The sequence below is a fragment of the Beta vulgaris genome, chromosome 5 (assembly GCF_026745355.1).
Source record: "Beta vulgaris subsp. vulgaris cultivar EL10 chromosome 5, EL10.2, whole genome shotgun sequence".
Lineage (NCBI taxonomy): Eukaryota > Viridiplantae > Streptophyta > Magnoliopsida > Caryophyllales > Amaranthaceae > Beta > Beta vulgaris.
Genome location: NC_079206.1, coordinates 14,408,693 through 14,475,853, shown reverse-complemented (window position 1 = coordinate 14,475,853; position 67,161 = coordinate 14,408,693). Strand labels below are relative to the sequence as shown.

Below are 67,161 nucleotides of genomic sequence, written 5' to 3'. Positions count from 1 at the left end.
TTTTCCAAGGAGGATCCAGATCTTACCCGGATCCATAGGGTCCAAAATTTGAGGATCCAAATCCGTAAAAAATGGATCTGAATCCACGGATCCGGGTAGGGTCCATTACCCACTGCCATCTCTAATGAGAGTTGAGAAATCTTCGAGGTTTAATTTGACCATATATTTATTTATACCCCCACCTCACCTCATTTATTTTCTCTTTTGCTTTTCTTTTTCCCTCTGTCAATTTTCTTTTTTCCTCTTCCTCTTTCTTTAAATAGGAAGAATCAGCCACCAACACTCTCTAGGATATGAGCATGAACCCATGAAAGGATAACCTTTTTATTTTACAAGATTTATACCTTTTTTCTTTTGCAATTAGTTATTTAGGTTTATGATGATATATAGACTATAGTTGTATTGTTTTCATGTATCCATTCTTCTTCCATTAAATTTAAGTTAATTATAATAGTTCTTAATTAGCTCGAACATTCTTATATAATACTTAATTCTTTCTAGTTGTAATGTCTTGACATTAGCTACCAAATTAATTTTTATTGTTGGTAGTTTTTTTTTAAATAGATTATTGTTGGTAGTTAGTAGCAGAGTATTTTTTTTATTGTAATTAGTGAATTGCACAACCTTAACTTTTTGAAACAAGAATCTATACAAATATTTGCATAAACAAGAAACCGTGCCACGTGGTGCTCTCCTTAGGGGGTTTTAGTTTTTTTTTTTTTGAAGGGCCTTAGGGAGTTTTAGTTGATGTAATCCATGTACAATAAAAAAATTTAGAAATTGCGCAGTATAGGGTTTGATCCCGAGACCTCAAATACATATACTAAAATCTTAATCACTAGACTAAGTTGTATTTAGTGTTATTATCATAAAGTATTACGTCCCGGGTCTAATAACTAGTAAATATATTAAAAGACGTTCCTAGCAAAGGAACGATGCCACGTGGCACTCTCCAACATATGTGCCACATGTTTATGATCTCATTAAAAATATTAACAATGTATGTGTAGAACTAGGAATCAAACCCATGACATTTGAAATGATATATGAGAGTTAACCACCAATCCACTACCATTTCAATGTTTAATGTTTCAAAATAAAACATGATAAAGTCTTATAATTTCACTTGACATTGTTATATCCCCAATTCCTTAGAAGTTTTTTTTAAAAGAAAAACAACTTATCATGCCATATACGTTATCAAATTTTGCACTAGACAGAAAATTTCAAAAATTTAATAAAATTAATTATAAAAATTTATATATAATAATATATTTGACCATTGGAACTGACTCGAGGCATCGTCCTGGCCAAAATACTAATTTATTTATTATTATTGAGTTTTTCCATAAAGAAAGTGCAATAATTGAATTTTTGCATGAGTTTTAATGAATAACCATTGATAAGTGTGTTTCAAACGTACTTTTTGGACTCCTTTTAGCTCATTTTGATCCTCTTTCTCCCCTTTCTTCCCTTTCTTCCCTCTTTCTTCTCCCTTCCTCCTTCTATTTCATTCACTTGACCATATTTGATCATAGTGACATTTTGCTAGATTTTTAGTCAATTGACCGAATTTCTAGTACATTTGCTTTCACCTTGTTTTCCCATGTTCTTGATATAGGTGAAACTACTGAGATGGCTATGATTTGTAGAGTTGGAAAAGGTAGCAATGAAAACAAAGCACACATTGAGAAATGGTGCACTTGCACCATTCCCCATGTCCGCTTGCACAAAGGAGTATGTTGCACAATAGAATCTTGAATAGAGAACTTCAAATGGACATAACTTTCAAACCACAAATCGGATGAAAGTAATTCCAGTTGGAAGTGAAATCTCGTTTCGATATCTTTCTGACGACTGGTCATAAGCTTGATTTAGATATAAAATGAAGAAGTTATGCTCGTTTTAAGTTGAACTGTCCAAGTTTGAGGCAGAAGGGTGAGGTGCGCCCGCACCTCTGCTTGGTGAGCCCGCATCTATTTTTGGTGCGCCCGCACCCTTCGTTTCCGGAAAGAAAAAATCGAGCCTTCATTAAAAACGATAGTTTTGTTTTTAGTTTGAACTTATGCTTTATTCTAGTTTTGAGAGAGATTTTTAGGATTCATACTAGAGAGAAAAACATTTGAGTTTTATTGAGAATTGTTAATCATAGTTTGTGATTCCGATAACATTCAAGGTACTTTTCATTCAATTTAATTTAAAGTTTCAGTTTTATTTCATTATTTTCGTGTTTGTTCTTGTTCTTAGTTATTCTTAGATCTTCATTCTCATAGTCTCATAATTTTGATTTCTGTTAGTTTAATTATCTCTTAATCATGTTTAGCCTTAGATTAGTCATAGATTTTATGTTTAATTGCTTAAAATTCATGATCAGTGAGTAGTTTCCTATCTAGGGTTAGGGTGAAAGTATGAATTAGGGTTTAAAATGCTTTGTTGATGAGATTGTGATGCTTTAAAGAAGTTTATGCATTGATCTTGGTGTTTTGAAACCTTAGGATAGATATTGATCACATTTATATTTTGGTATTTTGAATTCAAATATTCTTAAATCGAATTTTGAACTCTTTATCATCCCAAGAATAACTTAATTTCTAGGCTAAGATATTGGGTAGAAATTAAGGGGATCCTTTATTAGGGGTTTTCCGAATTTATCGAATCTCTTAATCAATTGACTAAAGTCCATTCGAGAGAGTACTTAGTTGATTGATTATTTGATTATTCTTGAGGACCATTCGAGAGAGGACTCGAGTATTTTAGAGGGAAACTAAACCTTGCATAATCATCTCCGTACATCACAATCGCATTAACATTCATTGTCCATTCTTATTCATACTAGTAACCTTAACTCTAGTGCCTTCCTATTTGATAAATTAACTCGTTTTTTTGCTAGTTCTAGTTTTTAGCTAGTCATAGTTGTTACCAAATCTTTTCAAACCCCCAAATACCCTTCAATTAGGTACTTTAGACTTGATAGACTTTGATTAATCCCATTTTTCCTGTGGATCGACCCTTGACTTGCCCTTACTATTTTATTAGTAATTGCTTGTTAGGATTTATAAATATTGTCTGGAAAGTGATTTTTGGTATCTTAACGACGCACTAAAAACCTCTTATCAACCATATATGTTATGTGAATCCCAAATTCATGCTAGTAATTCTAAAGCATTTTTTTTCTTTTCCTCAATGTGAGAATGAGGTTCTTTGGAAAATATTATCATAGACTTGGTGATTCTATTGGTCCTAATCATGAAATTGAATTATGGAATATGTGTTTAGTGATTTATGAGGGGTTAAATGAAGAACTAGGATGGTGGTAAAATCTATGTCTAATGGAGGATTTCTATTTCAATCTCCTGTTTATTGTTGGGATTTAATTGAGTGGTTGGCTAGGGATACTTATGATTGGGAGATGTCTTTATCAGCTAAACTAATTCCTTCACCCCCAAATTACATTACACCACCTCCTTATTGTTCTAATTGCCTTTATACTTCTGATGTTATTTTGTCTTGTGATGTGATTTTAGTGAATAATTTCACCCCCTCACCCCAATATGAATTTGATTATTATACTCAAAATTCTCATCCCCAACCGTATATTTATGATGATGATGATGTGGGTTGGATAGAAAATGAGTGTTATAGGATTGATATTCAAAGTATAGGAAGAATTAATGTCATGGATATTTTAAAGAAGGAAGAACTACTGGTTGAAAAACCTTTCTTGAAGAAGTCTATAGATGAGAGTGATGTGATTCATGAGTCTTTATCGGTTCCACCTACTATTTTTGGCCTATATTGTACCCTCCATCATTCTTTATTTCTCCCTCTTTAAATGACTTATGTGATAATGTAATTAATGCACATTCTTTTTTTATCCAACCCGTTGGGTCATGTAAAAAGACTAATAATTTTTCTTTTTATTCCTTGTCTTGTGGATATAACTTTTTATTTGATTTTCCTTTTGCAGGTCTTATAGAGAATTATAACTAATTTATTTTGCATTTTTTTTGTATATTATTTACGTTTTTGTGAGATTCATGCAGATGCATTTGACAAGCTACTACGAGCTTTGATGAGCTATTCCTAAAAGGCGACCCAATTTTTCTCTACTTATTTTTTTTGCTTTTTACTTTTAGATTTAGGCAATTTAAGTTTTTTTATTACGAACTTATAAACTTTATACAAAATGTGATTCAGGCGCTGAGTACTTGTTATTCATTGATATAAATATCTAGGTATTTGATCTTATGATGCGTGAGGAGGTTCAACTTTGGGTTTTTATCCAATATACCTTTGGTATAATCTTTCCTTTCTTTCTATTCAAGTTTTTGAGAATCATGTCTTTTTCCATTTATTTTGGTTTAAGTTGGTTGTGTGATTGAGGAAGTTGATCATGTTATGTAGTTGTGGATGTTTTCCCCTTCCTATAATTATTTGTCACATTATTGAGGACAATGTGTTATTTAGCTTGGGGGAGGATTTACTTTTGGGTCATAACTTTGCACATACATATTTTCATATAGGTTCATTATATATTTTACTTCTTCTACATATTTGCATATTTTGGCTTTGTGGGTATGTCTTCTAACTTCACGAGACCTCACTAAGTTTAGGGATTTAAAGTGCTTGTTGCACATGCTTAATTCAATCGTGATTCCTACAAAAGTGAGTTAGGATTTATTGTTTTCTTAGTATTAGGAGCATATTAGTTGCATTCATGCATGTCATAAAATTTAGGAAATTCTTTTATGATTATAGGTAATATATGTTTCAATTCATAAGACTGATAATTCACGAGATTTGGGCATATCTTGAATATTATAGTTAAATGTTACAAGATTGAGTTAGACTTCATTGATTGCTTCATGGTTTCATTGTTTTGCAACTTGAATGACTTCGTGGTAAGATTGGTTGACATTCCCCAAGAAAGACTTGATTTTACTTGATAAGCATTAGCCTAGTGAGGATTTTCAAACCTTATAGAATGACACATCTACATCAGTCTTATGTTTTTCTTGTGATATATTACTCATGAATTATGACTCTTGAACTTGTCTTGACACTCTTCGAGACTTATGTGGCATATACATGTGTTGATATAATGGAGATGTTCTTTTCATTGTTTTGAGCATTTTCTTTGTTTTGAGCCTTTCATGTGTTGATAAAATAATTTGTAAGGTTTAATAACATTTCTCGATAAGCAACTTTCCTTGCCTAGATAGATCAAGAAAACTCTAAAAACATTCATAATAAAATAAAGGATTTTTTGACTTTAACCACCTTATAAAATCAAGTTCTTCAAAATAAATACCTTATATGTTTATTTTTTAAAATAATCACCTTATATGACCTAAATCCTTCTAAATACCGGCCAATTGACACATTTCGTCAAGGATATCATCCTCAAAAAGGGTTTAAGAATGATTTCATCACCTACACCTTGATTCACTAGAATGTATATATATAAGGTTTAAACCCTTCTTTAAGACCGATTTCTTGGATGAAATCTGTCAATTAGTATGTATTTAAAGAGATTTATTAGGTCATAAAAGGTGGTTTTTAAAAAATGAACTTATAAGGCGGTTATCTTGAAAATCACTATTATTAATTAATATATTAAAAAGCGTTATTAAGCAAGTCTATGCGCCACGTGGCACTCTTCCTTTAGTTTTTTCATTTCATGTCATTACTATTGAGTAAAAAAAATTAGAAACATGCTCCATACAAGGTTCGAGCACGTAACCTCAAGTCAATATACTAGATATCTAACCAATAAGATATGCAACATTAGATGATATTTTTTTAACATGAAATATTAATAACTTGGAGAATAACAAAGAACTAAAAACTAGTCTATACAAATATATTAAAAGGCGTGCGAAAACAAGAAACTGTGCCACGTGGGGCTCTCCCTAGGGAGTTTTAGATCATGTAATCATGTACACTAAAAAAATTAAGAAATTGCATAGTATAGGGTTTGATCCCGAGACCTCAAGTACATATAGTAAAGTTCTAACCACTAGGCTAAGGTATATTTAGTGTTATTATTGTAAAGTATTATATTAATAAATGATTTTTTTTCTTACCCGGGGGTATAGGCCGGGCCTAATAACTAGTTTTGATTTTAAAAGGTGGTAAAAAATTAAAAAATCCTTAAATAAACAAGATGTCATCAAGTAGATCATATGAACATGAATAGATAAATCAAGTCATGCAGTTGTACAATTGGACGAGCTAGTTATATGGAAATCCCCTCAACCTCTGCAGTATCATGCATCCACCTCCTCCCTTTCTCTCTTTTTTCTCTCTCAAACCCTAGTCTCTCCTTTCCCTTGTTCATCAGTTAGAGCTGTCATGGATGATTTCATCCATGTTAATCCCCTTTTTCCCTTTCATTTTCGGTTTTTAGTTCATTTTATTTTTTTGTTGAATAAATTAGTCTCTCTCTATGATATTTTTTCAAACTCTGTTATGGGGATTTTAGTCTCTTTTGTGGAGATCTTCTTCTTCCCTATAGGAGTTGTGAGTATGGTATTTTTATCTTTAGGTATGAGAAATTTTTCTCATTAGTTGAAGTTTGAGACTCAACATGAAGGTATTGAAATTTCGAATGCGGTGAACACGGCTCAATAAAGAATGTTATTCCCAAACTATGTCAGAATGATAGACTTCCTTATCAATAGCTACTTGATTCAACAAATATAAGGGGGATGCGATGTATTGTTCGATCCGGTTCATTGTAGTTGCTTCAAAGACGAATTTGATTTAACCTTGTTTGATTGTATCTTGCTTTTCTTTAATATCTATTGTAGATGTCGTTTGACCTTCAATTAATAAAATTTATGTTTATAAAAAAGGTCATGCAACTGTACAATGTATAAACATGCAAGGAGGATTTAAGAAATTAAATTACGTAACATTATAACAGTCACATACAAATCAAATAATCATGTATCGTTATAATGTAAGTGAGATAATATAATACAAAACCTTTTTTTTACGTAGTTGCATTCTTAAAAGTATAAATTATACCCAAACAAAAACAATAAACATGAAACATAAATGAAAATCTGTTATCATATATAATCAATTAGACAATTAATATATTCTATCTTTTTTTTTATCCTTCTCACTTTTTTGTGCGTTTCTCCAATGCACATCTTTGAAGTTTAAATATCGTTCATTAATAAATTACTAATTGAGACAAATCAAATAAGACCTCACATAACTATATTTTTTCTTATAAATTGAGAATTTTTTTTCTAAATATAAATAATGTCAAAATTCCAAGTATGAAAGATAGAAAACAGATAGAGTATTATTATTATATATGATCATGAGATTAAAAAAAACAGTATTGAATCGTAATCCATTATACTTTATGGTTATTGTCGAGTAACCATCTCTCCAGAGCATGCCCCCTAATCTAAGCACAATCAAACACTACTGGAATTGCCTTGCTAGCTCTCTAATTAATCACAACAAATAAAACAAATGGAAAATCTCGAGCACAACCTAATTTATTTGTAGGCCCGTAAAAGCCCATAAAGTTGGGCCCAATTATTTCATATAGGGGAAAAAATCCCAGCCCAAACACCTTGGTCCAAAACATGGCATTTCTCTAACCAAAAACCTAACCTGGGCCTTCTGTAGTCTGCATTAGGTGTTAATGAGATGAACCGAGACCGAGCTACGTCAGGAGTTGCTCGACTTGGCTCGGCTCGGCTCAGCTCGTTACACTTTTACTCGAACTCGAGTCGAATCTCGAGCTTTTTCGAGTTTATGTTTTTCAGTTCAATTAACCTTAAAACTCAGTGAGTTAAAAATTTATATTGCATATCTTGTATAAATAGGTTTAGACGGCTTACTTTGAAATTTTCACAAGTATTATGCACAATTTAAGTATAACTTTTCATTTAATTTCTACTTCCTCCGTTTCTAATAAATAAGTGCAACATTTGCATAGTGTTTACTATTCACAGTTTAAACTTTAATTAAATTTGGTGATTTAGGGTTTAGGAAAAACATAGTCATGTGGGATCTTGTTAGATTCGTCTGAATGTGAATTTTTTTAATATCAATTTTTTATAATTTTTGCTTATTGATAATTGAAGATATTAATGGTTAAAATAATGCGTTGGCAAACGTGAAAACAAGAAGTGTTGCACTTTTTAAGAAACGGAGGAAGTATAATATAATGTAGCTAAAACATATTTCGAGCCTACTTACAAACTTTCCGCATCGAACTTTGCTATGCTCAATTATAGAAAATTTTGACCAAGTTCTAATAGTTTGCAAGCCAGCTTATTAACAACCCTAGTTTGCACCATGATCACCGCTAACACGAATCCCCAATGGTATTTCATTTTATACCTTCACAAGTCCCCAATCGCCATAACTTCCAGATAACTCGAACCTCAAGTAAAGAAAATAAGTATCTACATAACTACATAAGTATCTACATAACTACATTCTACAAATTGTTAAAGTTGATGGCCGCTATATTACTGCAGGCTAAGCCCAAGTGCAAAAAACCTCCATCCATCCGTTGCTATATATTTTGGTATTAGCCTTGTAAGCAAGTGATGCGTGCGACGATATATTAATATCAATGATCATTCGTAACCTTTTTTTCAATATAGATAAATATTATTGAATGATACTACTTCCGTTTCTTAAAGATCTTCCTTGTTATTGTTACTATAGATACCAATGAGAATCAAGTTGTGTGGGGTGTGAAGGTAAAGTAGGAGAGAGAAAGGGGTTAAGATAAATAAACAAATAAAAAGGGGTTAAAGTAGGAGAGAGAAAGGGAGTAAAATTGAATTAATAATGTAATGGTGGACCAAATGATAGGGACATAAGAGGGTAAAAAGGAGAAAAAAAATTCCAAATAAGGAATAAAGTAAAAGAGGGAGATCTTTTGAAAACGCACTTAAACGGAAAGAGGAAAGATCTTTAGGAAACGGAGGGAGTATATGCTAATCTCTTTAACATATGTGTAATTTATTGCGTAACATTACATTGAAAAATTGGACGGCATAAGTCTACTTCTTTAATAGGAGTATGTTTGAATCACAAACATATTTTTAAATAATATAATAATCATGACAAATTTCTATATAAAAATAAAATGATGAGATGGATCATCGTAAATGACATCTACGACTACTAGTAACCTTTAAATAACTAAAATGATAAATTATTCTAATCGACGCATACGACAATTATAAAAGCCAAAATAGTAAAAACATGAGACTATTCTCTTATTTTCTTGGTATGTTTATGGCCATGGATTGTTAATATATGTTATTTGAAATAATTGCAATTGGAAGTTTAGGTAGAAATAAACTTTGTAAGTTGTTACTTTATAATTGTTTAGAATTGCTTTAGTTATATTAGTTAAATATTTAATTGAAAATGTATCTTTTTAAGCATATTTTTTAGGAAAGGTTTTATGAATACATTACATCCTACTATATAAGTTAGGCAATCTTAACTTTTCTTATTACACATAGTGGTAGATCAAGAAAAAATTGAATATTTTAAAATAAGCATTTTTTTTGACAAGTACAGATTTTTACAAGAAGGACACCATAACTCACATTCGCTTATAGTTAGTACTAGCACTATATGCACGCGATGCATGCAACAATGTATTATATTAAGGGATATTCCATTTGGTGTCATTGAATTTTTGGCTTTTCCATTTGGTACCACTGTTATTTTAAAATTCCACATGATACCACTCTAATTTAATATTAATCTTTATCATACCATTTTTTAAGTAAAATGTTAGTTAATGGTTGAACAAGAATAGATTTTGTTTGGGTTTGCATGTTTCTATTTGCAATTGCAAAAAATTTAATAAATTAAGATTTTAGGGTGTCGTTTTAACCCTTAAAGCTCTATTTTTCAGTCAAAATTTTCATAAAAATGATCATAATATTCTATGTCTTTTTATTGTCAAATATGACCTCAACTTTGACCTTAACGCCTGAAATGATTACTAAAACCTTAACGCAAATTAAAACATGTAAATCGAAGTAAAACTCTAGCCTATTCTAACTTAAATTAACATTTTACTTAGTTGAATGCTACAATAGAGAATAAAATCAAATTATAGTGGTACCATGTAGAATATCTGAAAAATAGTGATACCAAATGAAAAAGCCAAAAGTACAATGGCACCAAATGGAATATCCCTTATATTAATAATAACATAAAAAAGTGTTTAAAAAACTAACTTAAGAGTGTAATATTTATGGTGAACATTCAGAACACTATTGTCTTTTATTTGCATTGCTCTTGTGTAGAGAATAATGTTTTCCATAAAGGACCATATCGAGGTAGGATATGTTATCCTGTATTTGATAGATAATTCAACAACTTTCTTTTTAAACAATGATCTAGGTTATGTTTTTTATTTATTTAAAAATACATATATTTAAAGGCGTATTTTATGAGTAGTAGTTTCATTTAACTTCACGGGATAATTGAGTTTTTAGGCCTACTATTTGTGACTAGTGCTTCAATTAAAAAAATTATAAATTGATATTATCTGATGATATTTTTATCTCTTTAATTATTTATTATCCTAATTGATTGTGAGCCCCAAAAAATAAATAAAAAAGAATATTCTCTAAGTTTCTTAATCTTTTATGGTTTGTTAATATATGTTATTTGAAATTGTTATTACAATTGAGAGTTTACATAGGAAGAAGCTTTGTGTATATTTGCTTTTAATTGTTTGAAACTTGATTTAGTCATCAATTGATATTTAATTTCCAATTGTGAGTTTACTCTTTTTACACATTTTTATGCATTTATTTTCGGTATTGTTCTTTTTGAGGAAAAGACATTTATTTTTGGTATTGTAGAACTTTACTTATAACCCATATTTGTAAACGAGGAAAGAATTAAGAAAATATTTTCTTTATTATTTTTCTTCTTGATCAAATGTATAATAGTTTTTTCATAGGGGATACCATGACCTCCCTTGGCTTATATAACAGTCCCTCTGTTTTTTGTTCTTTTTTTCAATATATATTAAAAAATATAATAATGCGGGGTCTTATTTGATTCGTTTTAATGACTAGTACTTTAGTAATGTTCAATCGTTATAACTTTTATCAATATATAATGGAAGATACTTAGGATCAAAGAAGTGTGTTGACAAACGTGCAGTTAGAGTAGGAAGGAAAAAAAAAAGTAGAGATAATAGAGATTAAAGATAATTTTCCCCTTTGTCAAATTTTTTTCCCCCTCCCTCCATTTTTTATAAATTCAAAAAGAAGAATTTATTATGAAGCAGCATCTGGGCAGAAAATTAATTATGAAAAGTCAGAAGTATCCTTTAGTAATGGTGTAAGCGGTGAGAAAAAAGAAGAATTGATTAATATTCTCCAAATGAGGCAAGTTGAGAGATACCAGAAGTATCTTGGTATTCGATCTATTGGTGGGAGATCTAAGAAAGTGTTGTTCCAGGAACTCTTAGATAGAATGTGGAAGAAGTTGAGGGGTTGGAAGGAAAAGTGTTTGTCACGAGCTGGGAAAGAAGTTCTTATCAAGGTTGTTATCCAAGCATTGCCTACATATTTGATGGACGTTTACAAACTCCCTGTCGCTATTATACAAGAAATCCACTCTGACATGGCTTGATTCCGGTGGGGAGGGAGTGGGGATGAACGGAAAATGCATTGGCTAAGTTGGAAGAAAATGTGCAAACCCAAGTGTATGGGAGGTATGGAATTTAAGGATCTTGCGGTCTTCAATGATGCTTTGTTGGGCAAACAAGTTTGGCGACTATTACATTATAAAAAGTCCGTCCTGAGTAGGGTAATGAGTTCCAAGTATTATCCTCATGGTAATGTTTGCCAAGCGCGGCTAGGATATTCGCATAGCTATTCGTGGCGTAGTATTTGGGGAGCGAAGAGTTTGGTATTGGAGGGTTTGATCTGGAGGGTTGGAGATGGTATGGAAATCGACATATGGAGCGCACCTTGGGTGGGGATGAAGAAGGTCGATTCATCAAGAGTGATCGAGTAGAGGGACTAGAAGTGGTGGGGGATTTAATGGATGTTGAAAGGAAAGAGTGGAATATGGAAATTATTAAGAGACATTTCAATGAACGTGATCAACATTGTATTTTGGCCATTCCTTTATGTGTTAGATGTTTACAGGACGATTTAACTTGGGCATACTCAAAGGACAACACTTATTCGGTGAAAACAACTTATATGTTGGGAAAAGGGGAACCTGGATGATTTTCATAGAGTGTGGAATATTTTATGGAGCCTATATGTGTCGCCTAAGGTACACCATTTCCTGTGGCGTGCTTGCACAAGTTCACTCCCGGTAAGGGAAGTGCTTAAGAGACGCCACCTTGTCGACGAAGCATGGTGCCCCTGTTGTGCCAGAGAGAATGAGACACAATTACATTTATTTTATCGCTACCCTATGTCGCTAAAGTTGTGGGAAGTGCGGGGTAGTTATATATTATTACCAGGGGTGGAAGATGAAGCCATGTGTGATACTCTCATTAGATGGAGTGAGATGGAGACAAGTGTAGTTCAAAAGGGTTGCTATATCCTATGGAATATTTAGGTTGAAAGAAACAGGAAAAGTCTTTGAGCATACAAGCCACCCTGCCACTGTTGTGTGCCAGAGGATTATGAGACAAGTTAATGATTTTAATAACTATACTGTGAAGATTTACGGTGGAGGACATCCCCTTGCGGCTCCTAGTCCTGGTCGATGGCATGCTCCCCCTGCTGGCGTTATTAAATTGAACACGGATGCAAGCTTGGCCGATGAAGGTTGGATGGGACTTGGAGTGGTAGCCCGCGACTCGGAAGATAAGGTGTGCTTTGCTGCAACTAGACGTGTACGTGCCTACTGGCCTTCCGAGGTAGCTGAATGTAAGGCCATTTATATGGCGACCCGCTTAGCCAAAGCTCATGGGTATGGTGATGTGATATTTGAGTCTGACTCCCTAGTAGCCACGAAAAGACTAACAAAAGCATCAATCTTCTTCTCCAATTTGGATGCAATACTTGAGGACATTCTTTCTACGCGTAATATTTTTTCTTCTATTTCTTTTTCTCATGTTAAAAGGGATGGGAATACTGTTGCCCATAACGTTGCTAGAGTAGTGCCTTTTGGGATTGAGCAATGTTGGGAGTGTCACTGCCCTAGTATTGTTCAACCTTATGTACTTATGGACATCTTGTCCTTTTGATTAATGCACTTCTCTTTCCCCTCAAAAAAAAAATAATTCAAAAAGACATTTTCGAAGTGTTTTTTTCTTTGTTCAATTGAATTTGTCTTTTTCTTCAATTTCTATCTCTTACACTACACCCCTTTTTACTTAGCAGTCAGTTCCAGGAGATGAGAGTTCAACTACAGCTCTTCATCTCCATTTATCAATTAGGGTTAGGGTTTTAGCAAAAGTATGGACACTCCCGAATCTAAATCAACTATTGCTAACAACACCAAAATCAAATTAATCAATCCTACTTCATCAGATTCTTCCGCTTTTCAAGTACCAATCTCTTTCACTCTATTTCTATAGTTAAGGGCACATGAGGGTACTGAACTTTGTGAAAAGTTTTAGTTAGGGTATTGAACTTTCAAAAGTTCCAGTTAAGGTACTCAAATTGGACGGACGTTACCCTAAGGTACTAAACTTTGCTTTCTGCCGTTAATAGCCCAAAAATTAAAAGTAAAATGTGACATGACAATAAATACATAGTGATGTGGCAATAAATACAAACTTACAGTTAATTCAGTACCTTTAATTCAAAAAAGCCAGCGAAATTCTTCAACGGTAACAAATGAACATATATATTTTAAACTGAACCATATTAACAGATATATTTGAACATCCACAAAATCATCTCTCTCAAGAAATCGGGAGCAGCAAAAAATAAGAACTTCCCCAACACGAAAAAATCCGATATTGTTGTTCTTCCATCAGCAGCAAAAAAAACATCAACTTCATCACCTTCAATTAATCAGGTACAAAGCAACTGCATTAAAGAAAATTAAACCTAATGTTAATTTTTTTTCCCTTTTTTACGAATGTGAATTTTAATTTTTAGTATTTTGTTCACCTAGGCAGCATAATGTCAAGAAATAGCTATGGCTCCATGCCCCCAATTCCCAAGAGATGTCATTCTGGGTTTGTTGTAACCAAAATCAGAGTCTGGACAAGGGCAAGGCCGGCTAAGGGCCTGTGCAAGCTGGCCCTCAGCACAGGGCCCAATATGTCAGAGGGGCCTCATACAGAGAGAAAAAGAAAGGGTTGGAGAAGTACTCACAAACTGAATGTTTGGAGCGGTGGTTCTCGATCCTCCGCGCTATTTTAGCAAGTTTGCAACAGAGTATTGCAGGGTCCGTGTTCGAATTCTATCATCATCGTTTTTGCCTACTTGAATACTTCTATGTTTCCTTTATGTTTTGGTGGGAGAACCTCCTTTTCCTGTTCGAACTCTATCATCATCGTTTTTGCCTACTTGATGAATACTTCTATGTTTTTCCTTTATGTTTTGGTGGGAAACCTCCTTTTTCTTTTTTTATATACTTTTTTTTAGGGGATTTTTTATATACTTCTTTCATGGCAAATCTTCAGTTTTTTTTTTGGAAACTTGGCTATTAATATTTCCACCCTTTTATACTGTATTATTTCTAAAACTAGGTGTCTTTTGAGTTTTGCCTTTTTTAAATATTTTACCTTGATAATTATTCATGTCCATGTGAGACGAAAATTTCCATTCCAAAAAAAAAAAACCACAAGTCATCTACATTCTACACCTTACAAGTATGTCACTTATATCGTATAAGTCTATAAAACTTTAAATTGTTTATATGATTTTTTTTTTCATTTACCAATATATAAAATATATAAACTTCTTTGGTTGTCCGATTATAACATAAGGAGTACTAAAAAAAAGTTACTTGATTATGAAAAAAAATGAAGTATATCTCAAAACTCTTACATGTGATTTTATAAATAGCACAGGGCCCCCGAATAGTTTAAGACGGCCCTGGACAAGGGACAACCCTGGTAGAAGGTTTGTAGCATGCCCTGACTACGATGCTGAGACTGATACAAGGGGGTGCAAGTTATTCAAATGGTGTGATGTTGAAGAGCCTATAGAGTGGCAAAAAAAATGTGATTTTGGGGTTAATGGAGGAGAAACAGGAGCTTAGAAGGGAAGTGATGTTGCTAAGGCACAATCTGAAGACAGCAAATGAGAAGGCAAGGAAGATTGAATCAAAATATATCATGCTTAAAATGAAAAAGGGTGGATTTATGTGTGTTAGGGCTTGGATTTGTGTACTCCTTTTTTGGTTCTTGTTTGTTTATGGTACAATATATAACTATGTAAGGGGTTTATTTAGGACTCTAATTACTATATGAAGCTATGTAGTAGCATATTATTAATTAAATATAAGTTACCTTTGAACTAATTTCTCTTTTTTTGCATCCTTTTAGCCATTGCTAGGTCCTGAATATGTATAAAGAAACTAATTCAGAATACATGTGCAGATTATAAGGTAAAAAAATGTTAGCTAATTCAATCAAATCACATACCTGTAAGGCTTGGCTAGTTATTATTTGTGAAGCTTGTGAACCCTTCTCTGGTTGTGACTGACTGAATGAGTATTCTTGGCTGAATGAATATATAGTCTGCTCACCCTCATAATCTGAATAACATGCTACTCTTCTTTGTGGGATTGTGTGATTGAGTGGTTGACTTGGGGGTTGTTGTGGTGGCTGCTGTGGTGGTTACTGTGGTGGCTGCTGTGGTTGGGGTTGGAGAGTAGCAACTCTTTGGTAGCCACTTGGGTAGGTGTATATACCTACACCTCTATGGTGCATGGGTACAGTAGGTACATTCTGTGCACGGCTACTACTTGACTAATTTGCACCCATGTGCACAGACTCTGTAGGTACATTCTTGCAACCTCTCTTGTTATGCCCTTGAATACCACATAGGCTGCATGTCATTACTGAGCCTGTTCTTTTCAATTTCCCCGTACTTGTAACTTCTCCAACTACCTTCCTTCTCTTCACTTGGCGCCTATTGTTCACTTTCTTGAGTTTTGGTGCAATCACTAAAGTTTCAGAACTAGGCCACTCTTCTGCTCCATTTAGAGGCTCCAACAAGTAGTCATATGCCTTCAAATACACTGATTTTGTGAAGAATTGGTTAACATAATGTTCTGGTTGCTCAACTTTGTTCCAAATTACAACCACTGCATGTTTGCATGGAATCCCACTAATTTGCCATCCATTACAGCTGCAAGTTCTGGCTTCCAAATTGACAACATGTTTTATTTGTGTTGCCCCTTCCCTCACCCCATAACAGAAACCCCCATCCTAGAATTCATTCCATCCCCTAGCACCAATCTTGTGCTTCTCAACTTGCTGTTGTATTCTTAGACACAACAACATCTCTTTATTACCTATTTCATCCCTCTTTTTGTGAAGCCTCTCCGTAACCCCTCCCTGATGTCTTCCAACATAGTTATGATAGGTTTATGCCTTGAGTTCAATATGTAGGCATTGAAAACCTCACTCATGTTTTTATCCACACTATCACAACAAGACAGAGGAGTGTGGGAGGCTCTACACCATTTCTTGTAGTTCCTATTTAGGAGATCATCAGCAGCTGCAGTAGATATTATCCTCATCTTTTCTATGTTAACCAAAAATTCATTTTCTGTGGTGCTCTTAGCCATGATCCAGAACTGCTTCCTATACTCTAAACCACCACCAAACACCCTTCTAAAGTTATAGTACACATGCCTTGCACATACCCTAGTCTCAGCTTGGGGAAACACATCTGACACAGCTCTTAATAAACCCTTCTACTGATCAGACATGAAAGTGTAACCAACACCTTCATTTGATCTCAAATCCTCCCCTAAAAGTTGCAAAAACCATGTCCAACTAGAAGTAGATTCAACCTCTACTACTGCCCATGCAATTGGGAACATTTGGTTGTTCCCATCTCTCCCAACAGCAACTAAAAGTTGTCCACCATAGGGTCCTTTTAAGAAACATCCATCAAGAGATATAAAAGGCCTACATCCAGCTAAGAACCCCTTTTTCAGTGCCTCAAAACAAATGTACATTCTTTCAAAAATATTCCATCCATCTTAATTATCTGTATTGCTGGTTACTTCTTTTATCTCTGCAGCATACCTTGCAGCAAGGTATATTGCTCCATATACTCCCCTACAATCAAACTTTGCCCCTCCTTGTAGCTCTGTATGCTACAACTCTGCTCACCTTAATCCCCCACTCTAGCCAGACTGTCTCTATTATATCTTGTAGCCTCATGTAAGGATTTATATTTTGAACTTGCTCTTGTAATTTTTAGCAATCCAAGAAGCTGTCATGTTTCTGTTTTTAGGGGCTTTTCCACAAGTGTGATTGGGCACCAAGGTTTTCACCATAAAGTTTCTCTTCACTTCTCCAATGAAGCCCAAATTCTCCAAGGACATCCTTTTCCTTGTTGATGCATCTAGCCCCTACCCTGTTGGGGTCATTCCTACTGATGATGGTATTCTCTCCCAATCTCAATTGAGTAGTCAATTAATGCTTTTCTGAAAGTCTTTGCATTTCAAACATGTTGACTACAAAAAACTTACAGTCAACTCCAAAATCCCCTCCATCTACCCCTTTGCTGCAACTAGGTGTCGTTTTGTTTGAAGGTGCAGCTTCTAAGTACCCATACTCCTCATCTTCATCTTCACTAGGACTGCCAAGATCACTATCCCCTTCAAAGTCACCTCCAAACAAATTCTCACATAAGCCCTTACTTGCAGATACTTTCTTTAACATCTCTATTCTTCCTCATAAGATTGTTGTTTTTTCTTTTCATCACTCACTTTGGTCCTAGCACTAACTAATTCATCATCATCCTCATCTATGCCTTCTGTATCATAGTCTATATCTACATGGTATCATTGTCTAGTATGGCCAACATTTTCAGGGACCAATGCCTCATCTCCATCACACAACAATTGCACTAAGGACCCTTCACCACACTGACTTGACCCAACTCCACTCCATCCATTACCAACCCCAAATGGCCTAACTATTGCATGTTCTGTGTACACATGTACAAGCTTGTATTGTAAAAGCAGTGCTAAAAATGGATCAAATAATTATTTAGCATAGCCCAAGAACCTAATACCAGTACAAAAGTCTTTCCTAGGATCAACAAAATGAAGCTTAATGATATTATTGTAACCCAAGTTGTCTATGATTTGTTTTACATATGAAGCATCAACATTATCAGGTAAGTTTTCAAACACACTTACTTGACCACCATCGTATCTAATGTCACCATTAACAAACCATTCTCCACCATGGTGCATAATAATGCAAGGTTTTAGTTCCATAGAATCTGTCATACAAACATTTATATACTAAAGTAAGTGCAAGGAATGGTGAAACAATGATATTGTAGAATCCATATATACATTCATATATAATTAAAGATAAAGAGTAATAGCATTCATTCATACAAAATTGGCAAGCTCCAACCAATTACATAACAACTACTTAAGTTTTTGGAGCTTGCATTCATATAAACACAAAAATAAATCTGTCATAGCAGTGACAACCACCCTAAATAAAGCCAGTGCTGTCACATTCTACCCTCCTACAGCTATGACAGAGGCAAAAAATCTAAACCACCAAAAAAAAAGCACTAAAACCTAACTTCCTTCCTCTTCAATCCTCTTTGAACAACCATGGGAACCCATCAAAGTACACCGTCATGTCCTTGTTGATCCAAGCATGGAGGTCCCTCCCATTGTTGTAGATTATATCATCATTATCCACTTCTCAATGTGCCTACGATCGTTAAGCCAGAAACTACTACCATAAGTTCTGAGTCTCCACCACAGCCTCCATTTCTTACAGGTTCGCTCAATCTTGATCTGATCCTCCCACCTTAGCCTACTGAATATGTGGGTCACTAGGACGTCTTGGTGCAAACTTAAAGGATGTGCATGGCATAAAGCTTCCATACCTACTCATTAACAAAAACAAAAAAAATTAATTAAATTTCACTTAACCCTAATTTTTATAAATTATACTTTAACTTTAACAACTAAACTTCAAAAACAATTAACACCCACACAATGTTACTTCTACAAAACCCAAATCCCAATTACGAAAAAAATTATTTTACTAACCATCAAACCCTTAGCGTCATCAACATTGAACAAACAAATCCAACAAAAAACAACTTAAACTAGTTCCAAAAATCGCCTTTTTAAACAAGAAAGGAAAAAAAATTACTTTTTACTCCAGTTACACACAACAACCAAAAAGGTAACCAAAAAGTACTAAAAAGGAAAACAAAAGAAATAAATGAAGCTCTGTAAAAAAAAATGGAGTAAATGAAGAAGAATATACCTTCTTCAGAAGTCTCAGTTACTCTTGGGAATTTTGGTGGTTTTGGTGCTGGCCACATATTATGTTTATAAATGGTGTAATGAAGAGGACAAGGATGTGCAGTGATTTAAATAAGATTTGAGTGAGAAGGAAAGGAAATAAAGACAATGAAAGAAGACAGAGAAGACAGAGAAGACAGAGAGTTGATAATAAAACCCGCCAAATAAATCGCCTCAATAAAGTTAATCATTAGGTGGCTTTTCGTGTTGCACACGCGCCTAGGAATATGCACCAAACGGCGCATTTGACATAAATGCACCATAAAGTAACGTCCGTCCAATTTGAGTACCTTAACTGGAACTTTTGAAAGTTCAGTACCCTAACTGAAATTTTTCTCAAAATTCAGTACCCTCATGTGCCCTTAACTCCTATTTCTATGCTATGCTCTTTTGCTTTTTACCCTAATCATTTCGGTTGAATTGTGGGAAATTTGTTTGAGTTTTAAGTTCGTTTTAAGTAATCAGACGCTAGATCTTTTAGTTTCATGACATTTAATCACTACCCAGTTCATGTAATTTCTGTTTTCATCTGTTAATCTACCTGAGTTTTCCAGTTAATTGGGGTAATTACTTGTTTGCGTTAAAAATATTTGGATGAGATTGTGGCTTTTGTTACGATTGTGGATAGGATATGAATGGGGAATTTTTATGTGAGGTTTGAGGTTGTTTCTTATTAGTTGGAAATGTAGCAGATTGATTTCCCAACTTCATCATTTTAATGTTTTACACAATTGGACTATGATTTTTGATGAGATTTATTAGTGTGTATGGTTTATTGATTCTTCGTGGCGGAAGTGGTGGGATTATGTTTTTAGTATACTGCTCACTGTGGTGGGTTTGATGTCTTGAGAACTCTAATAAGACAGGTTTCCTACACCCGTTAGTCCTCCTTCACGTGGAAAAGAACGGGGTTATTCGCTTTCATGAGGCTGGATGCATTATTGATCGTAGCTAGGAAATTAGCATGGTTGCTCTTATTGTTGGAAATTATTTAGGCGGAAGTTTTGGTGATTAATTTGTTGTAACTTAGTGACTATTACTATGGTAGGAGATAGTGGGCAAAAGGAGAAAGGTTATTGTGAATTGTAATAATTGGCTTGAGTTGTATTTCATACATATTGTCACAATACAACTTAGATGTATTTATAGGTGCTATTGTCGGTTAAGAGTTTCCTAGAAGTATTTGATTACATTTAGCTAGTTCTTTCTAGATGTCATGTACTAGTTTACTCTAGGATTTGTTGCTTCTAGACAATTCTACTATCTAGATTTTTCTTACTACAAGATATTTTAATTCTAATTCTTACACATTTTCAAGATTTTTCTAGATTAACTTATTTTATTTTTTTAACACTTGTTTAGGTATGCAGATTTGTAAAAATGGTGCTGAGGTTATACCTTGGGTTAGAAGTTGTGTTTTGGATAGGGTTTGTGCACTTTGCTTTGAGTTATGGTTGGTATGTCCTTAACTGTGAGTCTGAACCGATGGATTAGAAGGAACCAATTTGCTTCCATTGTCACTTCTTGCCTACCATCAACGAATTAATTTAGCTATAGAGCAATCAAGAGCCAATTCTGCTACATTGAAGTATTATTTTGACTTGATTTTTCTATTTGGTTCATTTTAATTTCTATCTCACTACACCAAGATCAGTGGGAGTTATTTGGTACCTTGGATGCTCATGAGCTATTTATTTATGAAGATAGATTTTTTTTACCTACAGTTATGATTAGTACAATGGAACTTCCTTTACTGGAGTCTGGACCAATAAATTATAAGAGAATCAATTTGCACTTATCAACAAATCAGTTTAGCTGTAAAGGAAAATCAAGAGCCAATTCCTCCAGATTGAAGTATTATTTCGACTTGATTTTCTTTTTTGATTCATTCTAATTTCTTGTTTACTACATTAAGATCAGTGGGAGTTATTTGATACCTAGGATGCTCGTGAGCTTGTATTTATGATTTATATACCTACAACTATGTGGATGTCCCTTTGGAATATGGAAGTGCAATGTTGTGAAAAATATGGTTTAAATTAAAATCCTCTTTGTCATTCTAGAAGATAGAAGAGCCAAATCACCCACATTGAAGTTTGATACTTGACTTATATTGGGTTCATTATAAGCACAAACATCAACGGAAGGCATCTGAGATTTAAGGTGTGTCTGATAGTTCCATGGAAACAAGAGATCCAGAGAACAGTTCTTCCACCTGGCTTATGTATAATCTCTTGTGTCATGTTTTATATCCATGCTTCTAAATTTAGCTTCCTCTCCTTGCACTTCTGTGGCCGTATATAAAGATAGCACCTGAATACCAAATTATGGGTATGTCGATTATTTGCATAAACCAGTGGATACTTTGCAAAGAAGATAAGTGGAGGTTATCTTACTGATGACTTACATTAATTCGCTCATTTGGGACTGTTTATTTTCTCAGGACTCACCTGTATTCAATTACATAAGCAATCTGTCTCCCATACAGCCTGTCAAGGCTGGGCCTGTTGCTCAAGGATTCCCTGAGCTAGCTTCACCTCCACTTGTATTTACATCACCACGCATAACTTCACTGCATAGCTTCGGTAACAGGTAGGATCATATTTTGTGCTTTTTTTTTTGTAGTGTATATTTTTTTTGCCTCAGAAATTGAGATTTTTAATTGCATTCAGGAAGATACGATCATCTGGTTCTAATTCAGAATTTTCTCAAGACCATGACAATTGTCAGAGAAACGAGAGGGACCTGGGTCATTCAATGAAAGTAGTTCCTGAATTTCTTAGTCCACTGGTTCCTAGTGATCAAAAGACATGTAATACCGAAAAGTTAGTATCAGTTGCGCATTGCAGTCCGTCTGGTTGCTTTGATGATTACTTAGGCGATCCAGGGCAATCTGCAAATTTTACACATAAAATGCAATCTTACAATGCTCCTCCATCTACTAAAGGTGGTTGTTTGAAGAAAATAGGTGTTGTTACTGGCAGAGATATGGGTCCGTTTTGTTCTGCATCGCAAAAGGGTAAAGATAGTGCACAACCAAAGTCGAGAATCAGTGTTAAGCTGGTTAAAAATGAATCACGGCATATGACATTATCGTCTGAATGTTCAGGTGCCTTACCGAGGTTGTTAACAGATCATATATGTCAAAGTGGAGATTCTTTCAGTGAGGTACCTATTTATTTTGTTTGCTTTCTTGTTAGTGAATGTTTGTTGAGCGAATGAGAGAATAGCATCGATTATACCACTTTATATAGTTAACAGTTACTAACGCTAAGTTATATTTTAGGGGTAATTTATATAGTTATAGTGAATGTAATGAACTGATATTAGGGAGGGGTAATTTAGGTATTATCTTGATTAGTAGCTTGAGTAATAAGCTAGGTAGGTTATTAAGGGAAATACTCTATATATAGGGGAGAGGATAAAGAAAAAAAGCATGCTGAATTTTGATGTGTTTTTTTAGTGAACTTTTAAGAGTTCTTTTGGGAGAGAGCAAGCCTCTCGAAAGCTTGTATTTATCCTTTTATCACCAGTTTTCCAGAAAATTATCAATCTAATTCTGATTTTATCTGTTAATCTTGTCCCTAATCAGTCCTAGTTACGCTAGTTCATTACAAATGGTATCAGAGCGGTACAATTCTGGGATACTGAGCTGCTGATTTTTTAGATTTTTTTTTTAAAAAAAAAAAAAAGAAAAAAAAAATCGAATGGAGTTTGCGGAGGCAAGTGCTATGCAACTGATGCATAGATGGATAGAAGAGGAGTTCGCCTACATTACACACAAAAGAAATCAAGGGTTTTCAGATCTTGAAGAAGAGCAAAGAATCCGACAAGAGCTCCAACTTCCGGCATTTGACGGGAGAGATTATGATGATTGGATCATGGATTTGGAAGATTCCTTCCATTTCTTTCGGTTTGATGAAGAGTTGAAGATTAAGGCTGCCATAATATCATTTAACGGTGATGCGCTATTGTGGTTCGAATGGGAACACCGGCGGTGGCCGTTCAATGGGTGAAGAATCAATTACTAAAACGTTTTAGTTCGCCAACAAGGACTTGGAAAATGAGTTTTAGTGCTTATTTTGGTGGATTTAGAAAGCCAGTAGAAAGGGTTAAGGAGAAGCCAAGTGAAGAAGGGACCCAACTCACCACCATTAATGAGATTCAGGCGACCTCTAAAATGGACACTCACACCATCACCTCACTTGAGTCAAAACAGAAGGGAAGCTCCATGGTTGGCTTATCAACAAAAGAAGTTACAGAGCAAAAGGTAGGAACAGAAGGTGAAGGAGGGTTCAAGGGGTGCAAAAACGGATTGACACCAAGCTGCTTCACCGGTGGTAGGATTAGTGGTGCATCTGATAAGTTTGCAGGTGAACCACATGGAGAGAAATTTGAGCGTGGTGGTGCGGCAGAAAGTGGATCAGGCGGTGGTCCGGGTAATTTTGCTGGAAATTGTAGGCTTGGTGTTGGGACCACCAATTGTGGTGGCTTAAAGAAGGCGGGAGAGGGTTTTGCGAAGGGTGGATCGGAAGCTTGCGGCTTCAGTGGTGGCCCAGAATTGTTGATCAGAGGTGGTGTTGGTAGTGGACACGGTGGTCTCGCCGGAAGTAAGGATGATGGAAAAGCTAAGAAACCTTCAGAAGCTGTGGAGTATTGGAGAAGTTTTAGTGAGTTCCCCCTTGGCTGGAAAAGGAAGCTCATTCTAGAAGAAGCTACTAAGGGTAGAATGGTAAAAAGAAAAGGAAGGAAATTAACAAAGGAAGGAAGAGGGCAGAAGAGTCACGTGCATATAAGAAAAGAAAACAGAACCCTAGTATGACGAGCAACCTAATGGAGCTGGGTCATGTGAAACAAGCATTTGGGCTTTTTAAATTTGAGGGCAACCTGGACACGTGCCTAGCAGAATTGGGTAAATATATCCACCTATTTAGCTTATTCCATAAAGTGAACCTGACCCACTCAGTCCACCCACCCTATACTGAATTGGGGCCCTTGTTTATGTTTTTTAAATCTAGGCCCAATTCGTCAACCCACATTATAGGAAATCCCTCCACTCAAATTTTCAATTTCCATCTCTCAACCCTTCAACTCACGATTTTACCCACCAAAACTTTTACTAATTTTATCAAAGCCTTTCGACTGATATTCCTTTTGGTTCCATGCAATTCCCATACTCTCCTATCCTATTCAATTTTTACCCACTTCACCCATAGTCAGACACTTTTTCTTTCTAAGTTGCTGGAAGTTTTGACCATGGACAAGTCACTTAAGTTGATAAAATCAACACTCGACACAGAAAAGCTCAAACAACAACGCAAACAATGTTCTAAAGATGGTTACAAATACTGTTGCCAATGCCGAGAGTCAAGTGCAAATTTCTATCCACCTTGAGGACAAGGTGGAAGTTTGGGTGGCCGGCATGTAATGAACTGATATTAGGGAGGGGTAATTTAGATATTATCTTGATTAGTAGCTTGAGTAATAAGCTAGGTAGGTTATTAAGGGAAATACTCTATATATAGGGGAGAGGAGAAAGAAAAAAATCATGCTGAATTTTGATGAGTGTTTTTGAGTGAACTTTTAATAGTTCTTTTGGGAGAAAGCAAGCCTCTCGAAAGCTTGTATGTATCCTTTTATCACCAGTTTTCCAGTAAATTATCAATCTAATTCTGATTTTACCTGTTAATCTTGTCCCTAATCAGTCCAAGTTACGGTAGTTCATTACAGAATCATCATGCTCATCAATAGTGTTTACCTGTACATAATGTCCGGAAATTTTCTGCAGTCTTTGGAACTACATCGGAAAAGAGCTGTCCAAACCAAGAATTATATAATTAAGGGTTTTTTCACCAGGTACCCCTATGGTTTTTCGAAATTCATGGGGTACCCCTAGTTTTAAAAAAATACACCAGGTACCCTTATTATTTAAGTAAAATGCATGAAATGCCCTTAATGACTAACGGTGTCAAGTTTCCGTTAATCATTAGGGTTAATTAACATCTCTAACCCTAATTTAAACCCTAAATAAACCCTAATTAAATCCTAATTAACTAACTAAACCCTAACCTAACCCTAAAACCACCACCACCCACCACCCACCACCCCACCCCACCTGGTAGCATCCCTGCTACCCTAGCAGCAACCACCCCCACCCCACCCCACCCCCGGCAGCATCACTGCTCCCCTAGCAGCAACACCCTCACGCCCACCCACCACCACCCCCACCCCTCTCTAAAACTGATTTCGAAAATCAATTTCAAAAAACAATTTCAAAATCATTTTCGAAATCATTTTCGAAAAGGATTTTGGAAATCATTTTCGAAAAGAAAAACCATTTTCGAAACTATTTTCGAAAACGATTTTCGAAAACATTTTCGAAACTATTTTCTAAAACCAATTTTGAAATCAATTTCGAAAACCATTTTCGAAATAAGTTTTTGAAATAAAAAGAAAATCGATGAAGAAGAAGGAGAGAGAAAAAGAAATGAAGAAGAAGGAGGTGGTGTTTTCCAGTTCGACGACGATGATTTGGGGGCTTCAATTTGGCGGCGGGAGTGGGGCAAGCAGAGGCGGTGGTGGGTCACCATTGGGAATCCGACGGGGGTGGTGGGGGTGGGGGATGGGGAGAGGAACTCGACGGGGGTGGTGGGGTGGGGAGATGGAACTCGACAGGGGTGGTGGGGGAAGGGTGGGGGCTGCTTGGGTGGGGGAGGGGTGGTTGGATGGTTAAGGTAAGGGTGAGGTATTAGGAGGTTAGGGTTAGATGATTAATTAGGATTAAAGGGTTAATTAGGGTTAATGACTAACGGAAACTTAACATCGTTAGTCATTAAGGGCATTTCGTGAATTTTATTAAAACCTTAGGGGTACCTGGTGCATTTTTTTAAAACTAGGGGTACCCCATGAATTTTTTAAAACCACAGGGGTACCTGGTGAAAAAACCGTATAATTAATATCTCTAAAATCTGAACCGGGAAAAATGAAATAATAGATTTTGGAGAAACATATGGCGGAAATGCTTCTCAAAGGAATCACAAGGCAAAAAGGTGGAGAGATATAAGAGACGTCATCAAGACCAGTCCGTCAATATTCCTTTACATAACAGGCAAGATAGTACCTCAAAAACCATTCTTTCATAAGGATCTCCGTCAATAGACACATCCAAGAAAACCAGTGCCGAAAAGTCCAGCCAAATTCCTTGTTCCCTGTTGTAGAAGAGATAGCTCTACAAAATGCAAAACACCAAACTTGAGAAACCTGATAAGACGTTTCATGACTTTGAGAGGCAAATAAAATATAGAAAGAGAAGAGTGCATTTTATTTAGGTTCCAAAAAACTTCATCATGCTCATGGTACCAAATAACTAAAAACCTACTGTTGTATCCATTGCAGTTCTATCTTAATATTCGTAACATAACCTTTTGGCAAGTAGTCATTTGTCTTCCTTCTTACAGCCTCACCTATACAATCAACACCCACACAACCCCCCACCACTAGGTGCGCACTAGCCTCCAAAGACATGAAAGGAACCGGAAGAAAAAAAAAAACTCAAATCCCTGCATGACAACTCTGTTTCTATTTGCCTAAGGAACAAGTTCACAATAGATATCAGGATTTACCATACTGCTTCATCACTGGCCACCTCCTTGGCTCCCCCTTCAGCTGCATCTACCCAAACCTATAGCCTATAGCATATTAAAACCAAACGAAAAAGGAGAAGTATAGCAGCCCATTCATGGTGTCTGTTGAACATATATCCTGACTCCAAGTGCCCAACCCCACCCCCACCACCACCACCACCATCACCATCAAGCCCAGGAAATAGGAAATTGTACTGAAAAGGCAAAAAATACCCTTATTGTCACTCGTTACTTCGAAAACAACATTTTCCACTGCCTTCCCTATCCTCAAACACAATTTTCATAGAGACGATTACCACAATGACAACTACCATGACAACTAAAAAGAGACTGCAAACCGCCAACAAAAAAAACTGCCTCATCTCAAAATAAACCCCACCGCCTTTTAGACAAAAAAAATACTACCTCCGTTTTACAATATACGCACCATTTTCCTCCTTTGGATGTTTCACAATACATGGACCATTTTCTCTTTTGGATATTCCACGATACACCCCTCCTTTACAACATAATCACATGGTTTTGAAATGCAATCACAACTCTCTCTCGTTAACCTTGGTTTGTATGCTTTATAGAAATGGTGCATGTTTTGTGAAACGGAGGTAGTAGAATACAAGAACAGTTCCTCAATAATATTATCTTGACGCCCAATAAAGAGACACATAAACAAGCTACCAAATCCCCATCTAAAATGCCGAAGATAGTGTCCATCTATCGACAAATTCAGTTATCACATTCACAAACAAGAAATGAGAAAGGAGGAGTCCCTCACAAATTAAGCTCAACAACATAATAAATTTTACACTACTTACAACATACGATACAAAGAACAACGCCGATATTAAAAAAGGGCTTTGCTAAACACCGCCCTAAAATTTCCTAGTAACGCCCTAAATACGGTATTTTTATACCGTATTTGTATACTTGTATTTTTTCTCTCTCCTCTCCTTGACTCACTTCCTAATTTTTAAAGATTTTTTACCCTTCTTCCTCCACTTTCTCTCCCATCTTCTTCCACTCACCACTAGACACCGGTGCCACCAAACAACCACCGCCTCACCACCGCCGCGAGAACAAGACTGCACCACCACCGCCGGAACACCTACCCTAACATACCACCACCGCATCCACCACCATCACCCCCTCTGTTTTATTTTTCAATTTACAGTGAATTTTTAAAAAAAAAAATTAAGGGGGCGTCCATGGTGGACGCCTCCCTTAATTTTTTTTTTTTAAAATTCAAAAAAAAAAGGAGGCGTCCACCATGGACGCCCCACCACCGGTGGAGGCGCCCATGGCAGGCGCCTCACCATGTGGTGGAGCGCCTGCCATGGGCGCCTCCACCGGTGGTGGGCCGTCCATGGTGGACGCCTACCTATTTTTAAAAAAAAAAAAAATCAGAAAAGGAATAAAACAGAGGAGAAGATGGTGTTCTTGTGGGTGATGAAGCCGCCTTTGAAGGAATCCGGGCTCAGCCCGCATTCTCTACCCGATGGGTTCTTGGATAGAGTTGGCGATAATGGCAAGGTATGATTAATGATAATGTTCCTCTCTTCGAACACATTTATTTATTCTTCCCTTGTTGCTGGTAAATTCAACACTTCATTGGTTTCATTTCATGGGTTTTTTTCACCGACAAAACATATGAGATACGTGATTTTTTGCGTTATTTGATGTCTTCTTTTATTTTTCTTCTACCTGTTGTTGTATCACTTTCAAGTGTGCATTTTTTTTTAAAAAAAAAAACATTATGAGAGGTGGTAGTGTTGGTGGTGGTGGAGGGGGCATGAAGGTGATGGTGGTGTGGAAGAAGAAGAGGAAGTGAGGAAAGAGGAGAAAATGAAAAAAAAAAAATACAAAAATACAGTATTTTATACAAATACAGGGCGTTACCAGGAAATTTTAGGGCGTGATTTAGCAAATGAGTAAAAAAAAGAGCACATGCATGTGCACAAACGGATCAAGTTAGGTACCTACAAGAAATTGTAAGGGTAAAAGGATGAAGGATTTGTCTTGTAAAAGACCATCTACTTTTAAATTAAAAGTAGGTAATGATAAGCTCAATATTAAAAAGAAAATTAGCTTAATTGTGATTAAATTAATTTCCACTTTCAACTCTTTCATTTGTTTTTATGTGAATTTTTTCCTTGAATAATGCAAAAGTGGGTTTTAATTCCCAAAATATGTCCAAAAAAATAAAAATTCCCAGCGTACCGTCCACGTAGGACGGCACGCGAGAAACTGTTTTTTTTTTTTGTTTTATCCCACGAAAACCGCAACTCAGAGTAGCGGTTTATTTTAAAATAAACCGCTACTGTGAGTAGCGGTTTATACACATAAAACGCTATCTCAAGTAGCGGTTTATAAATATAAACCGCTACCCTGTGTAGTGGTTTACCTGCGCAAAATGTTGCAAGCACATATCAGTTTGACTTGCTTAATGAACCGCTACTTGAATTAGCGGTTTACACAACAACAACAACAACAACAATTTTTTTTTTTTTTTTTTTTTTTTGTAAACCACTACTTAAAGTAGCGGTTTTACTTAAGTTGAAAAAAATAAATTTTCTTGGCACTTGTAAACCGCTACTTCAAGTAGCGATTTTACTTAAGTTGGAAAAAAAAAATTATCGCGTGCCGTCCTACGTGGAAGGTACGCAGGGAATTTTTATTTTTTGGGCATATTTTGGGAATTAAAACTCACTTTTGCATTATCCAAGGAAAAAATTCGTTTTTATGTTATTGCCAAAAAAAACACTTTCATTTTAACAAAGCCATGCAATCATAAAATGCCGAGGCTTAGAAAAGTTTCAAAAATTAAAACACACTTCTTTATTCTAGCGTTGAAATCAACTTGATCTGAACTTTGGACGGGTTTGAGAAGGATTTTTTGCCTCTGTCGGGCCCGCCACGGGTCATTTTTGAGCAAGCTAAAAATGAATTATTAGGTTAACTTGGCCCGAAATAAGAGGATTTTGGCACAAAATTTTGACCCGGCCCAATCAATGGACATTTTTTTAAGGCATGACTGGGTTCGAACTCGACCCGACTCATAATTATCTCTACTTTATTCATAAGAATACCTGAAATATCATCATAAAATACATTGCGAAATTTAATTAATATGTAAATTGTCTTTAGTTGACTCTCTTCTAATTGTTAATATTAAATTTGACATAAATATGCTTTGAATCTCTTGTTTTAGGTAATTTTGCATAGCCATATGATAGATTTCACTAAGGTTTGATTACTATGGTTTTAATAATTAATCAATTATTTTATGTCTTTTTACTACTTCCTCCATTTTTTTTTACATGTTATACTTTTGAAAAGTTCGATTACTTAGGTAAAAATTTAATTGGGGATTTAGGTAAAATCAAGAATGGGGAATTAATGGAGTGAGGACCACCCCTCCCCCACCCACCCACCCAAACAACCCCACCCCTGCCCCACCCCTTCCCCTCCCCTCCCCTCCACCCCAGCCCAACCCCCACTCTCTCCTTCTCCCCTCCACTCCACAATCACAGCCCCTCCCCCACCCCTCCCCTTCCACCGCAGCAGCCGCTCTACTCCCATTCGAATTCCAGATCCGACCTCGCCTCCTCAACCCTTGTCATCATCGTCCTCAACCTTCATCGTTGTCGTCCATTATCTTTGTCGCGCATCACCCTTCCTAAATCCCAACTTTCTCTCTCCTCACGCAAGCCATCGTCGTCGTTGGAAGAGGAAAATCAACGGACAAATTGACGAGGAGGGGATGCGGCGGTGGAAGGGGAGGGGATGTGGCGGTGGAAGGAGAGGGGAATATCGACAGGGTGGAGTTTCCGGCGGATGGGATGGTGTTTTCGGCGGGTTGAGTGGGTATGGTGGTGGGAGATGGAGGATGCTGCGATGGTGGGGAGGGGGGCTGGGCTGCTAGGGTGGGTGGTTAATTTTTTAATTACTAAATTAGGTTAAATAAAGTATGTTTAATTTTGATTAATTGTTATAAGTAAGGGTAAGTTGGTAATTTAATAGGTTAAAACTTACGAATTTGGGAAAGAAAAAAAGTGTAACATATATTTTGCACCATTCCATTTAAGGAAAGTGTAACATGTAAAAAAACCCGGAGGAAGTATAATTTTCTGATAGTATCTACCAAATCTGAACTCTATATTTCCTTAATAAATCCATAGCTAATATATGTGACATCTAAATCATCCACATTACATTCCATTATTGAGAACTTGAATTTCTTGAACCCAAAATTGGAGATTGACATGTTGGAATTAAATTCCATATCTAGTTTTTGAAAAATATAAGGAGTTGTAAAGTTTAGAATTTCGATTCCATTGTTATGATCAGAAAGTTCATAGGAATTTGAAATCGACTTGCAAGTGAGTAATCCTCCATACTTTTGTCGGTTCACAAGTAACTCCAAGTTCACCTCGTTCTAACTCTTGATCTACTTCCTTCGTTTTTTTTACATGTTACACTTTTCTTAAATGGAATGGTACAATCGCCTTATCTAATACATTTACATATCTTAGAGTTTAACTTTAAAGGAACGCTAACATTTAACTGCTAAATACAAATTTAATTTTCTTAATTGTACAATAAATTGATATTGTAACATTATATAATATCTACCCAAAAACCTTTAGCATTGTTATGTTCAAGTTCTTTTTACTTATTATCAAAAAAGTGAAGAAAAATTCAGGTAAATCTTAGACGACGTGAAAAAACAGTTCAAACAAATTTAAAAGAATTCATAAAAAAAAATAGAGACTTACAAGAAAAAAATATTAATCAAAAGATATTCTTACATATTCTATTACATTTTACCAAAGTAATAGGGCTGCATGTCAATCTTATTAAATTTTTTTAATCGCCTCCAATAATTCTTATTACTTTATATCTTTTCTTTACAAGTTTTGTAAAAGAGGGTTTTTATACTTTTTAAAAATAATTTATCTATAAATAAATGAATATCTATACAAATATATTAAAAGGCGTGCATAAACAAGAAATTTTGCTACGTGGCGCTCTTCCTGTGGAGTTTTAGTTCATGTAATCCATGACAATTAAAAAATTTAGAAATTGCGTAGTATAGAGTTTGATCCCAAGACCTCAAGTACATATACTAAAGTCTTAACCACTAGGCTAACTTGTATTTAGTGTTATTATCATAGAATATTATATTAATAAATGAAATTTTTTCTTACCCCGTACATAGCCCGGGCCTATAACTAGTTTGTTGTTTAAAAGTAGTTTAGAAAGTTAATTGATCCTTCAGGAGCTATTAAAAGAGGCATTCTAATTTTAATATAAAAGTAGATCTAGTCATCAAATGAATTAAACTAGTGACTGAAAGAAATTAACTTAGTCACTATTAGACTAATTCTCTTTTGAATATTAGGCTTACCATTGCCAAATTTTAATTTAAAAGTAGGCGGTCTCTTACAAGACAAACCATAGAAGAATTGTTTTATAAAAGATACATAAGACAAAGTCATAAAGGGCATCCGTACTCCTTAATTAAAACAAACATGGAGATATTATGTGTTGATTATTGAGAGTTTTTTTCTAAGGAGATTATTAAGAGTTTAATCAAGTTAAAATTAAGAAATAAAATACCCTTTACTGCGCTTGGATGACCTTTTTGATCTATTAAAACATTCTTTAATATTGTCATGAGAGAACTATTATAGGACTGTTGCTCCTCTTTTCTGCTCCTTTTTGCATCTACTACAAGAAATTGTGGCATAGTGCATCATAGGGTTTTCCAATATATTACAAATGTTGAATATAAATGTTTCAAACAAGAGGTTAAAGATTCAAGCCTTAACCCCTCTATTTCCCCACACATCCGCAACTGACTAGTATTTCATCTTTTTTTTTTAGTGCAACAATTGAGTTTACACACTTGCCAATACCTAAATTTATTTATTAATATTTTAATTAATTTTTAGTAAAAATTATAAAAAATAATATTCTGAAAATATATATCAAGACGAATCTAACAAACCTCATATGACAATATTTTTCCACACGTAAAAATAACAATGGACAATGAAAAATTATAGGTGAACAGTATAAAAATTACATTGTTGCAATAGAAAAAAAAAGAATGAGCAAGATGAAATCATAACCGAGTTTCATAAAAATTACATTGTTGTAATACTTGTTGGTAATGCGAATTGGGATGGTACTTGTGTCTTTGTCGATAACGCTCTAGAGTGGGGAGTGTTAACGAGCGAAACCGAGACCAAGTTTAAGGTTGCTCGACTCATTATAATTTTACTCGAACTCGAGCCGAGTTTCATGCTTTTTCGAATTAAAATTTTCTAGTTCCATTTAGCTTAAAACTGAACTTGAGTTTAAAAAAAACTATATTACATATATTCTATAAATAGGTTTATACTACTTAATTTGAGTTTTTTCACAAATATTATGCAACATTTAAATATAAATTTTTATTTAATTTCTATAATATGAAAAATAATATAACTAAAATATATTTCGAACTTGCTCACGAACTTTTCAAATCGAACTTTGCTATGTGCGGCTCAAGAAAATTTCGAGCCAAGCTCAAATAGTCTGAGAGCCATCTAGGTTCATTAACACCCTTACTCTAGAGTTTGCATATTACTAAAATATGGTCATGAACTTGGGTAGATTTCTTGTTTCAAAATATTCTAGTTGCTCTTGTACAAGGAACGGAGTGAACTTGATTCTCCTACGCACAAAATTCCACTGTTCCATCCCACACTCTTTAAACATGGGGGAATGAATGGACAAAAATGATTTGTACTCAAAATTTCTTTTACATGCCTGCTGTCTGTATTCTAAATGCAATTCAGAACATCTTCTGTGATTACAAGGGTATCACTCTCCGATAAATAAATAAAATCTAGTGCACCTAAAGTATATATTCTCTACATCCAGTACACAACAGCTATAGAACAAGTAGCTACAACCTCTCATTTGAAGATAAAAAGGCTCTTTTCTGATGATGCCATCCTCTTTGCTGCAGCACTTCCAACAACTCTCTCAAGCTAAGAAGAAATCACATAACATCATTTTATCAATATGCAGCAGAGTGAAAAAAAAATAGAACAGCTACAATTTCAAATTCATCAACAAGATATTGGGTCTTACCCTTACTAATTCCACCTGCCCATTTTTAAAATAATTAATTACTTCAAATCTCCCACCTAATGAGTCCTACTCACCATAATTTCTTCCTGCATTTCTTACATGAAGAACAAAAGGGGTTGAGATAGTAGTATACACTCCCTCCATTTCACAGAATAGTCATACTTTGTACGTTGGCATTATTCATGTTCACCATTTTGATCATCATTTGTGCTATATGATGAGGAAAAATGCCAATGTTAAAGATAATACTTCCTCCGTCACAAAAAAGGCAATAATTTCCATTTTGGACGTGACACAAAAAAACGCAACAATTGAGAACTTTCCATTTTAGGTATTTTTTTTGCCAGAATTACAAAAATGTCATTACTTAATCACATAACAATCTAATTAGAACATCCCAAATTATTATTATAGTTTAACCACAAATCAATTAAAGTTAATAATTTCCACCCTAATTTAACATCAACAACCTCACCAAAATTGCCAACCCAATTTCCACCACCACAACCAACCACTTCACCGCCAACCACCACAACCATCCAATCGCGTCCGAATCCACCCAAAATTGAAGCCAGATAAATCGTGGGGTGAACTTCTAGGTAGAAATGAATGGTGGTGTTGACAAATTTCATGGGGTTTTGAAATTCGGGCTTTCAAATTCTATGTTGTTGAACGTGGTGTCGGTGGAGGGGGGGGGGGGGGGGGGGGGGTTAGTGGGGGATATTGTGTGGTGCTAATTCTCTAAGTCCTCACTTTTCTATTTTAGTTGCTGAAGCTTGGGGGCTAAGGGAAGGCATTAAAAGTGCTTTTGCTCTTGGTATTACAAATTTGGTAATTGAAGGGGATAATCTGAGTGTTATCCAGGCTACTAAAAGGATTTGGATAATTCCTTGTGCTATTCACTCGCTTCTTTTGGATGCAGGGGAAGATCTAAAGGGGTTCGATGACGTGCGTATCAATCATGGGTTTAGGGAAGGTAACATGGGAGCGGATTGGATGGGCCATCCGGGCATTCTTCTTCGAACCTTACGTATTGGTTTGAATCTCCGGATACTGCTTTTTCTTTGATCATCCGAAAGGATGCTTTAGGGTAGCCCCTCTCTGGATCCTCCCTAGTTTTTTCTTTTCCTTAAAAAAAAATACATACATAATTTGAATATCGATGTTCAAAGTTTTACATTGATAAGCATAACTACTTTTTTGACACAGAGGGGGTACATAATCATAAGTTAAGTGTTGAGCAGCACCACACAGGCACACACACACATGTATGTGTGTGTACATATACTGCCTTCGTTACTAATTGTAGTTTTAGAAGGCAATGTGAAAGCAAACCTAGACAAATCCAATGAGAACACTATCTCACTTGTTTTGAACTTCTCTCTCAGTTTTTGGATTTTCTATCTGTCTCTCATACATTTTGAACTTTACTCTTTACTTTTGATGCTTCTCACTTTCGATACTTCTCTCTTCCTTCTAGTTGTCCATATAGAGTTATATTATCTCCATGATCAACAACATTTAGAAAAATTCCAACGGGAAACTAAAGGATTTGTCACGAAGCCATCACAATAGAAAAATCGGTATCTATATGCTATGCCTCGAGAAAATATTTCGCTCATAAATTCAAGCTCACAGCCTTACATACACTATATGTTTCTGAAAATTCTACACCCTTTTATTTTATAATTTTTACATATATCTTTGAAAATTATGAACACATTTAGAGCTCGCTTGGCTCACTATTTTTAGGCTTCAAGAAATGGAATCAATTACCGATTCCCTTTCTTCATGTTTGGTTCAACCCATCACCAATCCATTCCATTACTTGGTAGTTGGTGGTAATGGACTCGCCCAATTTGTTACCTCCCCCTCCCCTCAAGTAACAAAATCCATTAATTGGTGGTCATGGTTACCATTCCATTTTCATTTCATGACTTGAACCAAACACCCAATAACTATAACCATTTTTATTACCATTCCCTTCTTTTATTTGTTTCCATTCCATATCTTGAACCAAACGACACCTTACAAGTTTCACTCTTTTGTTCTTAATAGAAGTCTTTTAAATTTAAATATTACGACACAAATAATACTTTGTGTTTCACAAGAAACTCAAACACTTTCCTCTCAGTACATTATATAATTTTAGGACTCCGTTTTTTGTGTGTGGTTTCTCTGTCCATCACATCGGCGAAAAACTAAAAAGTTCAAAAAGTTCATTTACTTAAGTTGTGTAGTTTTCCAATCGATACTTAGAGCTCACTAGTATAATGTTTTGGCATTTTGAAATTAACAGTAATACTTGAAATGTTAGTCAAGTAAACAGATAATGTGGAACAGAGGGAGTATGATTTAACAATATGCAAATGGCTGAACACGTTCATACAACAGGTGTAAGCATTTCCATCACCATACCTACCATCATATCTACGAAGCATAAAAAGTTGAATGAAGCACACAAGTAATATCAGAATGCCCATAATTTTGACTACAAGGAGGCGCAAGATGTTTACCCGTAGCTGGTCAAAGCACGAGAAGAGTACTGTACAGGTCATGTTCTGAGATCCTTCAAGCATATTCAGAACCTGAAAGACATATCAGATAAACAATATGAGGGAGGTTTCTTTTGTCTTGTTTTGGCTGGGGAAAGGTGATTCCGTAAGACAGACAAAGAACGATATATCAAAAAAATATAACCCGAACAAAAACAAAAGAAAGAAACCTCAAATCTATTGAAGATATACTGACCTCAGGGTAAAATTCCTTCCTCTCTGGAAGAGAATAAATAATTAGATTCTGGATCCCGCGGATCTACATGACAGGTTCAAAACAGAAATGAGTATATAAAAAGATCAAGCATACTGTTCTAAAAGAAACCTTGCTTGACATCAAATAGAAAAGAATATGCGTAAAACTGCTAAGATCCTTTGTCCCTCTCCTTATCATGTTTTCTGGCACCAAGTTGAGCAGGTGGCAGGTATCTTTCTAATATTGCCTTCTGCAGATCTGGTATTGCACTAATTAATTCCCTCAACAAATGGAAGTTACCTTGTAACGATGGTAAAAATGGGATCTCTCAGTGTAGAGCATGATCTTTCGCTGTCCCTTGATGAACCAATTTCTCGCACGAGAAATATCTGCTGGCTTTGTATACCTAACCACCACACGAGATATTGTTTATAAAACTATCAACGCATATATAGATCATGTCTTCAATTAGAAAGACTCTGATATGGGCACAAAAGAAAATTCCAAAAATGGACCATTTGGTTGAGCACTTGAGCTTTATAACATCTGGATTTGGGTAGTTCTACAGAGTTAAAATGTTAATTGATCTTGGTTGCACAAATTTCTTGTTTCATTGCTTTTTGATTTGTTATTTGGGCTGATGATTACTTGAGCAAAAAGTCTTGAGTTACACCAAAATTGCTAAAAATGGTCAAACTCTGAAATTGGATTCTTTTGCAGATTTGTATGCAGGTGAAAATTATTCCTTCACAGCTGGAATTTTACGACCATGGGGACCAGAAAAAATAATGACATGATTAAAATAGTCTAAGTTGTTTTTCCAATTGAAGCAAAAGATTCTAATATATTTGATCTAGTTCCATGTGATACTAGTGCCTACACGGAAAACAAAGAGTAACAAAAAGGGTTCACAATACACCTTTGACTGTTATTAATTTATTGTACTCCAAAAAGTACCCCTGGTTCAGAACTTCGTTGTTAGTCCAAGTTCGACCAAGGAACAATTGATTCAAGGACGAATCAAAATTCAAAAAGGGAAAAATAATACGGAAGAAACGAAGAATTCACAACTTAATTATTTGGTTGAGCTTTATGATATTTGGGTTTAGATAAGTTTACAACCTAAAACTATAAACGGTTAGCTTATGCCATTTAATCTATATAATAGCTCATGTGCCAGTAGAATCAGTGGAGCATTAATTTTCAGAATAGAACACGGTTACGTGTCATTCAATACTTTCTGAATTTAATATTGTTAAGCTTTTAGCTCACAACACTTGATTAGGAATTTGTTTCTTTTACGATTTATGTTTTCCAAATAACCTTATATAAAAGGGTCATTGCATTTTTTTTTTTTTTTTTGAGTAGAGATTATGAAAATTGATGAGCTTTGTGCTGTCTTACAGTTTTGTTGAAACAAAATTTGTTGTGATATATGTTCATCTTGTTCATTGAGATTGATAAGAAATTGTCAATTCATGCTAGACTTGGGATCTATCCCTTATATTCTACAATTGGTCTACCCAAATCCATATCAGAATCGACATCTGAAGGCAGAAGTATGACAGAGAAAACTTACTCGCCTAGCAGACAGAAAGATGCATTTTGGGATTTCAAGAAATTCCGGATGCGGACAAATTCGAAATAGGAACTTATAAATAGCATGATTCCACCCTGCAAAACAATTTTAACGAAAGGATGTAGGTAATTTCATCATCGTCAATTGGTGCAATTACATGTACAGATGTTTACAGACAATTTACCAGATCTAGTCCAAAGCAGATCATTATACCTGGATAGAATCCTTTATCTTCGGAAATACCTGCAAGAAGAAGATCAAGCTCGTATTATAAAATATGCGCATTAAAGAGACTGCGAGCTTCTTTGACAAAAGCACAAAGAAAATTGATGCCTGAAAATTTTACCCATCCTCCTCGAAGTTCTTTTCCAATGCTAGACGCCCTCATACATCAAATTTCAATGAAAGCTATACTGCTCAATAGAACACTTCTAGCAGAACATAACAGATTCCAGAGCTAGGATTTCATTATGAAAATTTAAAATCTCTAATGGCCTAAAGGCAATTATAACAGAAACCTTAATTTGATAACAATATACGAGGTCTTTCTGACTGATATGAAAAAGAGCAATTCATAGAAGTTACTGTGCATGTTTATACACCAAAAAGAGCACACAAAACGAGAGGACAGATTAAAATCTTAGTCGCATTGTTTTCAAATTCCAAACATATTCCAAATACACATTTAAATCAGACAAACAACCACCACCCTGACAAGGAAACAAAAAGTTCTTAACATCATGTGTCTCTTCTTTGGTCCACCATTATCCAAACGAATTGAGTGAACCCAGCTCCTCTACAATTCTTTTCATGACTGGAGAGTCCAGTTGATTTCCTTATATGTGAGCATGTGGCTCCCCACTTATTAAAGGCTGGGTATCTTGGAAACAGAAAATGACATTAGTGATACACTCTCCATAATTCTGGACCACCTTTATCCATGCCTACACCTCTAGTCTTACACCCTAAACTAAATCAATTATCTTCATATCATTAGTGATACACTCTCCATTCAATATCAAAATTTACAAATACACAGCGCATCATAAAATTTGTTCTCTCACCCTCTCCAGTAGCTATTTGCAGTTCATATCATTAGTGGTGCACTTCTCACTCCATCACAATTGACATAAATCTGGTGCATCCAAAAGTTAAAACTCTCATCCTGTGAAACATACAAGTTGTTCCTACAAACGAGTGATAGCTCATAAGCTAAGGTGAAGGAGAAAACAGAGTAAATTTTAACTGTTTTTAAGTCGAATTTTACTTGCAATTTAACATGTTTGGCTGGGGATCACTGTCACATTTTTGTGTTGGTCTTAGGATAGTAGTATAAATGGTCAAGACTCAAGGGAGTGTAAGGTGATGGACTGGTGGTGCTTGGCTGGGTGGTGGGTGGTGGGTGTTGTCGCCTGTTACTCATGAATATAGGGAAAAAAAAAATTAACATATTTGGTTGGGGATTACTGTCACATTTTTGTGTTAGTCTTAGAATAGTAGTTTAAATGGTCAAGGGAGTGTAAAAGAGGTGGTAGCGCTTGGTTGGGGGGTGTTGTTATCACCTTTACTCATGAATATAAAAAAAAAAAATGATTCCAAGGTATGAATTCAATGAGAACCCCATATTTTGGAACTTAAGGTAGGTCCCAGAAAAATTTGAACCGAACATTAAGTATGAGTTTGGTTTGATTCCAAACTCATACCTGATTCCAAAAATGTGTGAGCCAAACTCCCCCTTAATGGAGAAATAACCTATCCCTTACACCCTGATTTCCTACTTATAAATCACTGTGTTTTTTTTCAGATAAGCATGCCTCAGAAATATGCATAGCAGATCATGAAGATTACAGAATATGAAATATTCAAACCTTTTTGATAAAGTAATCCAAACGAGCACTGTCATCTTCAGCTATGGAATCAGAATCAAAGCGCTCATAAACCTACAAGATAAGCATGAAAATTGTCAAGGCACCTAATAGATATGTAAGCAAGTAGGCTGATGTATATACTAGAATACCAGTCATGTGCAAACCATCTAGCACCCCTACTGCGGAAAAAGGCAAGCCATTGATGCATACACGAGTAATACAAGTTATGATTATAAATTCATGTAGGTGTCACCAAAAATATATTTCATTTACTAGTCTATCTTAAACTCTTGAGCCACCTCCAGGTCAAGGAGGCTTTATAATGACCAACTAACTATATAAATGAGGCAATTTGCCAAGAATGATGTCTGCTAAGCCCAATGATATCATTTCAAACAAAATACAAAAGACACTGACGTATCTAACAGATTGAAGTATACTCGTCTTCCTTGAACACTGACTTTAAAAAGGAGCGATGTGCACCGAGGCACAAAGCGCAGGAACGTGCAAGGCGACAGCACGCGCATCCCGTAGGCAAGACGCACCTTTGGTGCCAAAAAACCTTTAAAATCAATTATTAACATATTCATACTCAAAACAACATATATTTATAACATTAAAGATGCATAAAAGAAATATTAATTGTAAATTATATTTTCCACAAAAAATGTAAATTATTATTTCAAAAAATATGGTCAGAGGAAAAGTAACTTTGGTCATCACCCAGCAGAGGGCCTCACCACCCCACAATACAGTCAGTCTTCAATATAGACAAAGAAGCTTACAAACAGAAAAGCAAAAAGAACCTCAAAAAAATAACATAAATGAGGCTTTTTACTTCCAACCTTTTCATGTGAAAGTGAACTGCTCAGTGAGGACCACAAGAAAAAGAAGAAGAGAAAAGTGATAAAGATAAGGGCAGACACCAGATTGAAGAGGAAGAACACAAGAGAAGAGAGTAGATCAAAGCCTGCTGCGAAACCTTCAGCGGCGACGGCTACCGGAGGAATTAGGGTTTCACCTAATTGGGACTTTTTGGTTAAGATTCAAATTGAGGCAATTTTATGCAATTAAATGAGGGATCCTGGTCGAATTTATAACTTAACGCCTGGGTGAGTTTCAATTTACATGAAATTTGAATTTTTTTTTTTTCTAGTTCTGAACTCAAATCTCCTCATCTCTCTTCGCGTTTCCACAGTAAGCGAAAAATGCTGGAATTCAAGTTGTGACAGGGTTGTAAAAGACCTTCAAAGTCCAAGGATCCCACAGCCAAAGACAACCTGATTTGAAATAACATTACAAAGAAATGTGGAAAGTTGTAAAAGCCGCATGTGGAAATGACAGGCAATATTGCTTTAGTATCTATAGCTTGTTAAATAATAAAAAATCACCAAATCACTCTGAAATCTGAAAACTCCTAGCATTGGTGCCACCAAACAAAACAGACCACAACTTAAGAATCTACGACAGAAGAATGCCTCACAAGAAATTAAGAAACATCTCAAGTTCTTTAAAATTCACAGAAAAATCTCAAACCACTTCACAATAGCAGAAAGACGAGATCCCGAAGCTTCTATGTTAGAGAAACACACCTGTCTCACTTCCAGTATAACTTTGGGTAACACACCTTTGTGTTCACAAGACAATCTCAGCTGCAGAAGGAGGAAGCGTCACATCAAATCAGGTGCGCTTAAAAAACAGTCACTCATTTCATTCTGATTACAAGGAAGCTTTATGCAACAGAGCATGACATCCATGTTACTTGAGATATTAAGCTAAATTATGAGGAATAAGACCCTACCTTCCCTTGAAAGTTGAGACAATGGCGATTGAACAAAGCATTTATGTCTGCAAAATAGCGTGAAAATTAAGATTACCATCACATGATTTGATAAATGATCAGACATCACATGCACAAAGACTATCATGTGTGCATTTTTTTGACAAGAAAAACATCAGTATATGGGAAAAAAGAACAGCTCAGAGGATCACTAGTTCCATGCACCTAAGGGAAATAATTCTTGTAACTTGGTGTGGTAATGATCCCTGAAGAATCAATCCACAGCTTCTTATATGGTAGCTTCCTTTATAGAAGCTCTAGTGGATGAGGTGGATTCCTAATGACTGAGAAAAAGAAGCAATATGTACTTGTAAAACTTATTGTTCTGTTACCTAAAGGCCATATTATATAGGATTATTTTTACTTATTCCCTGAAGACTCAATCCACAGCTTCTTATATGGTGGCCTCCTTTATAGAAGCTCTACTGGATGATGTGGGTTCCTAATGACTGCGAAAAAGGAGCAATGTATACCTGTAAAACTTATTGTTCTGTTACCTAAAGGCCATCCATAATCGAATATTTGTTACCACGTTAGTTACAGTAATCCATTCTTATTACCATTACTATAGATATTCATGTATAACCTTAGACTCATATGTTGATAACTACAAATGCTAGAACTTGTTAATATAGTTGTTTACAAAGATCTTGTAATTAAAAGACGTAGAGGATATTTTTGAGGTAGGCCATGACTGCTTTTCTTCTTCCAGATATACGTTAAGATAGGCAAAGGAGTAAAATGTTACCCCTACTTGGATTATTAATGACAAAGCAAACTCTAAGAAGTAATCATCTTTGTTTAAATAAGGTGAATGCAAGTTAGTCCTTGAACGTTCTGGGGACAATTGTAAACATCTGGAACAAGTCAAGGATAAGAAACAAGTTCTTGAATGGAATATCTTCAGAAGTTTTAAAGTTGGAACTAAAGATCATAAATAGTTTGAGAGCTGGAACTTTAAGCAACATCAGAAGAAGTATCACTATCGTTCCTGAGTTGACCGAAGCATTCTTGCTGTTCCTAAGTTGGAAAACCAAGAATAAAGATGAAAGTTCATGAGTACGGACTCAACATGAAAATTCAGCTGAATCAATGAAAGTCATGTGTCATTTTATTTCTTCTAAGGGACCTGGAACATGAATTTGATGGAAGTCGGAACAGAAGGAACATGGAACCTGGTGTGCATGAGGAACTAGGCGTCAATTACCATCCTAGAGTCATTAACTATTATGTAACTATATTTTAGGAGATAAATTTTTCAATTGATAAACAGTTATCTTTTGTACATGTATCAGATTAGGAAGTTTATTCTAATTATATTCCATGTAATCTAAAAGGTCTTTTAGAATAGGAAATCAAACATGGAATCCTAGGAAATAAATTTGCATGTTTATATGTTGACTGTCAAGAGTGGAAGTTGCAATGGAATATGGAGTTTCTTGCTAGATTTTAGAAGGCATAACTGGTCGTAGTCTTTGTTAGTGGAACAGTTTACTCTTAAAGGAAGTCTACAAATATTGAAAGTCTCATTTACATCAAACCATCTGACTGAACTGATATTAGAGCTCAAGGTGATGTCCTAAGTTCCACAATCTAGTCAGTTCATAAGTTCATCAATTCCATAATCATTGGGTAAAGGTTTGAGGAGACTTTTACTTGGAGTTGTGGCTTGGAATTGATCCCTCGTGGTCGAGGATTATACTCCCTTGTTGGCCCTAAGAAGGTTTTCCTCCCAGAAGCTTTCTTGCATTGTTTGAATTACCTGTTCGTCTTAGTCTATGCCAGAAGTAATTACCATGTTCCAAAAGCACTTCAACCCCCCCACCCCCAACCCCCTTGTAGTTTGCTCATCTGAAACAACATATAATTGGCTTAATTTTTGTACTCACATTTGTGCTAAAAGCCAAGATCCTGTTCCTATAGAATACCTTAATGACTTCAAAGTCTTAACATTTCAAACAGCGAGGGAACTAAAACATCATGTTAGATATCTCTATTTATCTATACCAACATAAGATCTTTACTTATCTCATTTCTAAGAAAACCTCTCACCATGACACCTTATGCCATAACTACAGCTCACACCACAATCCAAGCCTTTCACCATGAAGCAACTACACTCTAGTCATCTAATGTTAGACACCTCAACATCCTTTCCCTCCAACTCACTTAAAAATCTTATTTCCAACTTTTACACACCTTCTTTAGCCCCACATAACTTACATCACCCCCTTTATAAAATTTTACCTCCTCGATAAGCAAATACACTTATATCTCATGTCAAAGATGAAAGCTCATTATATCTTGACATAGAAAATTCGCTCATGTTTGAAATTCACAGTCTCCACTAAAATTATCTAAATGAAAGAAAGCGCTTCCATAGACAAGGTTCCAATTCAAATTTCATAAGATGTAAAGACAAATCCAGCAATGAATGACAAGATAAATCCTGATAAACAAAAGGCATAAAACTTCAGATTATAATCTTTAATTGTACAACATTCATCAACAAGAATGAAACATCTTCAAATCAATCAAATAAAGCTTCAAAACCTTCAATTCCAGCTTTATCCCTTCCCTACCCTCTTACAAGTAATGCATAGAATCTAAAAAAGGATGAGTTCACTAATCTTACTAGTGTTAAACACAATAATTCTAAATATTAAGATAATAAGTCTGATGCAAGTAGCTTCTAGAGTAGACTTGGATAGCTAAAGAAAACATTACCTGGATTAATATAAGAGCTTAATATAATTGTTTGTCGGTAAAACTGTGCCCGTGCATCCAAATACCTAAACAAGCAAGGCAAACCCAATTGCATAATCAAATACTTGCACAACATGTATATACTGCATAAATCATACTGAAGCAATAACTTCATACAATATTCCCACTCATTAAGCTCTATGACAAAAAAAAAATTGAGAAATGAACAAGTCAATGATTGAGAGGTCACCATTGTCTGATACGCATGATGTCACCTCCATGTTGCTTATGAGGCAAGAGATTAAGATGTTCGATAACTGTATTCGCGAAGGACCAGTTCTGCGTATATTAATGAGTGTAAAGAGAGAGAACAAATAATACTAATGTCCGGAACGTGGTTATAGCTAACAAAATCACCCAACACTGCCTAACAGAGGGACATACCTGCATAGAGATTATGTCTGCGTGATCTACAACTAGAATCTGCAGGTGGAAGCAGAAAAAACAATAGTACTCCTCGTGTCGACAGGATAAAAAAATTTAAGAGGTAGAGTCAGTGTACAGAGAATAATTATGAAAAATCACCTCTATTGAGGAGAGATAGTCAACATCTTTTTCCTTGTTTGCCTCGGCTTCCCCAATTTTCTGAGAAAAAAAGATTTTAGTCTTTGATTCATTACATCATTAACAAGACATACAGTATCTTAAAGTACAAAAGAGTAAATATAAAACACAAGGTAACCGTTAAATGTCGACCAACGATAAGAATAGTTAAAAGGATGAGACCCTTCAAGTCGTACAATCAAATAATTAACTTTGACAACCTTCAGATATTGTTAACAGCATCATAGAGGAAATCAAAAAACTCTAAAGAGGTTTAAAGGACTCACATAGAAAGCAAATATGGAGAAGATAAAGTAAAAAGGAATAAGTAATATAACATATTAGAAAGACATTACTAACTAGAAGTAAAAGAAAAGAACTAATGGTGATGATCATAATAAGATACTTTACTGGGGGTTCCAATACAAAAAGGTATTGCTAGTACTCACAATAGAAGTAAAGCTTGTTTAGCACTAACTTCCAAAGAAGAGTTGGGGTGTGACACGGTGAAAACACTGCACATGTCAATAGTGTCAGTGAAAATAAACTAACTTTTAGGTGGCTCGAGGTAGTATTTTAAAATTTATCTTAAGCACACTCTGAAACATTCTTATTCCATTGTTTGGTAGTTCACTTGTTCTTTATGTTAGTTTGCATATTAATCACTAATGATAAAGCTACTTCTGTCAATCAGCTAGCCGCTAACATCCAACCACTACACCATGTAAGTATGGTAGCACAATATGCATCATCATCAACAACTTTACGCCAAAGTCTCCATAAAAAGCTACTGCTGCTTAACTAGGGGATAGTGATGGTCCTGCATAAAGTGATAGACAGACAGCATAGGTGTGTCCGGACATGGGACTATGGGAGAATAAAAAGGCACACCGCTGTTATATTAGTTATACTAAGCGAATAGTAGCCAAAATACCCTGTAATAACATCAGGAGTGTCTCCGTTGGACCTTTATATCAAACGCCAATAACTATCTCCAATATTCAACAAATAAGAAGCACAAACAAGTTACTGGCCACTTTGATTCAGCCCACTACTTTCAGAAGCACAAATAGGACTAGTACAGTAGTGAAACTAAGACAAATATGCTTACAGTAATCAAGCCAAGAGGTGATGCCACGATCATATCTGATGAATAGAAGTCATTATACAACCTTACACTCTTCCTGGCAAAGCAAAAGCAAAATTACAAATTACAAAACTGAATCAAACGTGACACACATGCAAAAGAAAAAAAAAATCAAAACTTGTAGAACACCCTGTTTGAAGTTCTTAAAACGGAGATCACAAACTTTTTTATTATACTAAAAAGATCCATATTCATTTTCTGTCCTACTTCATATTTCAAAGATAGTCTTGTTGTTGTCTTGTTGAGCTCCATCTCCTAAACTTCTTTTAGCTCTCATTTCTTCATCCATTAAATTCCCTTCAAAGCCCAAAACATTGCAAGCCCACAACGGCAGATGAGAGAAATAGATTATGTCTTTATGCTTCCACAGCACATGCCAAAAGAATTTGATAATTTAGGTGATAACTTTAACCTCCTTTCATAGAGCACGTTTACTTGTTTTAATTCAATTATTTTTAGCTCTTGAGTTGGTTTACAGAGCACACTCATGCTTCTAGGGCAGCACTTTCATTCTCCTTTCTTGGAATGTACTCCCTCTATTTTTATATAATTGTTCCACCTTTCTTGGAATGTACTCCCTCTATATTTATATAATAATTCCACTTTGACTTTTGCGCTTGCCCATGCAAAACGTTGACCGTTAATATCTTTATTTATCAAATAGTAACAATTATGAAAAGGTGACCATATGAAAATATACATTCAGATCAACCCACCAACATCTTACATTTTACATATTAGCAAAAAGATAAGGTCAAAGTGGGTTATATATAGGCAAAAGACAAAGTAGAACAGATATAAAACGGAGGGAGTTTGTCTTCTTTTTTTCATTTCAATTAATCCTTAGATTCTGAATTGGATTACAGAGAGTCTCTATGGTTTTAGTTGCAGCACTTTGTTCCTCAAGTTCGGTAGTGGCAGAAATCGTGAATTTTAAAAAAAATCCAAGCCACTAGAAGCCACTTTACACATTCATGTAGTAGCAATTATATATATAAATATATACTCACTATGTTCTCTATAGATAGTCATACTTTCCATTTAAGTCCATTCCCAAATAATCATCCTACTTTCACTTTAGTCCCTAATTGGTTTTGTTCCCTTCTCACACTACTATACCCCACTTGTTGGACCCATATCATTTTACACTCTCTCACAACCACATTCTCTTTCCTATTTAGATAAACAAAAAGAACTCACTTTCACACTCTCACTCCTCTCTTAGATACTATTGCTACAGTAAACAGAAAGATATTTAGAGAATGGAGGGAGTATAATGTCCTACACTCTTACTAAGTATGGATATACTTGCATAATATGTATACTACTCCAACCCATCTCCTTTTGTTCTTCTCAAAGAATGTGGAAAGAAAATCAGAGTATTATCTAACAATTAAGTCAAAAATCTGCTTTTGAAAACTGGGACGTTTCCAACAAGGGCACATAGGATCCATGACATCTATGGGCTTTCAGACTTTGTTTCATCATTTTTTGAAGTGAACATGTGCATATTCCAGGCATGACAGAACCAAGGCTTTCTTTGTCAAAGATGCTACCTATTGCAAGTTTCATCAACCAACATCCACACTTTTGCACAATAAATCAAACACTTGAGACATTAATCCAGGAACAACAGCATGTCACGGAGACAAGACTTTCAACTCTCTTGCAATAAGAGGGAGAAAATTTTGGCTGCAATAAAAAAAAATGCCACCTTATATTTATTGAGTGGGCACTGCAGTCCACTATACAATAGTGTACAAAGACTCTAGCTTTTGACTTTTGCACATACCCAATATAAGTTATCAAAAGAGTACTTAGATCAGATATGTGCACGAGTCAAAGTTAAATCTTTTACAACTTCCAAGCACTGTTTCAGAGATTTGTGATTACTCTGAAGTCTGAACACTGCATGTGCTTTTGTAATTTTTGCAGCTGAAATTCAGAAAATGAAACTTGCAGATGCTTTAATAGATCCAAGACAAGTAAACATGATAATAATACCTTGTAAACTTTATCCCAACCATAAAATGATCATTATAACCAGCACCAAAAAGTGCCTGATGGTCGGAAGGTTTTGAAGGCCTCTTGAGCTTCAAGTCCTTGGCATCAACATCATCCTCATCTTCTTCGAAGTCAATTCCAAACTCCTTGTCAAACCGATCCATATATTCCACATTGACCTAAAAATAAATGAAAATCAATCAGTCCACACAAATAAATAGAAAGACTTAGATTTTGTCTCAAAATATGTATACTGAGTGAAAACGTTCCCCTACTTAACCATACATCTACCTGAATTCATCAATATGACAAATCGATCCCAACTTTTTTTTATTCTCTACAGATGGTCTAACAATTGGATAAACTGGGAATAATGCAAGATAGGATGTGCATCTTTTTTCCTTGGCATGCTGGAGGAGCATGAATATGTGCGTGAATATATATCAGTGGACAAATATAGTGCCAATAATACTGTGCCATGGACTCAGTAAATTTTGTAAAAAGTTATATGAGTAATAAAAAGTATAATCTGAAACCTTATGTGCGGAAGGCGTCAATTGTAAAAGCCTCTTCACAAGACGGTGAGCAATGCTTGCTAGTGGCAGCAGAATAAGCACCTAGAATAAGATTTTACGGAAAAGCAGCCGTAAGAACAAAACATAGAAGATATAAATTATGAAAGAAAATATATCAGTAAAAGGATTACGACTTGTCTTCTATGTGACCTGCCGCAAACTCAACTAAGGATGCAGCATTGTTGGTAACAACATTAAGACATTATCAGTAAGTACGGTAACCCCTCTAAAGTTTAATCAGTGACCCCATCATAATTTGAAGCTTTACTAGTGCTAATCTGTAATCACATTGTTTAAGTGTATGTCAGTCGGCCCATTTACACAATGTCAGTAAATCATGCCACATAAATAGTGTGCGTCACATATAAGAATTTGTAAAAGCCATATGATGTCCAACAGGTTTTAAAAAGCATGAGGCTCAGCAACAAATATTAGAGTGTAATATCAGACAGACTTATGAGTCTTGTCAAAAACTACCAGGGTCAAAATCTTATACAATAAGCCAGTATTCACAATTCATAACGAACTATGCTTTCAAAACAAGGCCGCATCACATCGTATCGCCCGTATTGTAAAGGTTTTCAAATCTACTGAAACGATACTACCCGCATCGTAAAGGTGTAAAAGCAACTGCGTTTTAGGTGGATTCAAGGGATATCTCATGGTGTGAGCCGATATTTGGCGGAACGACAACCGCATCATCCCCGTTCATCACCGTGACCTTTACCGTGATCGTGACCGAAACCACATTTTCGAACTATGTATCGAACAATTCAGTTGTCAGTATTCTGCTGTTGCTAATTATACACTACTAAAACTGAAGGCATATCTTTTATCATTATGTACCTTTGAACAATTCAGTTATGTAGCAACTGCCGATCTGCAGCACCTTCTTGCTAATATAAACTCTAAAAAGATCTTGACATGCAAAGGAAAATTTAACTAGAATAATACAAACTTTGGCCGGTTCTCCCAAAACAATACAACCTTTTGATTATCATCTACCAGCAACGTCCCACAATAGACTTCCCATTTCTAATTTTTGCACTATTCATGAGGAAAGAAAATCTTCCAAAAGGATTTCCAAGAAAGAAAAAACATAGTCATGTTGGATCGTGTTTGATTCGTCTCATTGAGACATTACGAAAATCAACTTTTATAATATTTACTAATATGTAATTAAAGATATTAATGATACAAAACGTGCATTGGCAAACATGAAAATGAGAAATGAGAAGTCTATTGGGGGCAGAGGGAGTAATAATACAAACTTTATACCAAAATTCCTAGAGTACGACAAAACCGGATGCGACTGATAAACCAGATGGACCGGGACATGTCTTACTGTTTCATTGGTTGGTTTGTTGATCCTCGGCAGAAAGAGACATGCTAATTAATAATTCAAATCATAAGTAAAACAAAAGAAGAGATGTTAATAAGACGAGAAAGCTCCAAGTCAGGCAAACCAAAAAGTTCTCATGTATAGTGGAAACTAATCTACATCAGTCATTCAGGATTTGCATTAACCTTGAGCTCCGTTCACTATCACATTAACTATTTCCTTGTTCTTCCAGACAATAAATTAACTGAATACGAAACCAACATATCAAGTGAAGGCTAGGAAAGAAAAAACTTACTTTTGGTCGAGTGAAGCCTTGATCAAGGAAATCCTCACTATTTATGACTTCTTCCCTAGCAGTTTCCTGGTGCTTCGATAATTTAGCATCATTTTTTGTGATAAGATCCCTAGTTCTGAAGACATGATTAAGCTGGAAAAAAGAAGGTAGAAATCAGAAGAATATTAAAGAATAATGTTCTATAAGGTGGAAACGGAGAGGATCACTAACCGAATGCATAATATACGCATCCATGATACATGATCCTCGTCTGACCCCTTATGATAGAAGGGCTTCTTGTGATGGTGAAGTATATCTCTGTAGCTGTTGCCTAGACACACACACATAATGCAGCAAGTAAATAAATATGCAAGGTGACATTCCAGCATTCTACTAGACCAGTAATAAGAAACTATAAGCCTTTAGATTTGACCCCTTATGATAGAAGGATTTGCTGTGATGGCGGAGTATCTTTCTGTAGCTATTGCCTAGAACCAAGCACATTATACAGCAAGAAATGATTATGGAGAATAAAATTCCAGCATTCTACTACACCAGTGTTAAAAAAGTACAAGTTTCTCTCAGCATGGAAAATATTATAGGCATCTCAAACACCTTCTTTCAATTATAAACCCATTTCAAGCAGAGACTTGGTAACATTACTATGTCTAAGGGAATAAATCCATGCGCAGAACTGACAGAAATATCTCTAAGGTCCATCTGTTCTACACTGGTCCTTAGATCTAATGAAAAAAAATCATGAAAGAAAATATGAAACAAAGTATGTTAGCAGAGAGACATATCTCTGAAGTTAAACCTAGAAATATGGACATTTAAAAAGCTGAATGACACGTATATTTGTCATAATTCACAACTTAATACGATACATAACTCTAAGAACTATAGCAAAACACATAATTATACATAAAAGTGAGAGTTATTAAAAGGCACAATAACAAGACCCACATTTGGCAATTTCTGCATGTGCAGATACTGCTACAAGAAGTTGGCCAGCCCTCTTGATTGCTCTCTTAAAAATATAAGATTCGCCAGCAAAATGAATCTATCGTGCAAATTTAAGCTAATCAAAGAAAATATGGCTATACGGACATCTTTTCTAATATTCAGAAGTTCAGCAGCCCTTATTTGAGCCTAAATCGACAGCAGGTTCACAGATCACATTTAGATAATAGAAGGCCCTTCTCATTTCAGGCAGTAGCGGATCCATGCTGTGAATTACAGGTGCATGTACCCCCAATTAACTAAGTATATGATTCAAACAGCTCATTGATTATAAGTTCCCTAGTTGTCTAGTATATGCATTTGGAACTAGAAGGTCAGCAGCTTAAGACTTGCACAGCCTAGATATTACTTGTACCACACTTGACAATGAAAACAACCCCCAATTTTATAAGTTTTGCTGCCATTTTATTCCCTGAATCTGCCTCTGCTTTCTGATAACATCATTGTAGTAAGAAACACGAGGTGCACAGTGCACTGAGTCAATAGGGGTCCTGGAGCCTAGGAACAAAGGTCAAGCAGTGCACCTTAGAAAAACAAAGTGCTACTTTTTCAAGTAAAAGAAGAGTCATTCCGGTTCACTTCTGGGGAAAAATAGAGAAGCTATAGATTCTTCAGAGTAAAATATCATATCAAAATTATCATTATGTTCTTAACTTTATTTTTTATTGAGATAAATGAAAAGATCAATAATTAACAGGCGCCTAGAGGCATGCTCTTACACCAAAGTGCCTCAAACCCCTGGAGCCTATCATCCTCCAGGCTTCGCACCATAGCACTTTAGGCACGCCACAGGTGTTTTTTTACACATTGATGTCATGTTTTGAATTTACTCTTGGTCATCAAAACAAGGGAAAGTTATTCTTTTCCTGGACATTTGCAGGGAGCAGAAAGATGTTTACAGGACCCACATCACAGGAATTTTACCATTTGTATTGCTTTAATGATGTGTGATAAAAGCACCATAGTAGAAACTTAAGACAGTTGATTCATCTGTCAAGATGCAAGAGCTCACTGCAGCAGAGCAACATACATAGCCATCAAAAGTATCAACAACTACCACGATATTTCGAAGCCCTTTCTGGCAGAAAGACCTACCACACCGATAGATAGCAAACTTGAACAAAGGGGAGATGGATATGTTTGTCCATCGACTGACATTCACTTACAAAGGGAGAAAAAGAATCTTTGCTTCGAAGACTGAAATTTTTTCCTCCCAGATGTATTATAAACCTCCAACCAGTGCTTGTACAGCTTTAATTTGAGATCATAAGGAGCAGTGGAAGCAGAATCCTACAAAATTAGATAAACCATATCAAGGTCCAAAATCCAAATACATGCTCTACACGGTCAACAAAAAATTGCCCAATTTTAAAAGCTCCTGACAGCAGTGAAAATTACACACGTGAACAAGGGGAAATTAGAAGAAGAATATGACTACATATTGTGATATTGATTAAATATGCAGCAGTCAGTGAGATTCCTACTCTAAAGAGTGACCAATGAGCTTTATAACTGTGACTGCAGCGATTAATTTCCTTTTTCAGAAAGTGAACGACATAGAACAGAAGTTTTTGACCTATGTAAGCACCAGCGAATTTTGGCAAAAGAAATCTCAAAAAAGCATTTGAGCTGTATAAACAAAGTGTATACCAAAGAAAGGACCAGAGATCCTCTTAAGACTACTAGAAAAAGATTTGTGTCTGAACCATGTGGCACATCTATGGAAGAAACTCCAGGAAAGATACCCAAAAAAAACATTAAAATTATGCAAGGAGAAATACCCTACCACAAATAGAAAATTGTTTTGGAAATATGCTATCTTTTCCTTCTAAGATAACTTTAACTTTGCATGTTGGATAGCTCTTAGTCTATTCAACATATCTTTAAATTTTGCAAATTTTCCCATTCCTATATTTTACCAAGGCCAAGAAGCATTAACTTTTCTTCTTAACTGATATGGATCTTGGCAGGTAAAAGATATTTATGTAATTTTAATGGATATATCTTAGAAGGCAACGACCTCTAAGTTTGATTTTAATGGCAACGACACTAAAATCCAGTTTAACAACCTGTTTTAACTCTTAACAAGAATTCTCTCAGAGGTTTAAACCTCAACACCAATATAATCTCATAAAACATCCTGCTTAAAAATACAACCCTAGGTCCTATATCTATAGGAAAATAAACTTGTTCCCTACACCCACTCGGAAAAGGAAACTAACTAACTAATTAACTACAGATATAACATATGATTTAACTAATGAACTAAAATAGCCCACTAATTAAATATGACAACTTTGGATACCCAAGGCCCATAACTAATAAAATAACTTGAACTAAATAAATTCCAACACATAAAACCCACACTTTAAGAGCCATGGTAATACCGTGTGGTTCCTAGGAAAGCAATAAAGATAATTATAAGAAAGGATTCTTAATTCACATCATTAACCATGTTATGTCATAATTAAAAACGATAACTAGTGTATGAAGTTAAGCAAGTCTTGCAAACCATCAACTTCAAACCACAAATTTTCAGATTTCGAAGGCATTCTAGCCTCACAAGTGAACCTCACATACAAAAGGATAGAAAAATGATATACAGTGATTTTAGGAAGGATGGGTTCTAGGATTCTACAGCTTAATACGCAAACAAAAGTGATACCAGATAATACAACTTCATATCCTTGAAGAAGTTTTCAGAGCACAAAAAAGCCCATAAACTGGTGTGTATTTGTTATGTGTTTTGGAATTGGGGAGACCAGTACGGAAGCAACATCCGCACAACAACCTTGCTTAATTTCATCAAACAAACTGCTTATGGTTGATCCATAGATAACAGGAGCAGAACACATATGAAATTTTGTTTGTTGGGCTTGGTAGACAAGATAGAAGGATAATCTTTTAGTGTTCAGTTGTATGGCCATCTTGAGGGTGGTGTGACAAGGAGAGGAATGGTAGATTTCTCTAAACCTTATCTATCGAAAAACCCGCTATGAGGTAGAGTCAATTTCTTGGCTTCAACTTGATACAAAAAAAAGGTAGAGGAAAGGTTGAGTGAGCTATTGTGTCCAGTCCATTACAATCTAAAGATCAGAAAATTTACCAATAGTAAGTCTACAGCTCTATTAAAGATGGACCCACAGATCTCCTAATTTCTACAGGGTTGGCAGTTCATATTTGCAGGCTTTGCTACTTTATGATATAGCCTTAGATGTTCAGCACCTTCCTCATTTTTGGACGATTTAAACCTGAATAAAGATGACAGCTAAGCTTTTACCTTGTTTATTAGAGTCTTAAAGAGAGATCAAATTTTCAGAAACTACTTCTCCATTTGCCAAAAACAAACTTCTCACATTCCTCCAATTTCAATAAAGCTGTCATTGCTGACTATTTAAATGAAAAGGCACAAATACTTGCCTAAACAAAAAAAACGCGGACATACCAATAATATGAACAGACTGGTAGTACAGGAAATGAGGACACACTTCCCTCCAAAAAGTAAAGAAAACATTTTCATTTGGCCTTTTTCAGCTTAGGATTACAGAAAACTAACTATAAGGCTCGCTGAATAGTCCTCTACAGACTCATCCGTAATAAAAAAGTTTATGATATTAATGCAAACAAGTTTCGATCAGATTGAGTACTTCCCACCTTTTACCCAGCAGAAGACGAGAGTCTAGCTACAGACGTTGTGGACACTGTCATTACTTTACATTGCGGTATAGAACTTAAAATGTGGTTCTTCTTAGCTCGGTATTTAACTAGATTGGAAATCGTAAAAGTAATATTATATTGATGAATCAAAAAAAAACCTACCGGAATGTCTACTTGATTTGCATGTGAGCAATCAAAGTATACATTTTTTACACGACTATAATTATGTGCATGAAAGATGAGAAAATGCAAAAAGGTATAAATGTCTTTATTTGCTCATCTTACAACAATGGCTGCGTCAAAGTTGGATCAGAGAGGTCCGCCCATCAGAGAACATATGAACCAGGACTTTTCAAGATATCAAGGAAGCAAGTGCAAGTACCTCCGAAAAACGATCTCCGGTGCCCATCCATATACCACAGCTTGAGTCTAAGGCAGGCATATTCCATCTATACTTCCATTTCCGTTTCAGCAATTTTTCTATGTCTTTTGGTGACAGTTTGTGTTCTATATGAAGCCCAAAGTTACTGCATAAACAAGTCCAAAGGAAGGCATCATACAAGGAATCACAAAACAAGAAACATTGCAAAGACAAACTCATTAGAATAGCATAACTATTTGAGATGTGACACTTCATGGCAATTATTACAAATTTCTAATTATGCTTTTCCTCTTCAGACTTCTCTAGATTAGGAGCCGAGATCATGCCAAGTCACAATCGTCGAGCTTATAAATTTTCTACGGGAGATCGGTGCAGCGAAGGTCAACATATGGATGTACCACTTTGATATCATAATGCACTAGACCACAACATAATCTTTCACAGCACAAGGGCTAGAATACTTGCAAACAAGAGAAGGAAGAAGATATGACTTTCCAAGCTTCTCACTTCAACTTTAAAGAATTTATCATAAGCATACCAAATTTCCAATCATCAGCTCATGTGCACCAAGAAGCCAAGAATACAATTTCGTTAATCATGTATTCTTTAGTTAACTCAAAGCACAGGAAGCTTCAAATTCTTGGCAAGTGTCATACACAAATACTTTGCATTCACCGAGTTGTATAACCTAAACTTGCATGATAAAAAATTAATGATATGGTAAAATATTCTACACATTCCTTAAGACCAGAGAGATACAATTTGAAACAAGCTCCTCCCTCGGCTCCATATTGTCTAACCATATAACTTATGTCTTCTCATTCCATATTTCCATCTTATCTGTCTGTGAAAACATTGATGCACTACTATTTATTGCCTTAGATTACAGATGGAATATTACTTGCTAGATTTCGAAATTGATGCAATAGATAACACCTCCCAGGAACTTGTGCATAACCTTAAAAGAATTAATATATTACAGACAGAGCAAATTTGAAAATAAAATAAAATAAAGGAATAAGAGACATGAAAACGGGAATGAATGATCAGGCCCAAAAAATAATACAAAATTTTGGTATATAGCACCTTTGGCTTTGGGATGAAGTAACAAGACCTTCAGCAATGTCTTCTGTTAAAAATATCTCAGCATCAGAGACATCATCATAATCCAATCCCACATCAGTAGCCTCATCATCACTTGATATCAGGGCATCACGCATCCCATTAGTTGTTCCAAAATTGTTATCTAAACCTAAAAGTAGAGGAACCAGAAAGTGAGAACTTGAAAACAACAAACTAGCTCAAAACACAGTACTTGATTCTTGGCTTCTTGCAACAGCAATATTACATAAGAGTTGCATGCCAAACTGGTAAATCTAAGGTCTTATAATAACAATTCTACATTCAACCTTCACAAACTTAGCTGCTAAAGAGAAAAGCTAGAAATTTTCAAGTTTTAACTATAAAAGCATAAAAACCATAGCACACAAAATGTTCCTTCAATAACATGAATCCCATATGGGATCTACATAACTTCGAATGATGTAAAGATGTGGGAAACAGTTGTATCTCCAGTTGTCCAACTCACCACGGCTCAACACTTGCGGCATAGAAGATAAAACCCTGTCCAGAATTGAAAAAAGAACCTAAATGCAATAAACATTGTCCAACTTGAAAGCCCGTGTCACGTTCTTCTCCCTTCTAACATGTAAACGATGTAATAGAAGAAAAAAAACCGTTCTAACGCGGTGAGTCAGCGTTACATAAAGGACATCGCGACGAGAAGGCCGCTTAGTTTTAAAAGGCGCGCGGCGCACCGACTACCGAGGCAGAAGGCACTCGAATCGAATGGAGGCGCAACGCACTCAAAGCGAATAGCGAGGTGCACCTTGGTGCCAAAAACCTTCTAAATAAATTATAAAACATAATTATACTAAAACAACATGATAATTACATTAAAGATGCATAAAAGAACATGCCAATTGTAAATTATTTAACGGTTTTTCACCAAATACCCTCGACAAATCACGAAATTCACCATATACCCTCAATGTTTCAAATATTCACCATATACCCTTGAGTTTACAAAACTGTGCACCATGTACCCTTTTTGCTAACGGACGTTAACTCACCATTAGCTTTATTTACGATTTTGCCACTATTATCTCTTGACCCTGACTCTAACCCCTAACCCTAACCCTAATTCCTAATTAACCTAATCCCTAAACACTAACCCTAATTAACCCAGCCCTAACAAGTTACCCTCCCCCAGCCCAGCCCAGCCCCGCCCCGCCCCACCCCGCAACCACCATGACCGCCACCAGCCCCCCCCCACCCCCTCCCCTTCTATTTCTGACACCCAGTATGATTGAAATGCTACGCTGAGTCACTAATGTCCACATGACTAATTCTGGTTGTCCCGGCCACTCCAATATTCTCTTTTTTTTATCAATTAAAAAAAGAAGTAAAGAGCACAATAACACAAAGGAGGTCCAGCAAACTAAGAAGGAAAAAAAGAACTGAATTGTTCACAAAAATAAAAAACAATCAACCAACAAAATACAAAAGGACCAGGAAACATTTACTCTTGCTATAGCTACAGTGTTAAGCACATCCATAGAACTCATTTACAGCAGTGGGGGCCTTGCCTTCAACAATGTTTCAGATATAAACTCCCTCTCTCAACCAAAAAGTAGATATGGTTGCATGGTAAACAGAGGAGAAGAAAAGGATAGACAAAGGATGCTCCACAGCCCCAAGTTTCCTCTCAAAATACATAAGACGTGTATAACCTACCCCATACTAGAACAGTCAGAAGAAGAAATAAGAACTAAGAAATACCAAGGACTGTTTAAAGAGCAGAAGTCCATGCCTGTGTGTCCCATTCATTCCTTTGGAGATTGTATCAAAATTTAGGCACTTGTGTAAAGATCGCAAGCAAAAGCAACTAATATCCATAAACTAATCGGGAATTTATTCTACAGAGTCATGAGTTCAAAACTTCCCCACATCATCTTTTCCGATGTCCACCTACGACTACTCCGAAATTACCATCATCTTGACTGACAAAGGCCATAGTTCAACGAGATCAGTGTAGGTCTGCGATTTATGATAATCCATTTGTCTCCTAGCTATGTCTTACGCCTTTATCACCTAGCCTTAACAAGCATGTAAACACCAGCCTCCATCTGTTATTCGGTTCACACATCTCCCACTTCAATTAACAAAACTTGTAATCCACTATCCGCCACAAAGCTTATATCTCTGCTATTCCACTAAATGGCATTTTACTCTCCGATTTGCTATTAAAACAACATTAGCACAATAAGGATCATACTCAGCGAGATGCCAAGGTCTTAGAAAGTCCAAATGTACACAGTTCTGTTCCTTAAGTAGCTGAGAGAGAAGTAGAGATATTGTTTCCCAAAAGCCCCATCGTCCACCACCCAAAGTAAGTTCTTTTGTCATCAACATGAACCATTAGATAGCAGACAAAACATCATGCATTGATGAAAATTCACTAAATGATAGGTTGAAGACAAAAAAAAAAAATACCTTTAATATCATCTTCTTCGCCATCCTTGTAATCACTCTGTTCTTCAGAATCAGTTCCATTTTCGTTGCATCTTTCTCTACATAAAGTTGAAGCATTCACATATCAGCAAGACATCCACCTTTCCTAATAAGCATCAAAGAGACAAGTTGGTCTTGAAGCACCCCCCCCCCCCTCTTGCTCCACCCTTCTCCATAAGTAAAGAAGCTGTAAGGTGATTTCAAGACGGCATCTTAAAGGTAGAGGTTTAACAAAAAAAATATATATATATATATATTGGAAAAGAAATAAGGGTGATAATCAAAATAATACGACATTGCAGTTGCTGCAATTAAATACAAAACCTTAATATGTACAAGTGCTCAAGTAAAAAGATGGTGCTGGCTCCTTTGTTTTTAAAAGGGTGAGGCGCAACAAGGTGTAAAGGGTCCCTCAAGCCTAGGCACAAGGCGAAGGTGCATGTACCCTGTAGGCAAGACATATCTTTATTTATTTATCTTACTCTATTTGTTTTATTTTATTGTTTTCTATATTATGTGGTAGGAAATTTTAATTGGTAAAAAGAAAGCCCAAAATTCTGTTAGAAGTTTAAGCAGGGGTAAGAAAAATACAAATAAAAAAAATGACTATAAAAAAGGCAAAGCATGAAGAGCAAATTATAGTGACAGCAAAAAAGTTACAGTGCTAGCTGAATGTTTGGCGAAAACTGGATAAACCAAAGGGCAGTAGCCACAGTGCTGACTCAGCAATAAAGTAATCTCCCATGTGGTAGGACTGTAGGAGCAAATACTTGATGATTATCAATATTAGTTCACAAAAGAATAAAATAGTAGCAACTAAATGGCTTAGTGTGATAGTAAATGAAACACGTAATAGAATATGAGAATTGGTGGAGACCAACTTTTAACTTTAATGCAATAGATGATCATATAAAAGGCACTATAATACAACAATGACTATTAACGGATCAACATATCCTTCCTCATGTGATAGTCATGTCTAGCATGTAAAGAGAGATTATATAAATAAAAAAGAAAACCAACAAAAGAAAAGAAGAGAGGGAGAATACAGAAGAAAGTCAGCTGATCCCGAAAAGGACGAGCAGTGACAGCCACCAAGGAATGTTGACCAGTGGTGAACATTAGCCGAAAGATTTTCTCACGGTTCAAGTGGCCGGCGCGCTCCAATTTTAACTAAATCGCAAATTTAAAGTCTTAACCAAATTAAGGATTTTGATTTACAACCCAAATTGAAGCCTTAACTATTAAAGCCTGGCAAGACATAATTTGTAAAATAATTGTTCATATTGTTTTTTAAACTCAGATTTGCTCCTCAATCCCTTCTGTGTTCAAAGCTTGCTACAGCTGCATTGCGCGCTGTCGAGGCGATTAGAAGCACGCACATCCTCACAAGTCATAGGAATTGAATCTTAGGATGTGATTTAGTCTATGCCTCCCCCCTCGGTCCTCACCCATAAAAAAAAGTTGCCTCTCCAACTATGGGAGAACAACGTCAACAACCCCCATCCGAGAAATAAAACAAAAAAAAAGGCCATGGAAGACTGACAGAGTTGGTCAGTTGAATAATCGACATAGAACAAGGAAGCAAACCAAAGAACAACAACAAAATCATACATTTATCCACCCAATATCCTCTCAATTGTCAGCTACTCAGATTAGTAAATGCTAAAAAGGAAAAATTTCAGCTCTAGGAAGCAGAAACTACGAAGAACAGTCAATCAAAACTGAAGCATAGAGTAACAGCTTTCTGTGATATGTATAATGATAAATACAGAAAGGGAACAGTGGGCCACAAAAAGAACCAAAACAAATTACCTTTTTTCGTTCCCATCTGCATGCAGGTTGCTACCACTATCCAGTTTGTTAAGTAAATTATCATAAACAGAAGGCTCACTATAAAGCTCTGTTTCTCCCTCCTCCTCTTCCTCCTCTTCTTCATCGTATTCATCTCCTTCCTCCACATCCTTATCATCTTCAGAAGAAACTGTAGTCTTCCCATGCTTCTTGTATATATCATCTAATTCAAACAAGCAACACAAGCTGTAAGCAACATGCAATACTCAAAGGACAGAAAACTGGAATAATATCTCATTATAGAGACAGAGATGTTAGAGACAGTTTGAGCAATGGTTGAAACATGCACTTGGTTCCTATTCATGGAAATTATACCTCAGCAAGCCAAAAAACAATCAGGTCCTTTATTTATCTGTATGAAAAGAAGATAGAAAAAGAATACAAGCCCAATTCTGACCTAAGGAACCAGTGTGCTTGTCTCCAGCATCCTCGTATTCTGTTCGACGACCCTTCTTACCATTCTTACTAATAGTCCTGCACTTGGCAAGCGTTCTGGGACCTCTAGAACCTGGTAAAACAAAATTTTCAAGCTCACATTAGATGATGGATAATAGTACTATAATATTTTTTGAGTTTTAATATGACGTCCCCTACGGTAATCTATGCGTTAATGAATTCCGTCGGTGAGAAAAGTTTTATGTGTTTAAAACTCGTTTCTTGTGGTTTGAAACCCATTTCGTTCCACCTCTATAACAAGAAATTTAAAGTAAATAAATCGGTTTCGAACCCCAAAATGATATTAAAATACATAAAACATCTCTTTATCATAATATAATACTTCCTCTGTTTCAATATAGTTGTGACACTTTCTATTTTAAGAAGTTTCAATTTAGTTGTGACACTTTCATTTTGGGTAATAACTTCTCTTTATCTCTCTCCTATCACATGGGACCCTTTTATTTTCTTTCTCTATCTCTCTCCTCTCCAAAAGTTGTCTAGGAGTCCGTGATTTTAAAGTGTCACAACTAATTTGAAACGGAGGAAGTAGTAAAAAGATAACGGCAGCGTTGAGACACTTTTGGGACCACATGGGCATTGTGGATAGTTTAGAAAAAAGGGAGCATACAACATAGACATATAATAACAATAGGGGCATTGAACAAACACAGTTATAGTTGTACACCTCTGCCAGACCTCAGGATGATACCACCTGATTTTGAGTACTTTATGTAAATCCTTCCCTGCATACGAGCCCTGTTACAGAACTCATCTAAACCATATATCTCAATCCACTTATGGAGTTTAGATTTGATCAAAAGTTTGATGGATCTTTACTTATTCCACCTGACTCTTTTTAGCCAAGGCCTTAACAATTCTATCCTAGAAACCCCTTGAGATAAACCAGAACCCACCTCTATTAGTCTTTTCCCTTTCCAAATCACACATAGAAATTGTCATTTCAAGGACACGCCTAGATTGGCCATAAAAACAGCAATTTTAATCAATCAAGGAGTAACAATAGATGGATTTTACAAAGTTCTGATCTAAAAAACCATATTAAATCAAAAAAAAACAATTTAAAGTAACAATAAGGAAATGGCAGCTTGTAACTTTATGACGAGCAGCTAAAACCAAGGAAAAGTATACATGGTAGGTGGTGAATAATGAAAAATACCTTGACTCCTGCTAAATCGCTTGGCCATAGTTTACTTAATTATGCACCTAGCAAAGATTAAACAAACACCCAAAATTAGGGGACACAAATGAAAAGAAGAGGAAAAGTATTTCCTCTATTTCAAAATAATAGATTAGATTTGACTTTTTCTGTCAAACCTTACAAACTTCGAATGTTAAGTTCCATCACAGCACAACCAATACAATGATAACTATACAAAAATATAATTTCAAAGAAATCCAACAGTAACAACTAACAAAATCACATCTTAACTTTAACATGTACTTTAGCCTACACAAACCAAAGCTAATAGCAAACTTATTTTCTTCAACCGGATATAGGAAAAGGTGGTGTCTTTACCTCGAAGAAAAAGAAGTGATCAAGGAACTTCCAATGGTGTCAAAAACAAAATTAGGTAACAACGGTGGAGGATAGGGCCATAGGGAACCACATATGTTCAAAATTTTTACAGAATAAGACTAAGATAAATTTATATAAATATCTGATATCTTGGTTCAAATTCCAAATTAAAACCAAAAACTACATACTTTAACCCGTTAGACTTACAATAGAAATAAAACACTACAAGAGGATTCTACAGTAGATCATTTCAAAGCCTAATAATTATGAAATCATCATGAAATAACATATATGAGAAGAAAAAATAAGTTGAATTCATGGAACAAACAATAACAACCGCATAAAACCAATCGCAGGAATAATCACATAAAGTACTCCCTCCGTTTCCTAAAGATCTTCCCACTTACTGTTCCTACAGATACCAAGGAAAATCAAGTTGTGTGGGGCATGGTGTGAGTAAAGTAGGAGATAGAAAGGGGTTAAGATAAATAAACAAATAAAAAGGGGTTAAAGTAGGAGAGAGAAAGGGAGTAAAATTGAATTAATAATGTAATGGTGGACCATATGATAGTGACATGAGAGGGTAAATAGGGAAATTTGTTTTGCCAAATAAGGAATAAAGCAAAAGAGGGAAGATCTTTTGGAAACACCCTTAAACGGAAAGAGGGAAGATCTTTAGGAAACGGAGGGAGTAGATCTTAAAAATCGCAATTCCACACCAAAATCCGCAACAAAAATCGTCTAACAAGTAGATTCATATAAGGAACAAAACAAGAACCTGGAACGAGCTTCTGCAATTCGAGCTTTGAAATTTGCGTATGACTGTATGCAGTGGCGTATCAGAATTTTCAAATCGGGGGTAATGTGACTAATTAAATTAACTTAGTCTCAATATTTAAAAAATATTCTACATTAAAAACAATTCCTATATACTAGTTTTAGTTACTATGATATTACAATTGAAAACAAGCAAAAAAAATCTAATTCATAAATTAGAAGCAAAATCAACATATTCAACATTCAACAACATAGAAAAGATGTAGACTTTCGCACTAAAGTTGCTCTTGTTAAACAATTAGGCAACTAATCAACTTAATCGCAACAATTAGGCACACAAACTAACCCAATTTCACAATTCATACATTCAAGATTCAAGTATTCAACAATAATAATTAATAGCACATCACAATATCACACAAAATTGAAAATTAAATTGTTCAAAAATCATGAGTAAACTGTAAAATCACTCAATCACAACAAAGATATTCAAATTACATGTTTTCCCTCAAAAAAAAAAAAAAAAGTTAACTAACCCAATCCGGCGACGGCAGCGGCAGTTCCGATCTCCGGCGGGCGGCGTTTCCAACTTCCAAGCTGCAGCAGCAGCGCAGCAGTAGGGGTGGGGCGAGTGTCGACGCCTCGACGGCAGGAGGCAGATTTTTTGCGGCAAAATTCCGGTGGGCGGCGGCGGCAGTCCGTCCGGCAGATTTTTTCCTTAGGAGTGACTGAGTGTCGTGACTCGTGAGAGAAAAGAAAGTGAGAAAGTGGATGCGTTCTATTTAACTTATTGGTCCTGAACTTATTGCACCTTATCTAAACTTATTGCACCTTATCTGACCCGATTGAAATTTATTTGACCTTATTAGACAAAAAACTTGATCATTAATAACATAAATATTACCACTAACGTAAATACTACCTCTCAAAATTTTTTATGGAGTAATAATTATTATAATTCGTCCTTTAAAAAATAATGATTATTAATTATCTCTCATGATAATTAATTTAACAAAAAAATTTACTATTTATATATTTGCCTATACATAACTTTCACCACTAATATATCTAATAGTCTTGTTTTGATTTTATAAAACACTAGTAGAAAAGCAAAAATTATATGAATAATAAAATAATAGACATAATACAATAAATAATAAAATAATAGACATAATACACATAAATAATAAAATAATGTAATTATTATTGAAAAATATTGTAATTATAATTATTATTGCAAAATATTGTAATTATAATAATTATTATTATTGTTAACCTTAATTATTTGACCATGATTATAATATTATTTAATAGCAATATGAATAATCAAATAATAAAGAATAATACAAGTATAATAATATACATTGTGGTACTTTAATAAAAAATTTAATAATAACATAATCAGCTAATAGTAATATGAATAATAAAATAATAGACATAATATAAATAAATAATAAAATAATAGCATAATACAAATAAATAATAAAATAATAGACACTAATACAAGTATAATACTATATAATCATTGTGGTACTTTAATTAAAATTCTAATAATAACATAATCAGCTAATAGTGATATGAAATTATGAATAACAAAATAATGGACAATAATACAAATGTTTATTAAACATTGACTATTTGGACCTTATTGGACCTTATTAGACCTGATTGGAATTTATTAGACCTTATTATTAGACCTTATTGGAACTTATTGCACCTGATTGGAACTTATTGCACCTGGTTGGACCTTATTGGAACTTATTGCCCTTATTAGACCTTATTGCAACTTATCTGAACTTATTGGACCTGAAACTTAATTTTTTAAGTTGAACAGAACGCACCCTTAGGGTGCGTTCTATTCAACTTATTGGCCCTGGACTTATTGAACCTGAACTGAACTTATTGGAACTTATTAAACCTGATTGGACCTAATTCAACTTATTGGACCTGATTGAACCTGATTGGAACTTATTGGACCTTATTGGAACTTATTGACCTTATTGAAACTTATCATATCTTATTGGCCCTGATTGAAACTTATTAGACCTTATTGGACCTGATTGAAACTTATTAGACCTTATTGGACCCGATTGAAACTTATTTGACCTTATTAGACAAAAAATTGACTACTAGTAATATAAATATTACCCCTAACATAAATAGTACCCCTCAAAATTTATTATGAAGTAATAATTAATAAAATTCATCCTTTAAAAAAATAATTATTATTAATTATCTCTTATGATAATTAATTTAACAAAAAAAATTTACTATTTATATATTTAATATGTTATCTCTAGTTTTTTAAAGACAAATTGCAAAATATTGTAATTATAATTATTATTATTATTGTTAACCTTAATTATTTGACGATGATTATAATATTATTTAATAGCAATATGAATAATCAAATAATAGACAATAATACAAGTATAATACTCCCTCTGTTTTTTTTATCATTCTCACTTTCCTGTGCGCGTCTCCCAATGCACGTTTTAAAACTTAAATATCTTTCATTTATATATTAGTAAAAACTACAACGATTGAATATTAATAAAGTACTAATTGAGACGAATCAAACAAGACCCCGCATGACTATGTTTTTTCTTATAAATTGAGAACATTTGAGAAGATTCTCTCTATGCATGAATAGTGTCAAGATTCCAAGTGAGAAAGATAAAAAAAAAACAGAGGGATTACTATACATTGTGGTACTTTAATAAAAAAAATTCTAATAATAACATAATCAGCTAATAGTAATATGAATAATAAAATAATAGACATAATACAAATAAATAATAAAATAATAGACATAATACAAATAAACTGTAATCCCCCACAATTTTAAAGAATTTTTATAAATATATTTAAGTATTTATGTAGTTATATTTAAATCCAAATGAGTTTGGAAAATGTTTTGACTTTTAAAAAGGGTTGACTATTTTAAAAGTAAAATGAAATTATTT

The 67,161-nt window shown here is 35.2% G+C and overlaps 3 protein-coding genes across 3 annotated transcripts; 2 read left to right on the top strand and 1 right to left on the bottom strand.

The window, feature by feature from the left end:
- Positions 1 to 12,673: 12,673 nt before the first annotated feature.
- Positions 12,674 to 13,240, top strand: LOC125494354 (uncharacterized). The gene has a single exon (XM_048637923.2). It carries the CDS (start codon positions 12,674 to 12,676, stop codon positions 13,238 to 13,240), a length of 567 nt encoding a protein of 188 aa, XP_048493880.2.
- A 151-nt stretch (positions 13,241 to 13,391) lies between these two features.
- On the top strand, positions 13,392 to 22,704 carry LOC125494353 (uncharacterized). The gene is made up of 3 exons (XM_048637922.2): positions 13,392 to 13,543; positions 21,926 to 22,074; positions 22,155 to 22,704. Exons 1-3 carry the CDS (start codon positions 13,454 to 13,456, stop codon positions 22,702 to 22,704), a joined length of 789 nt encoding a protein of 262 aa, XP_048493879.1. The 5' UTR covers positions 13,392 to 13,453.
- Positions 22,705 to 33,894: 11,190 nt separating this feature from the next.
- On the bottom strand, positions 33,895 to 64,291 carry LOC104908289 (protein NUCLEOLAR FACTOR 1). The gene is given in 27 exon segments (XM_048637912.2): positions 33,895 to 34,162; positions 36,782 to 36,853; positions 37,017 to 37,079; positions 37,317 to 37,422; positions 38,596 to 38,690; positions 38,809 to 38,838; positions 40,464 to 40,535; positions 42,056 to 42,115; positions 42,265 to 42,311; positions 45,031 to 45,095; positions 45,260 to 45,348; positions 45,454 to 45,492; positions 45,595 to 45,654; positions 46,724 to 46,796; positions 48,764 to 48,942; positions 49,300 to 49,380; positions 50,976 to 51,107; positions 51,186 to 51,217; positions 51,220 to 51,285; positions 53,144 to 53,267; positions 56,017 to 56,161; positions 57,103 to 57,268; positions 59,572 to 59,648; positions 61,405 to 61,606; positions 61,841 to 61,951; positions 63,059 to 63,105; positions 64,197 to 64,291. Coding segments are annotated over 26 exon segments (2,289 nt in total). The 5' UTR covers positions 63,087 to 63,105; positions 64,197 to 64,291; the 3' UTR covers positions 33,895 to 34,087.
- Between the last annotated feature and the right edge of the window lie 2,870 nt (positions 64,292 to 67,161).

Coding starts and splice junctions, on each gene's coding strand:
- LOC125494353 (XM_048637922.2), top strand. CDS start 13,454: ATGGACACTCCCGAATCTAAATCAACTATTGCTAACAACACCAAAATC. Junction 13,544..21,925: donor CAGATTCTTCCGCTTTTCAA/GTACCAATCTCT, acceptor TTATTTTCTCAG/GACTCACCTGTATTCAATTA. Junction 22,075..22,154: donor CTGCATAGCTTCGGTAACAG/GTAGGATCATAT, acceptor AATTGCATTCAG/GAAGATACGATCATCTGGTT.
- LOC125494354 (XM_048637923.2), top strand. CDS start 12,674: ATGAGACAAGTTAATGATTTTAATAACTATACTGTGAAGATTTACGGT.